The sequence below is a fragment of the Macrotis lagotis genome, chromosome 1 (assembly GCF_037893015.1).
Source record: "Macrotis lagotis isolate mMagLag1 chromosome 1, bilby.v1.9.chrom.fasta, whole genome shotgun sequence".
Classification (NCBI taxonomy): domain Eukaryota; kingdom Metazoa; phylum Chordata; class Mammalia; order Peramelemorphia; family Peramelidae; genus Macrotis; species Macrotis lagotis.
The window spans coordinates 920,435,430-920,507,518 of record NC_133658.1 but is presented as its reverse complement, the minus strand read 5'-3'; the positions used below and the strand labels follow the sequence as shown (position 1 = coordinate 920,507,518).

At 34.5% G+C, this 72,089-nt stretch overlaps 3 protein-coding genes and 1 pseudogene across 3 annotated transcripts; all 4 read right to left on the bottom strand.

Annotated features, from left to right (window-relative positions):
- Nucleotides 1-7,651: 7,651 nt before the first annotated feature.
- On the bottom strand, nt 7,652-8,587 carry LOC141509309 (olfactory receptor 7D4-like). Its single transcript, XM_074218747.1, has one exon. It carries the CDS (start codon nt 8,585-8,587, stop codon nt 7,652-7,654), a length of 936 nt encoding a protein of 311 aa, XP_074074848.1.
- Nucleotides 8,588-38,337: 29,750 nt separating this feature from the next.
- LOC141492619 (olfactory receptor 7D4-like) lies at nt 38,338-39,273 on the bottom strand. The gene has a single exon (XM_074193098.1). The coding sequence runs from the start codon at nt 39,271-39,273 to the stop codon at nt 38,338-38,340; it is 936 nt and encodes a 311-aa protein (XP_074049199.1).
- A 10,307-nt stretch (nt 39,274-49,580) lies between these two features.
- On the bottom strand, nt 49,581-50,518 carry LOC141492615 (olfactory receptor 7D4-like; annotated as a pseudogene).
- Nucleotides 50,519-60,882: 10,364 nt separating this feature from the next.
- LOC141492613 (olfactory receptor 7D4-like) lies at nt 60,883-61,860 on the bottom strand. The gene has a single exon (XM_074193070.1). The coding sequence runs from the start codon at nt 61,819-61,821 to the stop codon at nt 60,883-60,885; it is 939 nt and encodes a 312-aa protein (XP_074049171.1). The 5' UTR covers nt 61,822-61,860.
- Between the last annotated feature and the right edge of the window lie 10,229 nt (nt 61,861-72,089).

Genomic DNA, 72,089 nt, shown 5'->3' with positions numbered 1-72,089 from the left:
GTTTTTCTCAGAGAGCTTTCTTAGCTCTTTTTTCCATCTGGCCAATTCTGCTTTTTAAAGCATTCTTTTCCTCAATAATTTTTTGAACTCTTTTATCCATTTGACCTATGTTGGGTTTTAACATGTTATTTTCTTAAGTAATTTTTTGGATCTCATTAACTAAGCCTCTGACTTCATTTTCATGTTTTTTCCTGTATCTCTCATTTATTTCCCATTTTTTCTTCTATCTCCCTTACTTGATTTTCACAATCTTTTTTTATTCTCTATCATAGACTCAGTCCAATTTCCTTTATTCTTGGAGTCCTTAGATGCAGAAGCTTGAATATCCTCATCTTCAGAATGAGCATTTTGATCCTTCTTGGGATCATAGACAATGTATTTCTCAATGTGTTCCTATTTTTTCTGTTTACTCATTTCCCCAGCCTGAGCCTGGTCTTGGTGTGCTTCCAGAGCTTTTGAGCATTATTGGGATACCGCCCCCCCCAAACAATTACTTCTGTGTGTGAGGATCTGTCTTTCCTCCTGGTCAGTGAATGACCACAAGCTCATGCCTCTGCCACAGGACTGAGGAGGAGGGAGGCCCTGCAGTTTTATGGGGGACCTAGACTGCGATCAGAATATGATTGTGGTCAGAGCCTTAGAGTCCTGTTCCAGGTAGAGAGGACAGACTTTGGAAGTCTCCTGCCACTCCCCTACCTAGGCTGAATACTCTAGACTAAATTGCCTTGGGGCTCTGGTTTACCAGCTCTGCTTGCTTTCTCTTCCTGGTTCTGGGCTGCTGAGGCCATGCTGTTTGCTGAGTGCCATGAGGGTTGGGCTTCATGGGGTGGCTCTGGCAGAGGGCTCCCTGCTAATCTTCCAAGTTGTGCTCGGTGCTCCCTGGGGTGTAGTTCATGAAACTGCCCTGCTGCCCTGAGCCTTGGCTCCCAGGTGCCCTGGGGCTGCCTCCTATAGGCTGAAGTTCCTTCACTCTGGTGTGCCCACCCCCTAATCCAGTGGAGCTGAGCCTTTCCACTATTTTCCAGTTTACCTTGGTCTGGAGAACTCCCTCACTAGATCTTTCTGTAGGTTCTCACAAAAATTTAGTTTTTGTCCTTAATTTATGAGTTTTGAAATATGAGAGAGAGAGAGAGAGAGAGAGAGAGAGAGAGAGAGAGAGAGAGAGAGAGAACGAACCTAAGAGTGGCTCTTCTCTTGTCACCATCTTGGCTTTGCTATTCCTATAAGAAAATCATTCTTTTTTCAGGTTTTTGCAAGTCAAATGGGGTTAAGTGGCTTGCCCAAGGCCACACAGCTAGGTAATTATTAAGTATCTGAGGCCGGATTTGAACTCAGGTACTCCTGATGTCAGGCCCAGTGCTTTATCCACCATGCCACCTAGCCACCCAAGAAAATCATTCTTAAAACAATATTGCTGTCACCTTATGCAAGAATAACCTGGTTCTTTTCTTCTTATTTTCACAATTTCCTTCAATGTTTCCATGTCTTTCTAAGATCATTGAGATCATCATTTCTTATAGTATAGTCAAATTCAATTGCATGCATGCAACACAACTTTTTAAACTATTCCCCCACTGATGAATATTCTTACAGTTTTCAGGTCTTTGTTATCACAAATAGAATTGTTGCAAATATCACACACGTATTTTTCAGTCAGTACACTTTATTAAATGCTAATCTCTACAGTGAGGGCATCAATGAGCAAATAGTTTTGTTCAAACAAATTGTAAATAGTATAAGTAGAAAATTACTAATAGAGAGAAGGCACTAGAATTAAATTTGAGAAAGTATTGGAAAAGGCTGCATCCTGTGGAACATATTTTTGTTGAAAATTTGTATTTAATTTTTTTCAAAAAAATATTTTAATTACTCACAAGGATAGTTTTCAGTCTTCAACCATTTACAAATTTTTGAGTTACAGGTTTTTCTACAATTCTACTTTCGCTCTGACATCTCGTGCCATGGAACAATCTGATACAAATGTGGTATATATACAATTTTCTTTAACATTTTTCCATTTGTGATATTGTGACGAAAGAGTTAGAACTAAGAGATTAAAAATTAGAAAGAAAAAAGCATAAAAGTAATTTTGAAAAGTAATTATAGTATGCTTGGTTCTCCATACAGACTCCATAGTTTTTCTCTCATGTGGTTGACATTTTTCTATAACAGGCCTTTTGGATTGACCTTGATCACTGAACTGCTGAGAGGAGCTACCTCCATCACACTGGATCATTTCACAATGTAACTTTTAATGTGTACATTTTTCTCCTGATTCTTCTTTATTCTTTCAGGACCTGCTAATACAAGGCATTGCATTTATATTTTCTTACAGAATAATACCCTATGGTATTTAAATTCCATAGATTGTTCATACATCCTCCAATAATGTTTATCCCCTCAACTTTCAATAATTTGACAGTATGAAAAGAGCTGCTTTAAATATTTTTGTACATTTAAGTCTTTTTTCATTTTTTATAATCCCTTTGGTATAGAGAACTAGTAGTGATATTATTAGATCAAAGGGCTTACACAGTTTTATTGACATTTGGTCACAATTCAAAATTGCATTCTCAAAATGTTGGATGAGTTGACAACTCCACAATCAGCATATTAATGCCTCAGTTTTCTCATATCTTCTCCATCATTGATCTTTTTTTTTCTATTTTATAATTTTGCTCACTATAATAGATAGGAGGTAGTAACTCAGAGATGATTTTGCATTTCTTAAATCGACAATAATTTAGAGCATTGATTTATATGACTAGAGATAGCTTTAATTGCTTCATCTGAAAAGATGAAAAAATGCCTGCCTAAATTATTTGACCAGTTATCACCTATAGGTGAAGAAACTCTAGCTCCTTCACCTGAATTAATTAGGTCCTTCAGTATACTGGATACTCTTCATTGCATCCTCTCCAGATTATGACCTGTCTACATTGTGGTACTCAGAACTAAAAACGAAATTTCAGAAACTTGACTATGGCATTAAGATGATCACCTCCCTCTAATTGGAATTTTTAATCTCTTTTAATGTAGTTTAAGTTCCTTTTAGTTTTATTTTGTCTGTCATACCCTCCTGACTTAAAATGATTTTGCAATCTATTGCAAACATCCAGTTTCTAAAGAGTAACAGTCAATCTTGTTTTTTAGGATAAGATGTTCTGGGAAGATTTGTGTATTTTTAGTTCCATCTTTAATTATACAAAACTACTTAGTGAATAGGATTAATTCCATCATATTTGCTGAGCCTGTGTTGCTCAAACTCCCCAGTGATTGTCCAGGGATAGCCCAAGAATGAATGCATGAAAAGTCACCTATTTCATTAAATGTCCATATTTTCACCTAAAAAAGCATGCTCAGTTTTGCTGGGTAGTTGATTCTTGGTTGTAATCTAAGTTCTTATATCCTCCATAATATCATATTCCATATCTTCAATAAAATTTTAATTGTATATATTAATTTTCATTCATATTCAGATGTATCATTTTAAGCGACAAAATCTTCTTTTACCCTCCCTATACCTTCCCCTCTGCTCTGTGTCAAACTCAGCTTGATATTGTATACATATTTTGGATAGGCATGTTTACATATTAAACATTTTTGGTATGAGAAATTAGGATTAAGGGAATCAGATACATAAGAAAAAATTTTTATAAAATTTTCATCAGATTCTGAAGGTATGGTTTTCCTTTGTGTCTCTGTGTGTGTGTGTGTGTGTGTGTGTGTGTGTGTGTGTGTGTGTGTGTGTGTGTGTTTTGTTCATTCATCTGGATGGGGATAACATTGTCCATAGCGGGTTTAATATGGCTGTCATGATTATTTGAATTTCTGAGAGGAGCTGCTTCTGTCTATTGTGATCATCTCACAATATTGCTGTTAATGTGTATAACCTTCTTGGTTCTATTCCCTTCGCTCAGCATAACAACCCCTAAGTCATTCCATGCTCATGCTTCTCTAGAGTTTGACTATTTATGATTTCATGTATAAATATAATATTCTATAGTCTTCATATACCATAACTTGTTTAGCCATTCCACAATTGAAGGGCACATGTCCTTCATTCTTTTAATGTTGATGCTGGCAAGTCCAATGCAATCTACTTGTGGCTATTTCATCTTTGAATTGCTTCTTTCTGGTTGCCTGAAGGATTTTCTGCTTCATCTCATGAATCCTGGATTTGGCTATAATATTACTTAGCATTTTCATTTTGGAAAACTTTTCAGGAAGTAATTAGTGAATCCTTTCAATAACAATGTTACTTTCTGCTGCTAGAATTTCAGAGCAGTATTCCTTGAGAACTTCTTGAAATATGTTGTTCATTTTCTTTTTCTTTTTTACATTTTGATCCAGGCAGTTAGGTAGTTTAATAATTCTTAAATTTTCTCTTCTGGATCTATTTTTGAGGTCAGAAGCTGTTTGTTTATTTTACAAAGGGTTAATATTCATTTTATGCTATTTTTTAAAAATTTTAATAAATTGATCTTTCATGTCACATGTAATCATTTGTATCCACTGTCCCAGTCAATTCTTCAAGGAATTATTGTGGTATCATATGTGCTTCAGGCCCAGGGTTATGAAGGGGTAACACAGAAATAGCTTTGTGCCTTAACAAGCAAGATGTACTTCAGAGCTTAGAGAAGGGAGTAGCTACATGTCCAAACTAACAAGATGTACTCCAAGGTTCAGATAAGAAAGCACATTCTGAGAAAATACCTTGTGCATTGTTCTCAAAACACTCTGCACTCTGTTTCTCAAAACACTGTTTGGTTCTCAAAACATTCACCTAAGACAAACACAATGAAATGCACGTGAAAAAGGGCTTGCTAAAATGCTTATGTAAGTGGTTACGAAAATGAACAGTATAAAAGTATGTATCCTGTGATCAATAAATGAACCAGCTTATTCACCACATTGGTGCTTTTGTGTGTTCCTCTCTTAGCATGCTCAACAAATTATTTTCTTCAAATAGCTTTTAGATCTCCTTTTCTATTAGAATAATAGAATTTTAAAGGAATTTTATCCTTTTACCTTTACCCAATTGCATTTTTAATGTATTTAATTTATTACAGTAAATATTTTGCTACCTTTTGCATGATGCTGAATTCATCTATTATATCTTTTCCCCTTTTTTCACATTTTAAAAATAATTTCTAAGCTTTTCCAGGAAGTGTTTTTGTGCAGAAGACTAATTCATATTCTCCTCTGGAGAATTGCATGCAATGTTTTTTTCCTGCCATCCTCTTCTAAATGAGGTTTTGCCTGTTATCTCAAAGTTACTGTCTATATCCTCACTTTTCTATGTCATTCCTTATTATTTTTATATCTGAGCACTTTTCAAACCTGTTAAATATGGAAGAAGGATTCACTCAAATACTTTCCACTTTGAGAACTTTATAGGCTTGCTCATTGGTTGAGCCATCGAGTTCAGTCAAGCCACATTAACTAGGGTCTGATTTAAACCTGCTTTGGAGTCCTCCCAACTCTCCTGTTTTCCTATTGTCCTGCGGAGCAAGCACTCCAGTGAACTGCACTACAGATCCCTCCTATAGATCTCCCTGGCTTCCCCTCCACATCCTGCCCATACACTGACTATAATTGCTGGCTTGGACACACTCCCTCTCAGGTTTAGACAGAGCAGGGAAAAGGCTCCAGTCTGAACTTTTGAGAGTTGTGTTACTCCAGAATTCATTTAGACGTTTGCTGGAAAGTTTCTGGTTTCTCTCCTTCATTGTATCTCCACCCTTTTATCTCCCATGCTTCTAGATTTTGGCACATCGATGCTTTCCAAGAGCCTATCTTAATACACAACTATAATCCAACACAATGTTTTACAAATGCTGCTTCCTTTAAAACTGATTATCACTTTCATAAACATATTTTATTCACAGATATTTTCATACCAAGTGTCATACAAACACCAGAGATCAAATTTATCTTTTTGAATTAATAATTCTAATTTATCTTGCCTGTTCCCAATAGTTCTAAATTATGGTTATTCTTTCTTGAGTAAGACTGTGACATTTTGCATGTTTTAATTGATATATAGAGAGACAAGAATGGGATCCCTTCTGTTCCATATTTAGCAGGAAGACTTTTAAGGGATCTAAGAGTATCATTACAAGTAAGTGGTTTTGATTGTAATGTAGAGCATGTTGGGCAGTTTTTAAGAAATAAAATAAATATATGTTTGACTAAGTTTATGAAGTGTTTTAATAGGCTCAGAATATAAAAAATCATTCTAGTACTAATACAGAGACAATGAAGCATCTCAGAAAAACTCATGAAATGGTCAGTCCCATGTATGAGGGTAAGTATTACAAGATAATCACATAAATGACTGGACTTTAAACATATGAACCTATTTCTATTTCTCATAAACAAAACAATATGCACATAGTTTCTCAAAAGCTGAGAAATCTAAACTTCATTTCTGCTAGACCCAGCAAAAATAAAACGTCTTTATAAAGATAAAGAGACACATCAGGAAAGATGGTACCGTATTGTGTTGATTATTTTTAACCATACTGATTCAAAATGAGGACTTGTAAATCCTGAAAGAATCAGGACCTAGACACCCAGTCATGAAATCTCACAATGATTTTTCTCTAATTTATCTTTCCTCATTGCAGGAATCAAGTAATTCACAGTTTAGGAGATACTTTCATTTAAAATATTTGCCTTCATAAAAAGTGGAAAAAATGGAGGTAATAAGGACAGATTTTCCACTTCCCATTTCAAAAATGATAAAATTGAGTGTTAATGATATTAGATCATTGGTCAAATGGACACAGCTTTCAAGTGCCGGATTGAGAAGTAAATTTTAGTTTTGTCTCTCGATTTCAAGCACCTTTCTCACTTGAACATTTATGTGAAGTGAAGCACGTGTAATTATGGTTCAAATACAATAATAAAGTGAAGATTTTACAATCAATAAGAACAAAATGAACCAGTAATAAAAGAACTTTGAGATTCATCAACTAACATTTATTAAGCACCTACTACATTTCAGGGACTCTGCTAAATTTGGGGTATACAAAATGAAGCAAATAAAAGCAGTCACTGATATCAAAAATCTTACAATCTCCTGGGAGAGATAATTAAAGACAAATACATACATATATACATACATATCTAGAATATATAACATGAGTAAAAAATTAGAAAAAGAAGATACTAGAAATAAGAGGATTTGTGAAAGGATTCCAGGATAAATGACATCTATTCATATTTGTGACTTAAAGGAAAGAAAAGAAGCTATAAGATTCTGGATGTGAGGGACAGTCTGAGAAAATGACAATAGCCAAGAAATGCAGGTTCTTATTCAAGGAAATGTATAGAATGTAATCTCACTGGAGCTAAGAGTATGTGGGATAAAATTATTAGAAGTTTGGATAGGTAGAAAAGGATGAAGATAAAAAGGATTTGAATTCAGAGAATTTTGTATTTGTTTTTGGAATCAAAGGTGAATCACTGACATTGAATAGTCATGATGCCAGGATCAAAACCTGTAACTTAGGTAACTTGCTTTAATGATGAAATAGGGGATATATTTAAATGGGGAGAAAATTGACAGGTCCAGCATTTTTGCCTCCTAATATTTCTCCCAGAATTACCTTTTTCTTATTGGAATTTCCAGGATTCATTCCCATCAATAAGAGGTTTTTCTGCTCATGAGTCTCATAAGGGCAGCTTTTATGTCCTTATTTCTTAGTGTATAGATGAAGGGGTTCAACATAGGGGTGACCACAGCATATATAGCTGAAACAGCTGTGCTCTTCCAGGAAGTATCAGTAAATGAAGAGGTCAAATATACCCCAAACACTGAGCCATAAAACAAAGAAACAACACAGAGATGAGATCCACAGGTAGAAAAGGCTTTGTACTTACCCTGAGTGGAAGGGATTTTCATAATGGAAGAAAATATTTGAATATAAGAGTAAAGGATCCCCATGAAAGGGATAACACCCAGCAATCCAGAAATAAAATACATCAAAATATAATTGATGAGAGTGTCAGAACAAGAAAGCTTCATGATCTCAGGAAGATCGCAAAAGAAGTGATTAATCTGATTGTTGGTACAAAAGGAGAGATGTGTTACCATTACACTGAGAAGAAAGGAATCTAGAAATGCTAGTGACCAGGACAGTATCACTAGCAAGACACAGAACCAAGAGCTCATCATTACTGCATAGCGTAGAGGGTGACATATAGCCACAAAACGGTCATAGGCCATTGAAGTGAGCAGAAAATGATCCAAACCAGCAAAAAGTTCAAAGAAGAACATCTGGATAAGACAGTCAGCATAGGGGATTGCCTTATTTAGTGTCCTGAAGCTCGCCAACATCTTTGGGACTGTGGTGGTCACCACACAGGTATCCACAAAGGACAAATGGGTAAGCAAGAAGTACATGGGGGTGTGGAGATGAGAATCAAAGCCAACAGCCAACATGATGAGCAGATTTCCTACCATTGTGACCAAATACATGCTTAAGAACAATCCAAAGAGTGGTCTTTCCTGATCTGGATTCTCAGAAAATAGCAGGAGGATGAATCCAGTGAATTGTGTTTGGTTTTCTGGTACCATGGGCCTGGCTTTTCTGCTAGGAAAGGAAATGACAAGAACATAAGATGAAATTTTTTTCTTTGTTTCTGAAATGGAGAAACTATAACTCTCATTTGACTGACAGGATTTCTACTTCTTGTCCCTGTCTCTGCCAAATATTATCTTTTTGATCTTGGAAAATCACTCTTTGTACATTCCACCTAAATGCGAGACAAAGATTTGGAGCTAATATTCTCTAAGCTTCATTCTATTTCTGAAAGTTAATGAAATACCTCCTGAGATTAACTTTACCCATAAAAGAAAATAGAGCAGAAGGATTAAAATAAAAGAGATAACATGGATATGGCTGGAGTATTCCTTCAGATAATAGCAGGGAGAGAGAGAGAGAGAGAGAGAGAGAGAGAGAGAGAGAGAGAGAGAGAGAGAGAGAGAGAGAGAGAGAGAGAGAGTCATCTGATATGACTGGACGTTTTAGGGCCTTATACTCTTCAACTGAATCATAAAAGCACCTAGAAATAGCATGGATCTTATAAGACACAGAGCAAAACTGAATCTCACAAAAAGTCTAAGCAAAAAAAATATATATATATATACTTAGCCACTAAGCATCTTACCTTTTCGAATAGTTTCATGGAAAGGAAAATTCTCAGCATACTTAGGCAACCCATTTCACTCTGAGTTTGCTTTAACCATTAGTGTTGGGCTAAAATATGACTTTTCAAGTACTGTCCAATGGGCTCATTCTACTTCTTAAGATATTGAGAACAAACTCCTTTTCTCTGTCCCATAAGATTTCTTTCAATTTGTGACAAGAGTTAGTTCCTATTATATATGCTTTCTGTCCTTTAGATCAGGAAATTCTAATTGCTTCCACCTGATTCTAATTAGGCCCTTCACCATCCTATTTCTTTTTCCTTGAATGCTTTATAAATTATCACTGCTTTTTCTAAATTGTAGTACACAAGATTTCAAATGAGGTCAGAATGGGATCAAAGACAATGGAATGATCATCTCCTTTTCATTGGTAGTTAAATTTCTTTCAATTTGGTTTAATCATGATTTAAGTTATTTTCTGTGCCAAATCCCTGCTGACTTACATTGAGTTTACAATTCACTGGAAACCTCTTCATCATTTTCAAAAGCATATTGGACTTGTGTTTTTGGAGAACTTCTATGCGGCTTCTGTGCTTTTCACTTTCTTGTATAATGTAATTCTACCTAGATGGTAGTACATGGAATTAATGATTCATTATTTGGTAATACTAAGGCTACTCTGTGATAGTCTGATTTTCTATATAAGAAAGGATACCTCTTTGAGACAACTCCATAATCCTCTGAAGGGTTTTAAGATATAACACTTTCTAGTTCTCAACCTTTATATCCTGTCCCATATGACACAGAAATTGTACATTCTATTCCAATTCCAGTTAACATATGCTTTGTTTCTTCCCTATGAGGCATGAAGCTATTTAATGGGAATTTGCCTTTTAAGAAAATTGTAGATGAAATATGAATTCACATTTAAATGAGACTGGCCAGTGTATCAAGATGTTTATAGAAAAATCGGAGTCTTGTCTAACATTTTCAGGTGGAGTTAACAACTTCAAATAATTACAGTGAATTCTGGAAGGCTCTTTATATTAAAAGAAATGTCAGTAATCACCTGAAGGAAATAGAATTTCTAGATGTGTTTCTCTTAGAATCCCATAAGTGCTGAACCTCAGAATTGATAACACATATGGAACACTTTTAAGCCTATTGTGCAGCCAGTTAGAGTTTATTCAACATTTTACCATGCCCCAAACATTCTTCTAAGAGTTAGGAATACAATGTCTAAAGATAAGGAAGGGGAAGTTACCAATTCAAGCCAATGGTCACTGAGCCTAGAGACTCAAATGCACAGGAGAAGATTGACAAATGACATATAGGAATTCTTCTCCAAAATGCAGAATTCTTTGAAGTAATTGATCAATAGGAAAAGACTAATGATGTGGGCAATGATGTCTGATGGTGATGAGGCCCCAGTCCCATTTTCATGATTTTGAAACTCATAGAATCAGAAAGAGTAAGGGGTTGAGGAAAGATTTTATAACACATGAGGTGTCCTTTTCCAACCATTCCCTGAAGATGTCCCATGAGAAGGAACACACGGCTACCTGATTGAACACAATCCACATATGGAAATTTAAATAATTCAATTAATGGGAGTTTACCGGTTTCTTTGTGTCCTTGGAACAAATTGAAATTTGTCTCTTTTTTTGCCATATCCTCTCAGGCTACAGAAGATATTGTATTTCTCTTGATAACCCTTTGAACATTTCAAGATAGCTGCCAAACCAGAAGAAATAGGAGCATAGGACATATTTATTATAGCAAATGCACTAAAGCCCCAAGGAGAGCTTACTTGGAGAGGTAAAGAAAAGTTTTCTTCCTCACTTTGCAATACTGGTGTTAGTACAAGCCAGAATAGACATGATGGAATTGAAGCCAATTAGTAGAGAAGAATGCCCAGAAAAATTATCAAGTTGAAGCCAAAGCAGATTTGAACTGATTCATACTCAGCTTATCTTCTTGTAAGATACTCATCTTTTTTCCACATATGTAGGATATATTCTGGGGGTATTCTGCTAAGAAAAGCTCATACCAGAAAATTGCGTGCAAAAAGTTTGACAACTAATTTCCCTACAACCTTCTAGGATATAGCCATGACATGTTAGGGGATGGTTTTCTAACATTCATCTTTCTTTTAAAATTCATATATTTTCTAATATTTATAAACTTTTAAACATCTACCATTGTGAGTCCTCTCTTGCTTTTGAGTTGATATCAATTAGACAGACAGACAATTGATTTCCATAGTACAGAGAGTTAGTATAATATAATGCATGCCTCCTAAAAAGTAAAAAGACAGTGATGTCCACTTCCTACAGACAATATCCAGGTGAAAGTAGCATCAAATCTGTAATTGTTACTAAGGGGCATCGCAGTTTGTGAAAGCCTTTTTCTTACAAGTGCAAAATACAAGACCAAATGCATCAGGTGAATAACAAATGATAAAATCTATAGAATTTTCAATAGGATAGCAGGTCGAGAATAGTAAGAAGTGATGTCTATCAGAGAAATAACTGCCCATGAGGATTTTAAGAAATTCTGAGGAATCTGCATAGACATTTCAGTGATAGTTTGTACTTCCGGCAAAAACTCAGCCTACAGTAATATTCAGACCTCTGTAGACACAGGTAATACAGATATCTACAATTTGTATGAAAAGGATATTTTTAGAACACAGTAATTTGTATCTCAGAGAAGGGACACAATCTCCCTAACATTACTGCAATAGCAGTAAATGCATCTGATAGTTACTTCTGGATAAAGGTCTTCCCAGGTGTTAGGGTTATACTTATTCTACCTTGATTGGACAAGAATAGATTTATAGCTCTTCTATTGTGCTAAAAAGAAAAGTTTGTTCTTTTAAAATGATTATAAAAGTTATCACCAAAATCCCCACAAAGATGATCTCATTTGACTTTCATAAAGCATTCAGGAAGTTAATAGGTAATTTTTAGTTTGTATTTCCTGGTTTATTGCCCTCCTCCCTGAACATATATGTGTGTGTGTGTGTGTATATATATATACATATATATATATATATATGTATATATATATATGCATACACATATGTATATATATATATCAATAAAACCTGTTCTAAATAATTTCAAAAATTCAAACTTAAACCTGACTCAGATTATGAGGTTTATTCCACTCTCCTTTGTTTTTCCTCCCTACTTAGACCTCAGTGAACTCTGGATTTGCAAGTAAACCCTCTAATGAATTAAGTCTTCCTGAACTTTCAACTGGATGTTGCTATGATTTGAGCTTTGTTGGCTTTGGGAGAGTCTCCTTGGGTTTCTGAGCAACAACTGACTCCTCTTTTTCCCTTATTTCCCCTCCTTCTTTGTTCCTCACTGCTTTCCCAACACTTCCCACCTCCAATCACTTACTGAACATCACCAAGGAAATAGACTTGTTTCACTGTATCTGTGTATTGGAATGGAGGAAGTAAGGCAGGAAGTCTGAATCCCAGAAAATGTGGAGATTTTCAGTCAGTTTGTCCAATATTTCTAGGAGGCACAATGCAACTCCATACCGATATGAGAAAACTGAGATAGGGTCTTGAGAAGGAAAGGAAGATATTTAAAATTTATTTTGTCTAAGACCTCTATCCCCCAAACTCTTCATTAGCTATACAATATTAATTATATTTCCAATTCCCGCCCCTTGTCCCCCTTGGGGCAGGAAAGTTTGGCAGAAAACTTCCTAATGCAGAGAGCTGTCCAATATTTCCTGTGATAATCTCAGGGGACCTCGAGCAATAAAGGCCCTCAGTGGGTTTTTAGACCAATAAGAATCATCTATTTTCTTTTCAACAAAGAATACACCTCCTCTCAGGGCATCACAATGTGCTCTTCTAGTTTTCAAATTGCAAAGAAAATTTGCTTGTGCTCAACTAAAATCATTGTATTAATAATTAACGTTATTTTATTCTTATTCTTTCTTTGGGGGTCAAGCAGAATAAGTCTAATAACTCTTCTACATGAGATAATTTCCAACTCGTAAAGTTCGCATTCACCTCGGCATTTCTTCTACAGCTCAATAATTCCACATGCTTTTTTTTTAAGGTTTTTGCAAGGCAAATAGGGTTAAGTAGCTTGCCCCAGCCCACACAGCTAGGCAATTACCAAGTGTTTGAGGCCAGATTTGAACCCAGGTACTCCTGACTCCAGGGCCAGCGCTCTATCCAATCTACCACCTAGCAGCCCCTCTCCACATCCTTTAATTGCAACTCATTTCTGTTCCATTTTATACATTGGCTTCCCCACATAGTATAATATAAATTTAATTTTTGAAAGCTAATCTAAAACCTGGCAATGATTCGTATTAAATATCATCCAAATAGATTTGTTTCATTAATATAGCTATTAAAGGTTGTTTTTTTTTTTTTTTAATTTACCAATATTGGAGGCTGCAGATGTCATATTGAATAGAGCACTGGCACTGGTGTCAGGAGGCCCTGAGTTCAAATCTGTTATCACAATTAGCTATGTGATCTTGGGCAAATCATTTATTCCAATTGCCCTGCACAAACAAAAAAATGTGATCAATATTTTGTTAATGATGCAACATTGAGCTTCAACTAAACAAATGCAACTTGCTGAATAGATTTTTTCTTTATTCATTTCTTTATATAATTAATTTCAAAGTTTTGTGCTGAGCAGTAAGAAATTGATATTTTTAAAAAACAGAAAAGAAACAAAAAAATAAATTGCACCCGAAGTGTGTATATAATTGGTTAATTAACGTGGTGGCATAACATTCTTATCAGAATGTGGATGTGCCATTAGAAACTCCCTATAGAGAAATTCATTTCAATACATAAAGCATTATTAATATTTTAGTAATTTCATGTTTTTGGGGAATGAGCATTGTGTAGAGGAAAGGGGGATTGTTTTCTTAGGAAGATTGGGTTTTGAATATTATCTTCTATAAATACAAGCTTTGTATTGCTGCAGACAACTTCCTATCATGTTCTCAATGCCTTAAGCTAACAAATATTGATAACAAATCACACATGATCTAGATTTTGTCAGGAATGTATATATAGATATAGATATAGATATAGATATAGATATAGATATAGATATATATATATATATATATATATATGAAGAGCATTATTGATATTTTTGCCTTATTATTTTGTGGTATAAGAGAGGCATACTTGAATTGGATAAACTCACAGAGGTAGAGTGTTTTGAGCAAAATCAATTAGCTGAAGCAAAAAAAAAAATATTGAAAAAGCAAGTGTAGCCTGATTCTATACAATGCAATGGTCAACACATTGCTAGTTTAAGGATATAAGGAAGGAAATTACATCTTAGAGAAAAGATAACTTGGATCATGAAGAAATATCAAAATTTAATATGTATGGTTGGTTGTTTTGGCATACAAACTTTAAAGTTAAATCATATTCTTTCTAGGTTTTCTTTCTTTTTCTGAAAGGACAAATCATGTAGCATAACTGTTAATTCATCTTTTGTTTTTTTATGACATTCACTTGCATATCCACCTAGTAGAGATTTATTTTAAAAAATTCTACTTTTGAAAATTGGTTTATTAATCTCTAATATTCACTTAATTTTCTAACTTATAATTTGTGTTTTTAAGAATATGTTATGATTATCTTTCAACATTTATTCATATGTATACATATATATATATATATATTATTGTGTCACATAATTTTCTTTCACTCTCACTACCCAGCTCCATCCCCTCAGTGGCAAAAAAATCATATGAAATGTTTACAAACACATTTGTGTTGAATATGTCTACAAATTAATCATTTTCACAATGAGGAATAAAGATTAAGGGAAAGAAGAAAATAAGAGATATGTTGAAAAAAATTGAATATTGTGTTCATCAGATTCTGAAGGGTTTTTTTTTGTATTTCTTTGTTTTGTTTTCTTTTGGTTTAGTTTATTTTTATTCCTCTAAATGGGGATACATTGTCCATAGCCAATCTAAAGGGATTGACCTAGCTCTCTGAGTGGCTGAGAAGTGTTGCATCCAGCAATGTTGATGAACAATAATGTTATTGATATGTAGGCTGTTCTCTTGGTTCTTCTCCCTTTGCTCAGTATGAGATCTTGTAATTCATTCCACGCTTCTCTAGAGTCTGACCATTTCTTAGAGAACAATAATATTCAAATACAATAACCTGATCAACCATTCCCCACTTGAAGGGCATCTCTCAACGTCCAATTCTTTGCCACTACTAAAAGAACTGACAAGAATGTTTGAGAACAAATGAGATTTTTCCTATTTTTATTATTTATTCTGGATTTGGGTTTAATATTTGAATTGCAGGGTCATAGGATATGAACATATTTTTTTTGGCTCTAAGCTCATATTTCCATATTACTCCCCAGAATGGTTGGATCCATGTTAAAACTATTAAAGTTCCAATGTTTTAAAGCTCCAATGATCCCACAACCTCTCCAACTTTGATCATTTCCCATTTTTCTCAGTTTGATAGGTGTGAGTGATACTTCAAAGTGGTTTTAATTTATATTTCTCTAATCAATAATGATTTGGAGCATTTCATATGATTATCTATAGTTTTAATTTCTTCATTTGCAAACTGTCTATTCATATTCTTTGACCATTTATGAATTGAGGGATTACCTGTAATCTTAATTAGATGTAATTTTTAATATATTTTAGAAATGAGAATTTTATTAGGACCTCTAATGATGAAAATTATCAGCATTTGTTTTCCTGCTAATGTTTTCACCATTGAGTTTATTAGTGAAATAGCTTTTTGATTTAGTCTAGTTGAGATCACTCACTTTGCAAATTATTATATCCTCTATTTCTTGCTTGGAGATAAATGTCTCTGTAGATCTGGTAGATAGAGTATTTCTTGATTGATTAATTTACATGTGGTGTAGTACTTCATGTCTAAATCCTTTGACCATTTTGACATCATTTTGGTATTGGGTGTGAGATGTGTCTATATTTAATTTTTATTGGACTATCTTCCAGTTTTCATAACAATTTTTGTAAAATAGTGAGTTCTATTTTTTTTTAGGTTTTTACAAGGCAAATGGAGTTAAGTGGCTTGCCCAAGGCCATGCAGCTAGGTCATTATTAAGTGCATGAGACCCGATTTGAACACAGGTACTCCTGACTCCAAGGCCAGTGCTTTATCCACTACGCCACCTAGCCGCCTAAAATAGTGAGTTCTTAACCCAGAAACAAATGTCTTTGGTTTTGTCAAACAGAAGATTATTTTTTTCATTTCCTATTGTTTCTTCTGAACCTATACTAATCCACTGATCCACTGGCTTTTATTTCCTTAAGCAATTCTAGGCAGTTATGAATGCCATTTTCAAATATGGTCTGAATGTATTAGAGCTAGGTCATCTTCCGTTACATTATTTTTACTTCCCTTGATATTCTTGATCTTTTGTTGCTCCACATGAGTTTTGTGATTATTTATTCTAGCTCAGTAATTACTTGGTGTTTTATTTTTTTTGGCACTGAATAAGTCATTGAATTTGGGTAGGATTTTCATTTGTTACATTATCTTGATCCAAACAGGAGCAATTGACATTGTTCCAATTGTTAAATCTGACTTTATTTAGGTTAGAAGTGCTTTCTAATTGTGTTCTTACCATTTCTGGGTTTTCTTGGGAGGTAGATTCCCAAGTATTTAATGTTGTCTAATCTTACTTTCTTATTTTTTTTTCAAAGCAGTGAGGTAAAGTGACTTTCCCCAAGGCCACATGTCTAAGTTATTTTAAGTGTGTTGGACCAGATTTGAACTCAGTTCTTCCCCTTCTCTAAGACCAGTGCTCTATTCACCATGACATGTAATTGTCCCTGTCTACACTTACTTTAATTGGACTTTTTCTATCTCTTGATCTTGAGCCATTTTTTGTTCATTGTAGAAATGCAGGTGATTTATGTGCATTTATTTTATACTCAACTGCTTTGCTGAATTTTCAAATTGATTCAATTAGCTTATTTTTACATGATTTTCTCAGTTTCTCTAAGCGTAGCATCATATCATTTGCAAAGAGTGAAAACTTTGCTTACTCATTGCCAGTTCCTTTCATTTCTTTTTCTTCTCATTGCTAAAGATAACAATTCTAAAACTTTATTGAATTGTAATGGTTCTCTTTATTTTTATAATGCACAGTATGTAGTTTAACCTCTCAAACTTTCAGTTTCTCATTGAAAAAATGAGAATAATGACAACTCAAAATTATATAAAACCTGGGAAGCATTTTTGAAAATTTAAAGGGTTATTCCAACATTCTTTGCTTTTTGTTTGAAGTTTTTTTCTTAAGAATATTTTGCTTCTCAGCAAAATATTTTTTGGTGGGGGCCTTTGCAAGGCAAAGGGATTAAGTGACTTGGTTAAGGTCACACAGCTAGGTAAATATTAAGTCTCTGAGGCAACATTTGAACTCAGGTCCTCCGGACTCTAGGGCCTGTGCTCTATCCACTTTGCCTATTAGAGGTCTCCCTGTCAGGAAATTATTAAGTTAATAGTTCTGAATTTTTCAGCATATTTTTCCCAAAGAGGTGATTACTCTGTATTTTCATTAGTACTTTATTTAATGTATCCAGAAGAGCTGCGTCTTTGTCCTACTATTAGTTTTCAACATTATAATCATCCTATGGTTCACCTAGTCACCCCATTCACAGCAGTTTTCTTCATTACCTATAATATTTGTTGATAGTTTACATAGATACTCCTTATAAATTTTATGGAAAACTCCATTGATACCTAAACATTCTAGTGTTTTAATAGGAATGGTGTTGTGTCTAATATGTTCAAGGCTAAGAGCTATGAAGGGTTAACACAGAAATAGTTATGTGCTTTAACCAGCAAGATGTAATTCAGAGCTTAGATAAGGGAGTAGCTGCATGTCTGAGCTAAGGAGGTTTATTCCCAGGCTCAGATAGATAGCCCATTCTGAGATAATTACCTTCTGCACTTTGTTTATCAAATCACTGTTTGGTTCTCAAAACAATCACCTAAGACATACACAAGGTATGCATGTGAAAAAAAAAAATGCTTGCTAAAATGCTTATGTAATTGGTTGCGTAAATGTAGAGTATAAAAGTATGTATCCTGTGATCAATAAACGAACCAGCTTATGCATCATATTGATGTTGGCCTGAGTTCCCTCCCCTGGACTCAACAGAATGAATGTGGTATTTTATCACAGGTTTTTTCAGCATCTAGTGAGATATTCTTAATATTTCTGTTGATTTTGCAACAAGCAGATTATGACTCAATTTTAAAGAAAGTGAGAAGAAACCCAGAGTGGAATAACCTTTCTCAGAAAACTGAGATTGTTCCTTTCCATGGAAGTCTACATAGAAAGGCAAGCTATACTAGTGTCAGGTATATTTCTTTGCCAGAATTTTTTATGGGTAGAAGGTTTTTTTCCTTTGAGACCCAAGAGGTCCCTTCCATTTTTTGAGATTTTGTAATTTCATTTGAAGAATAAAGAACCTAAACCTTCAGTTGTACCAGATAACTATTTTTTCTCTATATTTTTTATCTTCCAGAATTTTCCTTTTTCTTCTAACATAATCCCTGTCTTTATCCCACTGCTCAATTATCATTGAAACTTAGAAAAAATGAGGTATTCATAAGATTTTGAATACTAAATATAGTTTTTCCATGTTTCAAAAACTGTCTGAACATAAAAGAATCATTGAGGTCCTTAGGCTTGTCCCAGATGGAATGTGGAAATAGTGACTAGTAGAACATCATAAAATCATTTTAAAAATAATTTAATAAATAAAAAAAATAATTTAATAAAATAATTCACCGAAAAAGATAGAGAAGAATTTAGAAATTCAAAGTGAGATAATGGCCCAATCACACATCTTTCAATTTCATATATAAGGATAACTCGATTTTCATGTCATCGTCTTCAAATTTTTCCCTGCCCAATAGGAAAATCAGCCCCATGGTTGATCATTTGGTTCATTCTTATCCTTCCTCATTGGAAAAGATCAAAATGGTATTTCTATGTCTGAGACAAATTACAGTGTGTCCTATTGTGTTTGATAAGACCAACACAAGCACGGAATGCCCCATTATAGATTGGGCACAAAAGTCCATGTGAATCTCTGGGGTGGGTGGGTGCTCTAAACTTAACAAAAGCCATGTTTCTTTTGAGCAGCTTCAATTCTGCCTTCCTCACAGTGTATAGAACAGTCACTGAGGAGGGTACATCATGCTGTGTGATCCTATGGCAATGTCTCCCATGCTGAAAAAATCAATTCTAAAATTCCTCAAAGAGACTTTCACTGTGCCTGACTATTGGTTTTCCTGATACTCTCATGAGCCCTTGCCCTGTGTGAGTTCTCCACATAATAGTTATGTTAGCAAACATGCATCTGGCATTCTAACAAAATATCCAGTCCATCATAGTTGCACTCTCTGTCGTAAAGTTGAATTGCTAATCAGTTTAACCTGTGAGATGACCCTAGTATCTAGTATTTTCTCCTGCCAAGTGATCGTCAGAATCTTTCTGAGACTATTTAAAAAAAAAAAAAAAAGCAATTTAGTTTCCTGACATGGCTGGTAGATTGCCCAGGTTTTACAGGCATATATTAATGAGATCAGCACAACTTCTCTGTAGCCCTTCATTTTAAAGTCAGTCTAATACCTCCTCTCTCCCACACTTTTTTTGATGAAGCTACTAAATACTGAACTACCTCAGGCAATGTGAATGTCAACCCCATTGTCAATGTGCACTGCCCTGGAAAGAACACTATCAAGGTAAGTGAACTTGTTCACAGTAGTAAAATTTACACAATTTGCTGTAGTTGATGGTTCAATATTTCATTTCTATGGTGTAGGCTTATGGAGCACCTGGTTTTTCTTGGTATTAATTGTTAGACCAAAATTAGCAAAAGCAGCAAAGCATCAATCCAAACTTTGTTACATATTAGCTTCAGAGGCTGCCTTGAGTGAACAGGTATCTGCAAACAAGAGATCATCCACCCACACTCTCTATACTTTGGTCTTGCTTGCAACTTTTTTTAAATTAAAATATTTGTCATCAGTGTGATAACTGACCCTGAGCTCATGTTTGTCCTCGGTGAAGGCATTTGACAACATGGTTGAAAACATCATGGTAAAAAGTATAGCAGTGGCTTCCAGCCAAGATGACAGAGAGAAGACAAGTGCTGTGTTAAGCTCTCCTTGTTTGGCCTCAAAAATGATAAGAAAGAAAATTCTTAAGAGAAATTAGTTTGACAAAATCCAGAAAGAGAAGTTAGGAGAAGAATACCTACCAAAAGGTCTGTCTCGAGGTACCACGGGTGAGCCAGGAGCAGAGAGCAGAAGACCATCCCTAGGGCATGGAGTGGGGTGAAGCCAGAGGACTGGCCTTAGCCAGGGAGGTTTTGGTGAATGGTGACTCTGAGGATCAACATTAACTGTGGACTCTGACTGGAGGAGGGGAGGTTTGGTGAGTCCCAGCTGGACAGGAGGGAGAGTTCAGCATAGAGAGTTGCAGAGAATAGATGGAGATCAGCCCCTGGGTTGAGGGCCTGAGTGCCATACTTTTAGCAGATCCCTCTTCCCAGAACAAATAGCAACTGCCTCCCACCCCCAACCCTCTAGCTTAGGTGGGGGCAGCAGAGCCCACTCAGCTGCCAGGGAGATTAGCTACCAACTCCAAGGCCCAGTTCATTGTTCAGTGACTATTCAGACCCTTACCCCCCTAGGCCTAGGGAGAGGGCCTCAAACAATCCTGAGTAAGCACCCAGCCTCCCCCAGCTGCCTGGCCCTTGAAGTTACTAAGTTAAGTGAACAAATAGGGTTTTCAAAAGCAAACCTCTGAGAGTCAGCTCATCCTCCAGCAGAATAGGAAAATGTAGAAAGGTCATTGGAAAGGGTGGCCAATTGAGAAATATTTAGAAGTAACAGATCTTAACCCAGAGAGAATTAGAACTTCCCAGGAGAATATGATTTGGTCTCCAGGCCAAAAAGCTTTCCTTGAGAAATCAGGAAGGAGTTTAAAAATCATTTGGAAAAATTCGGAAAAGAATCTCAAGGTAAAATCTATACCTTGCAAGAGAAAATTAACATCTCACAACAACAACAACAACAAAAAAAAACACTTGAAAAATAAAATTGGACAAATAGAAACTGAGAATAATTTTCTCAGATCTTCAACTGAACAAATACAAAAAGAAATTAATTCTCTCAAAAATAAGCATGGACAAATGGAAAACTGCTTTAAAAACAGAATTAACCAAATGGAAAAGGAGTTGCAAAAGGCAAATGAAGAAATGATTTGGAGCATTTTTTCAGATGATTATATGTAGCTTAATTTCTTCATTTGGAAACTGTATATTCAATCATTATTGATTACAGAAATGCAAATTAATACAACAATGAGGTATCATTTCACCACTATCAGACTGGCCAAGATGAGTTAAAAGGAAAATGATCAATGTTGTAGAGGACGTGGGGGGATTAAGACACTGATACATTGCTGGTAGAGTTGTGAATTGTGGAGAGCACTATGGAACTATGCCTAAAGAGGAATAAAACTGATCATGCCCTTTGACCCAGCCATTGAAAATACAGTTCTATATCTAAAAGCAATATTAAAAAATGGGAAAAGTCCTAAATATTCCAAAATACTCAGAAAAGCTCTTTTTGTACCGACAAATATTTGGAAATAGAGCAGATACCCATAATATTAACCTGTTTCTTCACCTGCAAAGGGGAAGGGAGAGTGGAAGACAAGTCTGTAACTTAAAAATATACATAATGCATATTAAAGAATGTTTTAAACACTTTCATTTAATGAATCTGGGAAAATAAAATATCAATTAAAACGTTGCCTGTTGTCAAGGTCTATTCAATATTTTCATTCTATTCTTTGAGTTTGCAGAAAATATCCCTTTTCACTCACATCTTTTTTCTTTTTTTTTTAAAAGGCAATAGGGCAGGGAGTTAAATGACTTGGCCAAAGTCACATAGCTAGGTAATTATTAAGTGTCTGTGTCTGCATTTGAATTCAAGTCCTTCAGACTCCAGGACCAGTGCTTTATCCACTGTGCCACCCAGTTGGCCTCTAACATTTCTTCAAATATGTGAAGACATCTAGCGTATATTGCCTATATTTTCTCTCCTATAGCTAAAGAAAATCTACTTTCTTCCCGTGGTCTAATTAGGCCATTCCCTATCCTGGATACTCTCCATTGCATCCCATTAGATTATCAATGTCCTCTCTACCTCATCGTACACAGTACTAAACCCCAAATATTAGAAATTTGTCTATGGCATTAGGATGCCCACTTCCTCCTTACTGGAAGTGTTATCTCTTTCAGTGTATGTTGTTTCCTTGAGGTTGTTTTGTCTGTCATACCCTCTTGACTCAACATGATTTTGCAGTCCAGTGGAAATATCCAGATAATTTTCTAAAGAATAATAATTTTGTCTTTTAGGAGAAGTTGTTCTGGGGCGGGGAAGGAGGGGGGGATCTTCTGTGTGTTTTAGTACCTTCTTTAGTTACAGAAAACTACTTGGTGAATATGATCAATCTTCTCCTATTTGCTGAGCTTCTGTTGCACAGACTCCACTGTGATAGCGTTGAGATGAATGCATGACAGTCACTCACTTCATTAAAAGTCCATCTTTTTAACTGAAAGAACATGCTCAGTTTTGATGGGTAGTTGATATCTCGTTGTAATCTAAGGTTTTTGTCCTCTGGTATATCATATTCCAGGTCCTTCAATCATTTTTTTTAGTTTTTTTCCAAGGCAATGGGGCTAAATGACTTGCCCAAGGCCACACAGCTAGGTAATTAAGTGTGTGAGGCTGGATTTGAAGTCAGGTATTCCAGACTCCAGGGCTGATGCTCTATCCACTGTGCCACCTGGCTGCCCCCTGCTTCAATCATTTTAAAAAATTATTTATTTTCATCTATATGCACATGTACATTTTTTAAGCAACAAAATTTCCTTCCATTCTCTCTTCCTCCCCTCCTCCCCTCAGTGACTATCAGCCATTTTAGTCATTTTTAGTATGAGGAATTTAGATTAAGGGAAAGAGTTACATAAGATCTAATTTTTATAAAATGTTCTTCCTATTCTGAAAAGTTGCTTTTTTTTTTTGTATTTGTGTGTGTGTTCAGTTTTGTTTTGGTTTTCTTCCTCTGGATGGGCATAATATTGTGCACAGCTGGTATAATATAGTTGTCGTACCTCTCTGAGGTGCTGAGAGGAGCTGCATGCACCAAGGTTGATCATTTCAAAATGTTGTTGCTGATATGTACCTAATTTTCTTGATTCTGCCTCCTCTCAGCATCAGGTCCCAGAAGTCATTCCATGCATCTCTAGAGTCCAATCATTTATGGTTTCTTATAAGACATTAATATTCCATAGTATTCATGTACCATCACTTGTTTAGCCATTCCCCAACTGATGGATACAAGTCCTTCAATCTTATCATGCTGATGCTGCCAAGTCCTGAGCAATCTGCCTGTGGCTATTTGGACTTTGGATTTCTTTTTCTGGCTGCCTGAAGGATTTGCTTCTTGATCGGATAATTCTGGAATTTGGCTATAATATTCCATAGCATTTTCATTTTGGGATCCCTTTCAGCAAGGAATCAAATAGTGAATCCTTTGATTACTATTTTATCTCTGCTTCTAGAATTTCAGGGCACTATTCCTTTACAATTTATCGAAAGATGTTGTCCAAGTTCTTTTTTAATTTTTTGATCTTAGCAATCAGGTAGTTTAATAATTCCTAAATTTTCTCTTCTGGTTCTATTTTTCAGGTCAAATGTTTTTCCAATGAGGCATTTTACATTTTATTCTATTATTTTTTTAATCTAACTCAATTGATCTTTAATGTCACATACATTCATTCATCTCCACTGTCCCATTCTTTTCTTCAAGCAATTCTTTTCTTCAGTTAACTTTTAGATCTCCTTTTGCATTAGATCAATTCAATTTTAAAGTAACTTTTATCTTTTCACATTTGCCCCATAACATTTTAAAGATTTATTTTCTTACAGTCAATTTTTTATGCTTCCTCTTGCATGATGTTGAATTCCTCTTGTATCTTTACCCATTTTTATAATAGATTTGAAAAGTTAGTTTTAAGCTCTTGCAAGAAGTCTTTTTGATTTGTACATGAATTCATACACTCCTCTACAGAATCACATAGAATACGTTTTGCTGTCATCTGTTTCTAAGGATTTTTTGCCTTTTCTTATCTCTAAGATAATATTGATAGTACTGATTTCTGTGATTTCTTATTCATTACTATTTTTATTTCTTAATACTATTCCAAGCTTCTTATTTTGAGGAAAGGATTTACTCACAGACTTTCTAAATTGAGAAATATCTGGGCTTCCTAATTGAGTTGGACCATCTAGTTCAATCATGCCAGATGAACAGGTATCTGAGGTACCTTTGTTGGAGCCCTCCTGCTCACCCCCTCCACATCCTGCACATACACTGACTACAGGTGACTGGCTTGGACACATTGCCTCTCCACTTGAGACAATCCTGGAAAATGTTCCTATCTGTTCTTTTATGAATTCTGTCACTCCAGAATCCATTTGGAGACTTGATAAAAAAAGTTTCTGGCTTCTCTCCTTCATCATGGCTCCACCCTTTGGTCTACCATGTTTCTTTATTTTGGCACCTTGATTTTTTACAAGAGCATATTTTAGTGTGCAACAATATTCCAAAACTATATTTTAAAAATGATGCTTCTTTCTCTCGACAGACATATAAGCATAACTTCCCCACTACTTTTTGCTTTTCATATATACATATATATATACATATATATATATATTCCAGGGAAATATTAGTAACAATAACTAAATATTAAAGCAAGTCTTATGTAGACACTCCTTAAATCTAAAGTAGTCAGACAAATAGTGAAAATGCTCAATTTTGGGGCCACATGTTCTCATTATCTGAAAGAATTAAAAAAAAGATAAATGCTCAATTATTTTCAAGGACATTTTGCATCTAAGGAGCATTATTAATAATTAGTCAATTCATATCAAGCCATCTATCATTCATTAATTGCCCATATTGTGCCAGGTATTGAGTTAAATGCTCTGAATACATAAGCAAGTATGAGAAAGCCCTTCTGCTCTAATGTGTTAAATTCCATGGGGTCAGTGAAAATTCAAGATGTACATAGATAAGTAACTATTATGCAATTAATTATATGAGAATTTGGGATGTCAGAAATACTTGAGGAAATTAAGAATTCTTAAAATTAATTCATTAACCTCAGTAAGAAAATGATATTAGAAGTAATGATATGTATAAGCAGAAGAATGGGTTCCCCTCTGTTCCATGTTTAGGAGAAAGAATTTTCTGGTCTCTGAGAGTATCCTTACAAGTGGGTGGTTTTGAGTGGAATGCAGATTTTGTTGGGCAGTTGTGTCAAATATAACCAAAAATATATGTATGACTAAGTATATGAATCATTTTAAAGGACTAAGAAAATTAAAGTAAAACATTCTTGGTATAGTATGGAGCCAGCAATGCATTTTAGCAAAAGTCATGAAATGGTCAGACCCATGTATGAGGGTAATGATTACGATATGATTACAAAAATAATTCAACTTTGAACATATGTACCTATTTCTATATCTCATCAACAAAAGAAGATACTCATAGTTTCTGAAAGACTGTGTTATCAGAATTTCAGTTCTTCCAGGCCCAACAAAACTGAAAGACTGAGAGACATTACCCTATTGTGCAGAATTTTTTTTAACTGTAGTAATCCAAAAGGAGGATTTATAAAACATGGAAGAATCAGAACATATACACTAATGATGAAATACCAGAATGCTTTTTCTCAAATTATTAGTTCTTTACTACAGTCATAAAATATTTCACGATTTATTTTCATTAAAAATATGTGACTTTATATATAGTGAAAAAATGCACATGTTAAGGTCATATCTTCCATTTCTCAAATGATAAAATTGAGTGATAAAATATTAGGTCACTTGCTCAAATGGCCACAGCTTTCCAGTACCAGATTAAGAAGTAAATTCTGTTCTTGTCTATTTATTTCAGTCACTTTTTTCACCTGAAATTTTTATTGTGAAAGTAGGAGGTATTGAAGCAGATGTAATTATAGATCAATCACCAAGAATAGAGTGGAGATTTTATAGTGATTGAGAACAGAGTGAACCAGGAAGTAAAGAGACTTGAGATTCATCAACCAACATTTATTAAGGACCTATTACATATTAAGGACTCTACAAAACTTTGGGTATACAAAATGAAACAAAGAAGAACATTTTCTGATATGAACGATTTTACAATCTACTGGGAGAGACAAAATAAAGACAAATACATACATGAATAATATCCATATATATCCATTTGTATATATAAATGGAATATATAACATTAGTAAAAGATAAAAAGAGAAAGGAGGAACTAGAAATAAGTCACTTTGTAAAAGGCCTCCATTTTAAATGACATTTATTTATATTTGTGACTTAAAGTAAACAAAAGAAGTCATTAATTGCTGCTAAGTAGAGAGAAGATTCTGGATCCAAGGGACAGACTGAGAAAATGTCCTTAGGCAAAAAATGGAGGTTCTCATTCATGGAAGAAGAAAGAATGTACTGTCAATGGAGCTAAGACTATGTGATCTACAGAAAGTTTTTAGATGACTGGATAATTACAAAAGGATATGAATATGAAGGGCTTTGAAAGTCAAACAGAAAATTTTGCATTTGATTTTGGAGTCAAAAGGGAATCACTGCCTTTCACTGATAAGTCATAATCACAGGATAAAGAAGTGTAAATTAGTTAAGTCACTTTCATGACTAAAAAGAAGATAGATTTAAATCGGGAGCAAATTTATAGGTTCGACATTTTCCCCCTCCTAATGTTTCTCCCAGATGTACCGGGTTCATATTGTAAATTCCATGAGTCATTCATTTCACTGAGAAGAGGATTTTCTGGTCATGAGTCTCCTAAGGGCAGCTTTTATGCCCTATTCCTTAGTGTAAAGATAAAGGGGTTCAGCATGGGGGTGAGCACAGCATATATAGCTGAAACAACTGTGCTCTTTCAGGAAGTGTAGGTAAATGAAGAGGTCAAATATACTTGAAACACTGTGCCTAAAAATAAGGAAATAACACAGAGGTGAGATCCTCAGGTAGAAAAGGCTTTATATGTACCCTGAGCAGATGGAATTTTATAATTGAAGAATAAATCTGAATATAAGAGTAAAGGATCCCCATCAGAGGGATCCTACCCAGAAGTCCAGCAAGGAAAAAATTAATTTATAATTGATGAGAGTGTCAGAACAAGTGTGTCACGATCTCAGGAAGATCACAAAAAATTGATGACTGTGTTGGTTTTTACAAAAGGAGAGATGTATTACCATTAGCCTGAGAAGAAAGGCATCTATTGACATAAATGAACAGGACAATATCACTAGTAAGCCACAGAACCAAGAGCTCATCATTACTGCATAGCGTAGAGGGTGACATATAGCCACAAAATGATTTTAGGCCATTGAAGTGAGGAGGAAATGAAGCACAAAAGCAAAAAGTTCAAAGACAAACATCAGGGTTACACAGTCAACATAGGGGATGGCCTTGTTTAGTGTCCTGAAGCTTGACAACATCTTTGGGACTGTGATGGTCACCACAGACGTATCTATGAAGGACAAGTTGGAAAGTAAAACGTACATGGGGGTGTAGAGATGATAGTGGAAGGCAACTGCCAACATGATGAGCAGATTTCCTACCACTGTGACCAAATACATGCACAAAAACAGCCGAACAAGGGCTGCTTCCTGATCTGGTTTCTCCGAAAATATCAGGAGGATGAATTAAGTGAATTGTGCTTGATTTTCTGGTACCATGGAACTGGCTTTTCTGCCAGAAAGGGAAATGAGAAGAACATGAGATGAAAATACTTTTATCTTTGTTTATGAAATGGAGAGACTCTACCTCTCATTTGACTGACAGGATTTCTACTTTTTGTACCTGTCTCTGTCAAACATTATCTTTTTGATCTTAAAAAAATCAGTCTTTCTACATTTCAATTCAATGAGAGACAAAGGATTTGGAGCTAATATTCTGTAAACTTCATTCTATTTCTGAAAATTCATGAAATGCCAACAGAGATTAACTTTATCCGTCAAATAAAATAGAGCAGAGGGATAAACAATAAGAGATAACATGGACATAGCAGGCATATTCCATCAGATAACAGGAGAGAGAGAGAGAGAGAGAGAGAGAGAGAGAGAGAGAGAGAGAGAGAGAGAGAGAGAGAGAGAGAGAGAGAGAAAGAGAGAGGAAAGTCATCTAATAAGACTGGAAGTATTTGGGACTTAATACTCTTCAACTGAATCATAAAAGCAAATAGAAATAAAATGGATCTTATAGGATACAGAGCAAAACTGAGTCTCCCAAAAAGTCTAACCACAAAAATATACTTAGCGACTAAGCATCTTACTTTTTCTTGAATAGGTTCATGGAAAGGGAAATTCTCAGCAACCCATTTCTCTCTAAGATTGCTTTAACCATCAGTGTTGGGCTAAAATATGACTTTTCAAATTCTGTCCAATGCACTCATTCTACTTCTGGAGATATTGAGAACAAATCCCTTTTCTCTGTCCCATAAGATTTATTTAAATATGTGAAGAGAGTAAGATCATCTTGCATAAGTTTTCTGTCCTTTAGATCAGGAAATTCTATTTGCTTCCACCTGATTCTAATTAGGGCCTTCACCATCCGACTTCTTTTTCTTTGTATCTTTTATAAACTATCAATGTTTTTTTTCTAAATTGTAGGATTTCAGATGAGATCTGATTGTGATCAAAGTCAATGAAATGAGCATCTCCTTCTTATTCAGAGCTAAATTTCATTCAATTTAGGTTAATCTTGGTTTAAGTTATTATCTCTGCCATATCCCTGATGGCTTACATTGAGGTTACAATTCACTGGAAATCTCTTCACCATTTTCAAAAGAATATTGAATTTGTGTTTTGGGAGAAGGTGTTCTGTGAGGCTTTTATGCTTTTCACTTTCTTCTATAATTAAATTCTATATAGCTGGTAGTATATGGGATTAATGTTTCATTTAGTCTAAGAATCTAAATAAGAAAGGATACCTCTTTGCTTTAGGATAGCAGGAAGAGGATAGTAAGAAGGGGTATCTGTCAGAGAAATAATTGTCCATGAGGATTTTAAGAAAATCTGAGGAATATAATTAAGATCAAACTTGCTGGTCAGCTCTGGCTATTTGAACAGGAACATATAAAATTCCCCTGGTTCACTGAAAGTCCATCTTTTTCCCTGGAAGATGATGATGTTCAATTTTGCTGGGTAGTTTGTTCTCAGTTGCATCCTGAGTTTTTTTTTTCTTTCTGGAATATTATATTCCAATCCCTACAAGCTTTTAATAGAGTTTCTGCTAAGTCCTTTATGATCCTGACTGTAACTCCACAATATTTGAATTTTACTAATTAGTTCTGGCTGCTTGTAATATTTTCTCTTTGACTTGGGAGTTCTGGAACTTAGCTATAATATTCCTGGGGGTTGTTTTTTTGGGATCTCTTTCTAGGGGGAGATCGAGGCATTATCTCAATTTCTATTTTGCCCTCTGCTCCTAGGATATCAGGACAATTTTCTGGTAGGAATTCCTTTAAAATTATCTCCAGGTTCTGTTCCTTATCATGAATTTCAGGTATCTCAATAATTTTTAAATTATCTTTCCTGCGTCTGTTTTCCAGATAAGTTGTTGTTTAAATGAGATGTTTCACATTTCCTTCTAATTTTTCATTCATTTGGTTTTGAAGTATTGTGTCTTGACCTCTTATAAAGTCAGCAGCTTCCCTTATTTCTATAGTTCTCATGAAATATGTGTTTTCCTCACAGAGCTTTCTTAGCTCTTTTTTCCATCTGGCCAATTCTGCTTTTTAAAGCATTCTTTTCCTCAATAATTTTTTGAACTCTTTTATCCATTTGACCTATGTTGGTTTTTAACATGTTATTTTCTTCAGTAATTTTTTGGATCTCCTTAACTAAGGTTCTGACTTCTTTTTCATGTTTTTTTTCCTGTATCTCTCATTTCTTTTCCCAATTTTTCTTCTATCTCCCTTACTTGATTTTCAAAATCTGTTTTATGCTCTATCATAGCCTCAGTCCAATTTCCTTTATTCTTGGAGTCTTTAGATGCAGAAGCTTGAATATCCTCATTTCAGATGGAGCATTTTGATCCTTCTTGGGATCATAGACAATGTATTTCTCAATGTGTTCCTATTTTTTCTCTGTTTACTCATTTCCCCAGCCTGAGCCTGGTCTTGGTGTGTTTCCAGAGCTTTTGAGCATTACTGGGATACCACCACCCCCAAACAATGACTTCTGTGTGTGAGGCTCTGTCTTTCCTCCTGGTCCGTGAATGACCACAAGCTCATGCCTCTGCCACAGGACTGAGGAGGAGGGAGGCCCTGCTGTTTTATGGGGGACCTAGACTGCGATCAGAATATGATTGCGGTCAGAGCCTTAGAGTCCTGTTCCAGGTAGAGAGGACAGACTTTGGAAGTCTCCTGCCACTCCCCTACCTAGGCTGAACACTCTAGGCTAAATTGCCTTGGGGCTCTGGTTTACCAGCTCTGCTTGCTTCCTTTTCCTGGTTCTGGGCTGCTGAGGCCATGCTGTTTGCTGAGTGCCATGAGGGCTGGGCTTCATGGGGTGGCTCTGGCAGAGGGCTCCCTGCTAATCTTCCAAGTTGTGCTCGGTGCTCCCTGGGGTGTAGTTCATGAAACTGCCCTGCTGCCCTGAGCCTTGGTTCCCAGGTACCCTGCGGCTGCCTCCTATAGGCTGAAGTTCCTTCACTCTGATATGCCCACCCCTCTAATCCAGTGGAGCTGAGCCTTTCCACTATTTTCCAGTTTACCTTGGTCTGGAGAACTCCCTCACTGGATCTTTCTGTAGGTTCTCTCAAAAATTTAGTTTTTGTCCTTAATTCATGAGTTTTGAAATATGAGAGAGAGAGAGAGAGAGAGAGAGAGAGAGAGAGAGAGAGAGAGAGAGAGAACGAACCTAAGAGAGGCTCTTCTCTTGTCACCATCTTGGCTTTGCTCCTCCTATAAGAAAATCATTCCTTTTTCAGGTTTTTGCAAGTCAAATGGGGTTAAGTGGCTTGCCCAAGGCCACACAGCTAGGTTATTATTACATATCTGAGGCCGGATTTGAACTCAGGTACTCCTGACTCCAGGCCCAGTGCTTTATCCACTATGCCACCTAGCCACCCAAGAAAATCATTCTTAAAACAATATTGCTGTCACCTTGTTCAAGAATAACCTGGTTCTTTTCTTCTTATTTTCACAATTTCCTTCAATGTTTCCATGTCTTTCTAAGATCATTGAGATGATCATTTCTTATAGTATAGTCAAATTCCATTGCATGCATGCAACACAACTTTTTAAACTATTCCCCCACTGATGAATATTCTTACAGTTTTCAGGTCTTTGTTATCACAAATAGAATTGTTGCAAATGTTACACACGTATTTTTCAGTCAGTAGACTTTATTAAATGCTAATCTCTACAGTGAGGGCATCAATGAGCAAATAGTTTTGTTCAAACAAATTGTAAATAGTATAAGTAGAAAATTACTAATAGAGAGAAGGAACTAGAATTAAATTTGAGAAAGTATTGGAAAAGGCTACATCCTGTAGATCATATTTTTGTTGAAAATTTGTATTTTATTTTTTTCAAAAAATATTTTAATTGCTCAAAAGGATAGTTTTCAGTCTTCAACCTTTTACAAATTTCTGAGTTACAGGTTTTTCTTCAATTCTACTTTACCTGTGTCACCTCTTGGCATGGAACAATCTGATACTAGGTGGTATGTATACAATTTTCTTTAACATTTTTCCATTTGTGATATTGTAAAGAGTTAGAACTAAGAGATTAAAAATGAGAAAGAAAAAAAGCATAAAAGAAATTTTGAAAAGTAATTATAGTATGCTTGGTTCTCCATACAGACCCCATAGTTTTTCTCTGATGCGATTGACATTTTTCTATAACAGGCCTTTTGGATTGACCTTGATCACCGAACTGCTGAGAGGAGCTACCTCCATCACACTAGATCATTTCACAATGTAACTTCTAATGTGTACATTTTTCTCCTGATTCTTCTTTATTCGTTCAGGACCTGCTAATACAAGGCCTTGCATTCATATTTTCTTACAGAATAATACCCTACGATATTTAAATTCCATAGCTTGTTCATACATCCTCTAGTAATGTTTATCCCCTCAACTTTCAATAATTTGACATTATGAAAAGAGCTGATTTAAATATTTTTGTACATTTAGGTCTTTTTTCATTTTTTATAATCCCTTTGGTATAGAGAACTAGTAGTGATATTATTAGATCAAAGGGCTTACACAGTTTTATTGACATTTGGTCACAATTCAAAATTGCATTCTCAAAATGTTGGATGAGTTGACAACTCCACAATCAGCATATTAATGCCTCAGTTTTCTCATATCTTCTTCATCATTGATCTTTTTTTTCTATTTTATAATTTTGCTCACTATAATAGATAGGAGGTAGTAACTCAGAGATGATTTTGCATTTCTTAAATCGACAATAATTTAGAACATTGATTTATATGACTAGAGATAGCTTTAATTGTTTCATCTGAAAAAATGATAAAATGCCTGTCTAAATTATTTGACCATTTATCACCTATAGGTGAAGAAACTCTAGCTCCTTCACCTGAATTAATTAGGTCCTTCACTATACTGGATACTCTTCATTGCATCCAATCCAGATTATGACCTGTCTACATTGTGGTACACAGAATTAAAAACGAAATTTCAGAAACTTGACTATGGCATTAAGATGATCACTTCCCTCTTATTGGAATTTTTAATCTCTTTTAATGTAGTTTAAGTTCCTTTTAGTTTTATTTTGTCTGTCCTACCCTCCTGACTTAAAATGATTTTGCAATCCATTGAAAACATCCAGTTTCTAAAGAGTAACAGTCAGTCTTGTCTTTTAGGATAAGATGATCTGGGAAGATTTGTGTATTTTTAGTTCCATCTTTAATTATACAAAACTACTTAGTGAATAGGATTAATTCCATCATATTTGCTGAGCCTATGTTGCTCAAACTCCCCAGTGATAGTCCAGTGATAGCCCAAGAATGAATGCATGAAAGTCACCTATTTCATTAAATGTCCATCTTTTCACCTAAAAAAGCATGCTCAGTTTTGCTGGTAGTTGATTCTTGGTTGTAATCTAAGTTCTTATATCGTCCATAATATCATATTCCATATCTTCAATAAAATTTTAAATTTAAATATTAATTTTCATTCATATTCAGATGTATCATTTTAAGCGACAAAATTTCCTTTTACCCTCCCTATCCCCTCCCCTCCGCTCTGTGTCAAACAGTCAGCTTAATATTTTATACATATTTTGGATAGACATGTTTACATATTAAACATTTTTGGTATGAGGAATTAAGATTAAGGGAATGAGATACATAAGAAAAAATTTTTATAAAGTGTTCATCAGATGCTGAAGGTCTCGTTTTTCCTTTGTGTGTCTGTATGTGTGTTTGTGTTTGTTTGTTTGTGTGTGTGTGTGTGTGTGTGTTTTGTTTATTCGTCTGGTTGGGGATAACATTGTCCATAGCAGGTTTAATATGGCTGTCATGATTATTTGAATTTCTGAGAGGAGCTGCTTCTGTCTATTGTGATCATCTCACAATATTGCTGTTAATGTGTATATCTCTTGGTTCTATTCTCTTTGCTCAGCATAAGACCCCTAAGTCATTCCATGCCCATGCTTCTCTAGAGTTTGACTATTTATGATTTCATGTATAAATATAATATTCTATAGTCTTCATATACCATAACTTGTTTAGCCATTCCACAATTGAAGGGCACATGTCCTTCATTCTTTTAATGTTGATGCTGGCAAGTCCAATGCAATCTACTTGTGGCTATTTCATCTTTGAATTGCTTCTTTCTAGTTCCCTGAAGGATTTTCTATTTCATCTAATGAATCCTGAATTTGGCTATAATATTACTTAGCATTTTCATTTTGGAAAACTTTTCAGGAAGTAATTAGTGAATCCTTTCAATAACAATGTTACTTTCTGCTGCTAGAATTTCAGAGCAGTATTCCTTGACAACTTCTTGAAACATGTTATTCATTTTCTTTTTCTTTTTTACATTTTGATCCAGGCAGTTAAGTAGTTTAATAATTCTTCAATTTTCTCTTCTGGATCTATTTTTGAGGTCAGAAGCTGTTTGTTTATTTTACAAAGAGTTAATATTCATTTAACTCTCTGTTTTAAAAATTTTAATAAATTGATCTTTCATGTCACATATAGTCATTTGTATCCACTGTCCCAGTCTATTCTTCAAGGAATTATTGTGGTATCATATGTGCTTCAGGCCCAGGGTTATGAAGGGGCAACACAGAAATAGCTAAGTGCCTTAACAATCAAGATGTACTTTAGAGCTGAGAAAAGGGAGTAGATACATGTCCAAACTAACAAGATGTACTCCAAGGTTCAGATATGAAAGCACATTCTGAGAAAATACCTCCTGAATTGTTCTCAAAACATTCTGCACTCTGTTTCTCAAAACACTGTTTGGTTCTCAAAACATTCACCTAAGACAAACACAAGGAAATGCACGTGAAAAGGGGCTTGCTAAAATGCTTATGTAAGTGGTTACGTAAATGAAGAGTATAAAAGCATGTATCCTGTGATCAATAAATGAACCAGCTTATTCACCACATTGGTGCTTTTGTGTGTTCCTCTCCTAGCGGGCTCAACAAATTATTTTCTTCAAATAGCTTTTAGATCTCCTTTTCCATTAGATTAATAGAATTTTAAAGGAATTTTATCCTTTTACCTTTACCCAATTGCATTTTTAATGTATTTAATTTATTACAGCCAATATTTTGCTACCTTTTGCATGATACTGAATTCATCTATTATTTCTTTTCCCCTTTTTTCACATTTTAAAAATAATTTCTAAGCTTTTCCAGCAAGTGTTTTTGTGCAGAAGACTAATTCATACTCTCCTCTGGAGAATTGCATGCAATGTTTTTTTTTTTTCCTGCCATCCTCTTCTAAATGAGGTTTTGCCTGTTATCTCAAAGTTAATGTCTATATCCTCACTTTTCTATGGCATTCCTTATTATTTTTATATCTGAGCACTTTTCAAACCTGTTAAATATGCAGGAAGGATTCACTCAAAGACTTTCCACTTTGAGAACTTTATGGGCTTGCTCATCGGTTGAACCATCGAGTTCAGTCAAGCCAAATTAACTAGGGTCTGAGTTAAACCTGTGTTGGAGTCCTCCCAACTCTCCTGTTTTCCTATTGTCCTGCAGAGCAAGCACTCCAGTGAACTGCACTACCGATCCCTCCTATAGATCTCCCTGGCTTCCCCTCCACATCCTGCCCATACACTGACTATAGTTGCTGGCTTGGACACACTCCCTCTCAGGTTTAGACAGAGCAGGGAAAATGCTCCAGTCTGAACTTTTCAGAGTTGTGTTACTGCAGAATTCATTTAGATGTTTGATGGAAAGTTTCTGGTTTCTCTCCTTCATTGTGTCTCCACCCTTTTATCTCCCATGCTTCTAGATTTTGGCACTTTGATGCTTTGCAAGAGCCTATCTTAACACACAACTATAATCCAACACAATGTTTTACAAATGCTGCTTCCTTTAAAACTGATTATCATTATCATTTTCATAAACATATTGTATTCACAGATATTTTCATACCAAGTGTCATACAAACACCTGAGATCAAATTTGTCTTTTTGAATTAATACCTCTAATTTATCTTGCCTGTTCCCAATAGTTTTAAATTATGCTTTTTCTTTCTTGAGTAAGACTGTGACATTTTGCATGTTTTAATTGCTATACTTTCCATTTCGTGACAATTTCCTAGCCAATCTATTTTGATGGACAGATATATAGTCATAACCAGCCCAACGTTTCCTTTTCATATATATACTCTGGTGGAATTATTACTTTCTATCTATCTTTCTTTACATATTCATTAAAGCAAGTAGTTTTTCACTCAGTCTAATGAAGACTTTTTTTTCCCAATTAAAGCTGGTGAAAAATGGCCTATTTTAGGGAATCAAGTTCTCTGTTGCTTAAAGAGTTCAAACATAAGACAAATGCTCAATTAATTTCAAGGGCATTTTAGAACTAAAGGGCATTCATAATGATTAGTTAATCCATATTAAACAACCAATCATTCATTAAATACCTACACTGTCCCAGTCATTATATTAGGTGTTTTGAATATATAAGCAACTATGAGATAATCTTTCTGCTCTAATGCTTTCAATTCTATGAGGCCAGTGAAAATTTAAAATATAAAATTCACAGTAAATATTATGCAATTAATTCTTTGAGAATGGGAGATGATATTAATCATTGAGGAAATGAAGAATTCTTGAAGGTAGTACATTAACTCACTAAGAAAACAGTATCTTTTAATTGATGATATCTAGAGAGACAAGAATGGGATCCCTTCTCTTCCATATTTAGCAGGAAGACTTTTAAGGGATCTAAGAGTATCATTACAAGTAAGTGGTTTTGATTGTAATGTAGAGCATGCTGGGCAGTTTTTAAGAAATGAAACAAATATATTTTGACTAAGTTTATGAAGTGTTTTAATAGGCTCAGAATATAAAAAATCATTCTAGTACTAATACAGAGAAAATGAAGCATCTCAGAAAAATTCTTGAAGCATCTCAGAAAAACTCATGAAATGGTCAGTCCCATGTATGAGGGTAAGTATTACAAGATAATCACATAAATGACTGGACTTTAAACATATAAACCTATTTCTATTTCTTATAAACAAAACAATGTTCACATAGTTTCTCAAAAGCTGAGAAATCTAAACTTCATTTCTGCTAGACCCAGCAAAAATAAAACGTGTTTATAAAGATAAAGAAACCCATCAGGAAAGATGGTACCGTATTGTGTTGATTATTTTTAACCATACTGATTCAAAATGAGGACTTGTAAATCCTGAACGAATCAGGACCTAGACACCCAGTCATGAAATCTCACAATGATTTTTATCTTATTTATCTTTCCTGATTGCAGGAATCAAGTAATTCACAGTTTAGGAGATACTTTCATTTAAAATATTTGACTTCATAAAATGTGGAAAAAATGGAGGTAATAAAGATAGATTTTCCACTTCCCATTTCAAAAATGATAAAATTGAGTGTTAATGATATTAGATCATTGGTCAAATGGACACAGCTTTCAAGTGCCGGACTGAGAAGTAAATTTTAGTTTTGTCTCTCGATTTCAAGCACCTTTCTCATTTGAACATTTATGTGAAGTGAAGCACAGGTAATTATGTTTCAAATACAATAATAAAGTGAAGATTTTACAGTCAATAAGAACAAAATGAACCAGTAATTAAAGAACCTTGAGATTCATCAACTAACATTTATTAAGCACCTACTACATTTCAGGGACTCTGCTAAATTTGGGGTATACAAAATGAAGCAAATAAAAACAGTCACTGATATCAAAGATCTTACAATCTCCTGGGAGAGATAATTAAAGACAAATACATACATATATACATACATATCTAGAATATATAACATGAGTAAAAAACTAGAAAAAAGAAGATACTAGAAATAAGAGGATTTGTGAAAGGCTTCCAGGATAAATGACATCTATTCATATTTGTGACTTAAAGGAAAGAAAAGAAGCTATAAGATTCTGGATGTGAGGGACAGTCTGAGAAAATGATAATAGCCAAGAAATGCAGGTTCTTATTCAAGGAAGAGTATAGAATGTAATCTCACTGGAGCTAAGAGTATGTGGGATAAAGTTATTAGTAGTTTGGATAGGTAGAAAAGGATGAAGATAAAAAGGATTTGAATTCAGAGAATTTTGTATTTCTTTTTGGAACCGAAGGTGAATCACTGACATTGAATAGTCATGATGCCAGGATCAAAACCTGTAACTTAGGTAACTTGCTTTAATGGTGAAATAGGAGATATATTTAAATGGGGAGAAAATTGACAGGTCCAGCATTTTTGCCTCCTAATATTTCTCCCAGAATTACTTTTTTTTTCTTATTGGAATTTCCAGGATTCATTCCCATCAATAAGAGGTTTTTCTGTTCATGAGTCTCGTAAGGGCAGCTTTTATGTCCTTATTTCTTAGTGTATAGATAAAGGGGTTCAACATAGGGGTGACCACAGCATATATAGCTGAAACAGCTGTGCTCTTCCAGGAAGTATCAGTAAACGAAGAGGTCAAATATACCCCAAACCCTGAGCCATAAAACAAACAAACAACACAGAGATGAGATCCACAGGTAGAAAAGGCTTTGGACTTACCCTGAGTGGATGGGATTTTCATAATGGAGGAAAATATCTGAATATAAGAGTAAAGGATCCCCATGACAGGGATAACACCCAGCAATCCAGAAATAAAATACATCAAAATATAATTGATGAGAGTGTCAGAACAAGAAAGCTTCATAATCTCAGGAAGATCACAAAAGAAGTGCTGAATCTGATGGTTGGTACAAAAGGAGAGATGTGTTACCATTAGACTGAGAAGAAAGGCATCTAGAAATGCCAGTGACCAGGACAGTATCATTAGAAAGCCACAGAACCAAGAGCTCATCATTACTGCATAGTGTAGAGGGTGACATATAGCCACAAAACGGTCATAGGCCATAGCAGTGAGGAGGAAATGATCCAGAGCTGCAAAAAATATGAAAAAGAACATCTGGGTAAGGCAGTCAGCATAGGGGATGGCCTTGTTTAGTGTCATGAAGCTTGCCAACATCTTCGGGACTGTGGTGGTCACTACACAGGTATCCACAAAGGACAGATTAAAAATTAAGAAGTACATGGGAGTGTGAAGATGAGAGTCATAGCCAACCGCCAACATGATGAGTAGGTTTCCAACAATTGTGACCAAATACATGCACAAGAACAGTCCAAAGAGTAGTCCTTCCTGATCTGGATTCTCAGAAAATAGCAGGAGGATGAATTCAGTGAACTGTGTTTGGTTTTCTGGTACCATAGTACTGGCTTTTCTTCTAGGAAAGGAAAATGAGAACATGAGATGAAAATACTTTTATTTTTGTCTATGAAATGGAGAAACTCTAACTCTCAATTGGCTGACAGGATTTCTACTTCTTATCCCTGCCTGTGCCAAACATTTTCTTTTTGATCTTGTAAAATCACTCTTTTTACATTCCTTGATGATCTCCCGTGAAAATGAACACACTTTATCCTGGTTGAAATCGAAATAATTCGATTAATGGACATTTACCGGTTTCATTGTCTCCTAGCAACAAATCTAAATTTATCTTTTTTTTGCCATGTCCTCTCAGGCTACAGAGGATAGTGTATTTCTCTTACTAACCCTTCAAACATTTCAAGATAACTGCCAAACCAGAAGAAGTAGGAGCATAGCACATATTTATTACAGCAAATGCATTAAATCCCCAAGGAGAGCTTACTTGGAGAGTTAAAGAAAAGATTTTTTCCTTACTTTGCAATACTGGTGTTAGTAGGAGCCAGAGTAGATGATGGAATTGAAGCCCATTAGTAGAGAAGAATGCTGAGAAAAATTACCAAGTCGAAGCCAAAAGAGCTCTGAACTGATTCGTACTCAGCTTATCCTCTTGTAAAGTTCTCATCTTTGTTCCACATATGAAGCATACACTCTGGGGTTATTCTGCTAACCAAAACTCACACCAGCAAGTTGGCTATATAAAGTTTAACAACTATTTTTCCTTCAACCTTCTAGGTTGCAGCCATGACATGTTAGGGGATTATTTTCTAACATTCATCTTCTTTTATAATTTATATTCCTTATAATATTTATAAACTTTTAAACATCTACCATTGTGCTTCCTCTCTTGGTTTTGAGATGATATCAATTTGACTGACAGACAAGTGATTTCCATAGTACTGTATGCATAATATAATGGATGCCTCTTAAAAATGAAGAAAGAGTGCTATCCACTTCCTACAGAGAATATCTGGGTGAAAGTAGCATCAAATTTGTACTTGTTACAAAGGGGCAAAGCAGTTTGTAAGTCTTTTTCTTACAAGACTTTTTATTTTCTCCTGTCTCAGAAGCCTCATGAGATTCCTCCTAAACCTAATGTTATTTCTGCCTTGCTTCCTATAAAGTCCTTGCACTGTAATGATTAGGAAGCTTTTCCTTCATTCATGTATAAATATTATTTTTGTCAATTTCCATGTATTTCCTCTACACTTGATATTTGAGTTCAAGCAATAACCATCTAGCCCTTTTCATTACGTCCCTTCAAATACCTGAACAAGTTATAACACCCTTCACGCATGATGATATTTCATAACCCATTTTACCTGTTCCTTGAAAACTTTCTAGCTTTTATCTGAGCATCCATCTCTCTTCCCCCTTTCCAAAACTCAGCTGTGTCCAAACTCTTGGGGAGGATAAATACAGTCATTAACTGACAATTAATCATTCTCTATCTCAGAGTTTGGTTGTACTTTAAACCACTAAATAACCTGATACAAAACACCTGGTTCTTCTGAATCACTGGAAAAAATACCAATTCCTTTTGTTTTGTTAATTTTTCTGTCTGTCTTTAAGTACCCTCAGCAACAGCAGAGGAATTGTAATAGGACTAAAAGATGGAAAGGAAGTAAAGATCAGAAAAGGGAAAGACAAATTTAATAGAATGAGAAATAAAGGCATTAGAATTTCCTATCATCTTTTCTATCCCCTATCAGAAATGGAAAGAGAAAAGGAAAACAGACCAAGTGCATCAGGAGAATAGCAAAAAGACAAAAGCTATACAACTTTCTTTAGGAGAGCAGGTAGAGAATAGTAGGAAGTGATGTGTATCAAGGAAATAACAGCCTAATTAGATATTAAGATATTCTGAGGGATCTGCATAGACATTACAGTGATGAATCGTACTTCAGTCAAAAACTCAGTCTACAGTGCTATTTAGTGATCTATAGATAGAGGTAATACAGATATCTACAGTTTGTATGGAAAGGAAATTTTTAGAACCCAGTAATCTGTATCTGAGAACAGGGGTATAACCTCCTTAGCATTACTGCCTAGCCATAAATGCATCTGAGAGTTACTTCAGGTTAAAGATCAGCCCAGGTGTTTCAGTTATGTTTAGTCTACCTTGACTGGAAAAGAATAAATTAATAGTTCTTCTATTAAGATAAAAAGAAAAGTTTGTTTTTTTTAAATGATTATAAAAAGGATCACCAAAATCTCCACAAAAAAGATGTCGTTAGCCTTCCAAAAAACATTCGGGAAGTTAATAGGGAATTTTTAAATTTTTAGACTGTATTTCATGGTTCATTGCCCTCCCCTCAAATATATATAGTGTGTATGTATATATATATATATATATATATATATATATATATATATAATATCATTAAAATTATACTAAATAATGTCAAAAAATGAAACTTAAACCTGACTCAGGTTATAAGGTTTATCCACTCTCCTTTGTTTTTCCCTCTACTTAGACATCAGTGAACTCTGGATTGCCAAGTAAACCCTCTAATGAATGAAGTCTTCTTGAACTTTAAACTGGATGTTGCTGTGATTTGAGCTTTGTTGGCTTTGGGAGAGTCTCCTTGAGTTTCTGAGCAACAACTGCCTCCTCTTTTACCTTATTCCCCTCCTTCTTTGTTCCCCACTGCTTTCCCAATATTTCCCACCTCCAATCACTTACTGAACATCACCAAGGAAATAGACTTGTTTCGCTGTATCTGAGTATTGGAAAGTAGAAAGTAAGGCAGGAAGTCTGAATCCCAGAAAATGTGGAGATTTTCAGTCAGTTTGTCTAATATCTCTAGGAGGCCCAATCCGACTCCATAACGATCTGAGAAAACTGAGATGTGATCTTGAGAAGGAAAGGAAGATGTTTAAAATTTATTTCGTCTAAGAGCTCTATCCCCCAAACTCTTCATTAGACATTGAATATTAATTATATTTCCAGTTCCTGCCCCTTGTCCCCTTTGGGGCAGGAAATTTTGGCAGAAAACTTCATAATGCAGAGAGCTGTCCAATATCTCCTATGAAGTTCCCAATCTCAGGGGACCTCGATCAAGAAAGGACCTCAGAGGGTTTTTTAGACCAGGATGAATCATCTATTTTCTTTTCAACAAAGAATACACCTCCTCTCAGGGCATCACACTGTGCTCTTCTAGTGTTGAAATTGCAAAGAAAATTTGCTTCTGCTCAACTAAAGTCATTCTATTCCTAGATTGACTTTATTTTATTTTAAGTTTCTCGTTGGGAATCAAGCAGAATAAGTCTAATAACTCTTCTACATGAAACAATTTCGAGCTCATAACGTTAGTATTCACCTCGGCATTTCTTCTAAAGCTCAATATCTCCACATTCTTTTTTTTTAGGATTTTCAAGATTTTCAAGGCAAATGGGGTTAAGTGGCTCATCCAAGGCCAGGCAGCTGGGCAATTACCAAGTGTTTGAGACCCTATTTGAACCCAGGTGTTCCTGACTCCAGGGCTGGCACTCTATTCACTGTGCCACCTAGCTGACCCTCTCCTCATGCTTTCATTGTTCCTCATTTCTTTTCCTTTTTATACATTGGCTTCAACATATCTTAAATATAAATTTAATTTTTGAAAGCTAATCTAAAACCTGGCAATGATACTTATTAAATATCATCCAATTAGATATTTTCATTGATATAGCCATTTAAAGGTTCCTTAGATTAATCAATATTGGAAGCTGCAGCTGTCATATTGACTAGATCACTGGCACTGGAGTCAGGAGGCCCTGAGCTCAAATCTGTTCTCAAACCAAGCTATGTGATCTTGGGCAAATCACTTAATAGTATTGCCTCACACAAAGGAAAAAAACCTAGATCAATATTTGGTTAATGATTCAACACTGAGCTTCAACTAAAACAATGCAATTTGCTGAATAGATTGTTTCTTTATTCATTTATTTCTATTATTAATTTCAAAGATTTCTGCTGAGCATGTAGAAATTTGTATTTTTAATTACTGAAAAGAAAAAAAAACATCAGTCACCCCCAAAGAGTGCATATAATTGGTTAAATAATGTAGTGGCATAATATTCTTATCAGAATGTGGATGTGCAATTAGGAGCTAGCTATAGAGAAATTCATTTCAATACATAAAGCTTTATTAATATTTTAGCAATTTTAAGTTTTTTGGGAATGAGCATTGTGTAGAGGAAAGGGTGTTTGTTTTTCAGAACATTGGGTTTTAAATATTATCTTCTATAAATACAAGCTTTGTATTGCTCCACACAAATTCCTATAAACTTCTCAATGCCTAAATCTAAAAAAATATTGACAAAAAAATCACATATGATGTAGATTTTGTCAGGAATATATATATATATATATATATATATATATATATATATATATATATATATATAATTAAGAGCATTATTGATATGTTTTGCCTTATTATTATGTGTTATAAGAAAGGCATATGTGAATTGGGTAAACACACAGAGATATAGTGTTTGGAGCAAAATCAATTAGCTGAAGTAACAAAAATATTAAAAAAGAAGGTGCAGCCTAATTCTATACAATGCCATGGTCAAAACGTTCCTAGATTAAAGATATGAGGAAGGAAATTACGTCTTAGTAAAAGATATGTTAGATCATGAAGCAACATAAAATTTTAACGTGCATGTTTGGTTGTTTTGGCATACAAACTTTAAAAAGTTAAATGACATTCTTTCTAGTTTTTCTTTCTCTTTCTGAAATGACAAAACATGTAGCATAGCTATTAATTACTCATTTGGTTTTTGATGTCATTCACTTGCATATCCAACTAAAACAGATTTATTTTAAATAATTCAACTTTTGAAAAATGGTTTATTAATATCAATGATTCAACTAATTTTTATTTTCTAACTGATAATTTATGTTTTCAAAATATGTTATGAATGTTTTTCAAAATTCATCCATATGTCTATATACATTGTTGTTTCACATAATTTTCTTTCATGCTCACTTCCCAGCTCCATCCCCTCAAGTGCCAAAAAAATCAGCTGAACTGTTTACATACACATTTGTGTTAAACATGTTTACAAATTAATCATTCTCACTATGAGGAATTAAGAGTAAGGTAAAGAAGAACATACATAAGAGATATTTTTCAAAAATTGAATGTTGTATTTATCAGTTTCTGAAGGTTTTTTTGTTTGTTTTGCTTTGCTTTGTTTTGTTTTGTTTTTCTTCCACTTAAAGGGCGATACATTTTCAAAGCCAATCTGAAAAGGACTGACCTAGCTCTCTGAACTGCTGAGAGATGTTGCATCCATCAATGTTGATCAACTAAAAATAATGTTGTTAATATGTAGAATGTTCTCTTGGTTCTGCTCCTTTTGCTCAGTATGAGGTCCTGTAATTAATTCCACGCTTCTCTAGAGTGTGACAATTTATGATTTCTTAGAGAACCATAATATTCAAATACCATAACCATTCCCCAATCGAAGGGCATCCCTCAACTTCCACTTCTTTGCCACTACAAAAAAGAATTGCTAAGAACGTTTTAGAACAAATGAGATTTTTCCTATTTTGATTATCTCTTCTGGATTTGGGCTCAATATTTAAATTGCAGGGTCAAAGTATATGAATTTTTTTTTTTGGCTCTGAGGGCATAGTTCCATATTGCTCCCCAGATTGGTTGGATCCATGTCAAAACTCTAAAAGTTCCAATGTTTTAAACATCCAATGCTCTCACAACCTCTCCAATTTTGATCATTTCCCATTTTTTTTTCATTCTGATAGGTGTGACTGATACTGCAAAGTGGTTCTAATTTGCATTTCTCTGATCACTAATGAATTTGGAGCATTTCTTATGATTATCTATAGTTTTAATTGCTTCATTTGAAAAATGTCTGTTCATATTCCTTGACTATTGGGGGATTACCTGTAACCTTAATGTCCTTTAGAAAGGAGAACTTTATCAGGACATCTAGTGATGAAAATTATCAGCATTTGTTTTCCTTCTAATTTTGTCACCATTAAGTTTAATAGTGAAATACCTTTTTGATTTAATATAGGGAAAATCACTCATTTTGCAATTTAGTATATCCTCTATTTAATTCTTTGTCTTAAATGTCTCCGTAGATCTGGGAGATAGAGTATTTCTTGGTCAATTAATTTACCTGTGGTGTAGTACTTCAGGTCTTAATTATTAGACCATTCTGACCTTATTTTTGTATGGGGTGTGAGATGGGTCTATATTTAATTTTTACTACACTATTTTCCAGTTTTCATAACAAGTTTTGTAAAATAGTGAGTTCTTAACCCAGAAACTAATGCCTTTGGTTTTTTCAAACAGAAGATTACTTCATGCATTTACTAGTGTTTCCTCTGAACCTATCCTAATCCACTGATGCATTTTTTTTTTCTTAATCAACCCTAGGCAGTTATGAATGCCATTTTCTAATATGATCTGAATGTATTACAGCTAGGCCACCTTCCTTCACATTATTTTTAGTTCCCTTGATATTCTTGACCTTTTATTGCTCCAGATGAATTTGGTGATTATTTATTCTAGCTCAGTAATTACTTGGTATTTTATTTTGTGTGGCACTGAATAAGTCATTTAATTTGGGTAGAATTTTCATTTTTTACATTATCTTGATCCAACCAGGAGCAATTGACATTGTTCCAATTGTTAAATCTGACATTATCTGGATTAGAAGTGCTTTCTAATCGTGTTCTTACCATTTCTGGCTTTTCTTGGGGGGTAGATTCCAAAGTATTTAATGTGTCTAATCTTACTTTCTTATTTTTTTTCAAAGCAGTGAGGTAAAGTGACTTTCCCAAGGCCATATGTGTAAGTTATTTTAAGTTTGTTGGACCACATTTGAACTCAGTTCTTCCCCTTCTCTAAGACTAGTTCTCTATCCACGATGCCATGTAATTGTCCCTGTCTACAGTTACTTTAATTTCACTTTTTTATCTTTTGGTCTTGAGCCTTTTTTTGTTCATTGTAGAAATTAGGTTGATTTATTTGCATTTACTTTATACTCTACTACTTCGATGAATTTGCAAATTGATTCAACGAGCTTTTTTTTACATGATTTTCTCAGTTTCTCTGAGCGTAGCATCATACCATTTACAAAGAGTGAAAACTTTGCTTCCTCATTGCCAGTTCCTTTGATTTCTTTTTCTCCTCATTGCTAAAAACAATTTCTAAATCTTTATTGAATAGTAATGTTTCTCTATATTTTTATAACTTGCAGTATATAGTTTACCCTCTCAAACTTTCAGTTTCTCATTGATAAAATGGGAATAATGACTACTCAAAATAATATCAAACCTGGAAAGCATTTTTGAAAATTTAAATTTTATTTAAATATTCTTTCCTCTTTGTTTGAAGTTTTTTCTCTTAAGAATATTTTGCTTGTCAGCAAAATGTTATTTTTTCTTTGGTGAGCGGTGTGTTTTGCAAGGCAAAGGGATTAGGTGGCTTGACCAAGGTCACAAAGTTAGGTATTATTAAGTCACTGAGGCTGCAATTGAACTCAGTTCCTCCTTACTCTGGGGCCAGGGCTCTAACCACTTTGCAACTTAGAGGTCTCCCTGTCAAGAAATTGTTAAATAAACCATTCTGAATGTTTCAGCATATTTTTCCCAAGTAGGTGATTTATGCAGTATTTTCATTAGTACTTTATTTATTGTATATAGAAGTGTATTGTATATAGAAGTGCTGCATCAACATTATGATCAGGTTTTTATTCTTGATGTTTTGTTCCGAGGGGCATTGTACTCCTTTTCTTTAATGTTAGAAGACAAATGAAATCTATGGTTAAACCAATAAATGGATTCTGAATAAATTATTTGTACCTTATTATTAAAAGGTAACAATTACAGGCAGGATCCAAATATACAAAGAAATTTCATGCTTCCCTATATTTTTTCCCATAAACTAATTTTTTTTTTATGACAAGCAATACAGATGTTTTTTATCTTCAGTACAATTTATGTGATGACACATGAACAAAAATATCATTATTCTTTCCTGTGTTAAATCTGTGAAATTATGAGTGTTTTAGTAGCTATTGTTCCCATTTTGTGACAGTTTCCTTGCGAATATATTTTTCTGGAAAGATATATAGCCATGCCCTCCACCTATGTCTTAGACATTCTCTAAGGGGAATATTAGTATCAACAAATAGACATTGAAGCAAGGAGTTTTTCACAAGGTCTAATGAAGACACCTCACAACTAAAGCATTCACTCAATTGGTGAAAATGGCCAATTTTGGGTACACAAATTCTCTATATCAAGCAAAAGACGATTGCTCAATGGCTGTAAAGGATGTTGAAATCCAAAGATAATTAGTAATAATTAGTCAATTCATATTAAACAGTCATTCATTCCTTCAATTCCTACACTGTTACAGTTATCATATCAGGTGTGTTGAATATATATATATAAGCACATAAAAGACAGGCTTTCTACTTGAAACCTTTAGCTTCCATGAGGCCAGTGAAAACTGAAGATGTACACCAAGAAGTAAATATTATCCAGTTAAATTTGTTACAATCAGAGATGACAATAATAATTGAGGATATTATCCATTATTGAAATCAGTACATCAACTCACAAAGAAAAGGATATTGGAATTGATGATATAAAAAGAAGAGTGGGCTCCCCTCTGTTCCATTTTTGGGAGGAAGAATTTAAAGGTCTCTGAGAGTATCATTACAAATAGGTGGTTTTGATTGGAATGTAGAATTTGTTGGGCAGGTTCTTGAAATAAAACAATATATGTTTCCCTAAGATTATGAAGTGTTGTAATGGACTCAGAAGATACAATTTCATTCTAGGTATAATATGGAGTCAGTGAAACTTCCTAGAAAAAGTCATGAAATGCTTGGATCCATGTATGAGGTTAATGAGTACAATATGATCAGAAAAACAATTCAACTTTAATCATATATATTTATTTATGTCTCATCATCAAAAGAATATGCAGATAGTTTCTCAAAGGCTATGTTATCAGAATTTCCGTTCTGCCAGGCCCCAATAGACTAAAAAGATTTTATTTATAAAGGCAAAATATAAAGAGGTCCTTTTGGAGAGACTTTGCCCTATTGTGTTGAATTTTCTTTAACTATACATATTCAAAATGATGATTTATAAAATATGGAAGAATCAGGATCAAGACATCCAATAATGAAATACCACAATGATTTTTCTCTAATTTTTCTGTACCTACTGCACTTCTAGAATATGTCACAGTTTCAGAGATACTTTCATTTAAAATATATGAGTCCATATGCTACAAAAGAAATAGTGGTTATAAGCAGACTTCTTCCATTTCCCAGTTCAGAGATGATAAAATTGACTGATAAAGATATTAGATCACTTGGTCAAAGGCACAAAGTCATTAATTGCTAGAGTGAGAACTAAATTTCATTTTTGTATCTTGATTTCTATCACTTTTTTCACTTGGAAAATTATTTATGAAAGTAGGTGGTACTAAAGCAAATATAATTTTTGTTCAAACATCAATAATTCAGGGAAGATTTTATAGTCAAAAAGAAGAGAGTGAACCAGTAATTAGGAAACTTGAGATTCATCACCTAACACTTATTAAGTACTTACTACATACCAGGGACAGTACTTAATTTAATTTTGGGCATTCAAATGAAGGGAAAAAACCCTTAGTCATGGGTATCAAGTATCTTAAAATCTACTGGGAGAGACAGTGTAATGATGCATACATACATGTAAGCATGCAAATAAATATACAAATATATATAATATATATATATGGAATGTATGACATTAATTAAAAAAATTAAGAGAAGGAAGGACTAGAAATAAGAGGATTTGTAAGATGTTTCCAGTATAACTGACATTTGTTTATATTTGAGTCTTAAAGAATACAAAAGAAGTTATCAATTGTAGCTAATGAGAGAGAAGGCTCTGAATCCTAGGGACTGTCTGAGAATATAATAATAGCCATGAAAAGGTAGTTCTCATTCATGGAAGAGAAAAGAGTATAATGTCACTGGAGCTAAGAGTATGTGGTGTAGATAAAGATTTTAGATTATTGGAAAAGTATTCAAAGATTAGGATATAAAGGTACTGGAATATCAAATGTAATTTTATATTTAATTTATCAGTGATAAAGAAATCCCTCTCATCCATAGGTAGGATGACAGGATCAAGAACAGTATATTCAATAAATCACTTTAATAACTAATTAGAAGATGTATTTAAATGTGGACTGGAATGAGAGGCTCAACATTTTTGCCTCTTAATATTTCTCCCAAAAGTACCTGTTTCTTATTGTAATTTCCAGGAGGCATTCCCATCACCGAATAGAGGTTTTTCTACTCATGAGTCTCCTAAGAGCAGCTTTTATGTCCTTATTTCTTAGTGTATAGATAAAGGGGTTCAACATGGGAGTGACCACGGCATATATAGATGAAACAACTGTGCTCTTCCAGGAAGTGTTGGTAAATGAAGAGGTCAAATATACTCCAAATATTGTGCCATAAAATAAGGAAACTACACAGAGGTGAGATCCACAGGTAGAAAAGGCTTTATACTTTCCCTGAGTGGATGGGATTTTCATAATGGAAGAAAATATCTGAATATAAGAGTAAAGGATCCCCATGACAGGGATAACACCCAGCAATCCAGAAATAAAATACATCAAAATATAATTGATGAGAGTGTCAGAACAAGAAAGCTTCATAATCTCAGGAAGATCACAAAAGAAGTGATGAATCTGATGTTTGGTGCAAAAGGAGAGATGTGTTACCATTAGACTGAGAAGAAAGGCATCTAGAAATGCCAGTGACCAGGCAGTAGCATTAGAAAGCCACAGAACCAAGAGCTCATCATTACTGCATAGTGTAGAGGGTGACATATAGCCACAAAACGGTCATAGGCCATAGCAGTGAGGAGGAAATGATCCAGAGCTGCAAATAATATGAAAAAGAACATCTGGGTAAGGCAGTCAGCATAGGGGATGGCCTTGTTTAGTGTCATGAAGCTTGCCAACATCTTCGGGACTGTGGTGGTCACTACACAGGTATCCACAAAGGACAGATTAAAAACTAAGACATACATGGGAGTGTGGAGATGAGAGTCATAGCCAACCGCCAACATGATGAGCAGGTTTCCAACAATTGTGAACAAATACATGCACAAGAACAGTCCAAAGAGTAGTCCTTCCTGATCTGGATTCTCAGAAAATAGCAGGAGGATGAATTCAGTGAACTGTGTTTGGTTTTCTGGTACCATAGGACTGGCTTTTCTTCTAGGAAAGGGAAATGAGAACATGAAATGAAAATACTTTTATTTTTCTCTATGAAATGGAGAAAATCTAACTCTCATTTGACTGACAGGATTTCTACTTCTTATCCCTGTCAGTGCCCAACATTGACTTTTTGATCTTGTAAAATCACTCTTTTTACATTTCTTGATGATCTCCCATGAGAATGAACACAATTCATCCTGGCTGAAATCAAAACATTTCGATTAATGGAAGTTTACCGGTTTCATTGTCTCCTAGCAAGAAATCTAAATTTGTCTTTTTTTTTTTTTTGCCATATGCTCTCGGGCTACAGAAGATAGTGGATTTCTCTTACTGACCCTTCAAACATGTCAAGATAACTGCCAAACCAGAAGAAGTACGAGCATAACACTTATTGATTACAGCAAATGCATTAAATCCCGAAGGATAGCTTACTTGGAGAGTTAAAGAAAAGATTTTTTTCTTACTTTGCAATACTGGTGTTAGTAGGAGCCAGAGTAGATGATGGAATTGAAGCCCATTAGTAGAGAAGAATGCTGAGAAAAATTACCAAGTCGAAGCCAAAAGAGCTCTGAACTGATTCGTACTCAGCTTATCCTCTTGTAAAGTTCTCATCTTTGTTCCACATATGAAGCACACACTCTGGGGTTATTCTGCTAACCAAAACTCACACCAGCAAGTTGGCTGTATAAAGCTTAACAACTATTTTGCCTTCAACCTTCCAGGTTGCAGCCATGACATGCTAGGGGATTATTTTCTAACATTCATCTTCTTTTATAATTTATATTCCTTATAATATTTATAAACTTTTAAACATCTACCATTGTGCTTCCTCTCTTGGTTTTGAGATGATATCAATTTGACTGACAGACAAGTGATTTCCATAGTACTGTATGCATAATATAATGGATGCCTCTTAAAAATGAAAAAAGAGTGCTATCCACTTCCTACAGAGAATATATGGGTGAAAGTAGCATCAAATTTGTACTCGTTACAAAGGGGCAAAGTACTTTGTAAGTCTTTTTCTTACAAGACTTTTTATTTTTCCCCTGTCTCAGAAGCCTCATGAGATTCCTCCTAAACCTAATTTTATTTCTGCCTTGCTTCCTATAAAGTCCTTGCACTGTAATGATTAGGAAGCTTTTCCTTCATTCATGTATAAATATTATTTTTGTCAATTTAAACGTATTTCCTCTACACTTGATATTTTGAGTTCAAGCAATAACCATCTAACCCTTTTCATTACATCCCTTCAAATACCTGAACAAGTTATAACACCCTTCACGCATGATGATATTTCATAACCAATTTTACCTGTTCCTTGAAAACTTTCTAGCTTGTATCTGAGCATCCATCTCTCTTCCCCCTCTCCAAAACTCAGTTGTGTCCACATTCTCAGGGAGGATAAATACAGTCATTAATTGACAATTAATCATTCTCTATTTCACAATTTGGTTGTACTTTAAACCACTAAATAACCTGATACAAAACACCTGGTTTTCTGATTCACTGGAAAAAATACCAATTCCTTTTGTTTTGTTAATTTTTCTGTCTGTCTTTAAGTACCCTCAGCAACAGCAGAGGAATTGTAATAGGACTAAAAGATGGAAAGGAAGTAAAGATCAGAAAAGGGAAAGACAAATTTAATAGAATGAGAAATAAAGGCTTTATAATTTCCTATCATCTTTTCTATCCCCTATCAGAAAAGGAAAGAGAAAAGGAAAACAGACCAAGTGCATCAGGAGAATAGGAAAAAGACAAAAGCTATACAACTTTCTTTAGGATAGCAGGTAGAGAATAGTAGGAAGTGATGTGTATCAAAGAAATAACTGCCCAATTAGATTTTAAGAAATTCTGAGGGATCTGCATAGACATTACAGTGATAAATCGTACTTCAGTCAAAAACTCAATCTACAGTGCTATTTAGAGATCTATAGATAGAGGTAATACAGATATCTACAGTTTGTATGGAAAGGAAATTTTTAGAACCCAGTGATCTGTATCTGAGAATAGGGACATAACCTCCTTAGCATTACTGCCTAGCCATAAATGCATCTGAGAGTTACTTCTGGTTAAAGATCAGCCCAGGTGTTTCAGGTATACTTAGTCTACCTTGATTGGAAAAGAATAAATTAATAGTTCCTCTATTAAGATAAAAAGAAAAGTTTGTTTTTTTTGAAAATGATTATAAAAAGGATCACCAAAATCTCCGCAAATAAGTCCTCGTTAGTCTTCCAAAAAACATTCGGGAAGTTAATAGGGAATTTTTAAATTTTTAGACTGTATTTCATGGTTCATTGCCCTCCCCTCAAATATATATATATATATATATATATATATATATATATATATATATATATGTATATGTATATGTATATGTATATGTATATATGTGTGTATGTATATATATATATATATAATATATATAATATCATTAAAACTATTCTAAATAATGTCTAAAAATGAAACTTAAACCTGACTCAGATTATAAGGTTTATTCCACTCTCCTTTGTTTTTCCACCTACTTAGACATCACTGAACTCTGAATTTTCAAGTAAACCCTCTAATGAATGAAGTCTTCTTGAACTTTCAACTGGATATTGCTATGATTTGAGCTTTGTTGGCTTTGGGAGAGTCTCCTTGGGTTTCTGAGCAACAACTGACTCCTCTTTTCCCTTATTCCCCTCCTTCTTTGTTCCCCACTGCTTTCCCAATATTTCCCACCTCCAATCACTTACTGAACATCACCAAGGAAATAGACTTGTTTCGCTGTATCTGAGTATTGGAACGGAGGAAGTAAGGCAGGACGTCTGAATCGTAGAAAATGTGGAGATTTTCAGTCAGTTTGTCTAATATCTCTAGGAGGCCCAATTGGACTCCATACCGATCTGAGAAAACTGAGATGTGATCTTGAGAAGGAAAGGAAGATGTTTCAAATTTATTTCGTCTAAGAGCTCTATCCCCCAAACTCTTCATTAGACATTCAATATTAATTATATTTCCAGTTCCTGCCCCTTGTCACCTTTTGGGCAGGAAATTTTGCCAGAAAACTTCATAATCAGAGAGCTGTCCAATATCTCCTATGAAGTTCCCAATCTCAGGGGACCTGGAGCAAGAAAGGACCTCAGAGAGTTTTTTAGACCAGGATGAATCATCTATTTTCTTTTCAACAAAGAATACACCTCCTCTCAGGGCATCACAATGTGCTCTTCTAGTGTGGAAATTGCAAAGGAAAATTGCTTCTGCTCAACTAAAGTCATTCTGTTCATAGATTAACTTTATGTTATTTTAAGTCTCTCTTAGGGGATCAAGTAGAATAAGTCTAATAACTCTTCTACATGAAACAATGTCGAGCTCATAACGTTAGTATTCACCTCCGCATTTCTTCTACGGCTCAATATCTCCACATTCTTTTTTTAGGGTTTTCAAGAATTTCAAGGCAAATGGGGTTAAGTGGCTTGCCCAAGGCCACACAGCTAGGCAATTACCAAGTGTTTGAGACCCTATTTGAACCCAGGTGTTCCTGACTCCAGGGCAGGCACTCTATTCACTGTGCCACCTAGCTGACCCTCTCCACATGCTTTAATTGTTCCTCATTTCTTTTCCTTTTTATACATTGGCTTCAACATATCGTAAATATAAATTTAATTTTTGAAAGCTAATCTAAAACCTGGCAATGATACTTATTAAATATCATCCAATTAGATTTGTTTCATTGATATAGCTATTAAAAGGTTCCTTAAATTTATCAATATTGGAGGCTGCAGCTGTCATATTGAATAGATCACTGGCACTGGAGTCAGGAGGCCCTGAGCTCAAATCTGTTCTCAAACCTAGCTATGTGATCATGGGGCAAATCACTTAATCCTATTGCCTCACACAAAGAAATAAAAACTGGATCAATATTTGGTTAATGATTCAACATTGAGCTTCAACTAAACCAATGCAATTTGCTGAATAGATTGTTTCTTTATTCATTTATTTGTATTATTAATTTCAAAGATTTGTGCTGAGCATGTAGAAATTTGTTTTTTTAATTACTGAAAAGAAAAAAAAAACATCAGTCGCCCCCAAAGAGTGCATATAATTGGTTAAATAATGTAGTGGCATAATATTCTTATCAGAATGTGGATGTGCAATTAGGAGCTCCCTACAGAGAAATTCATTTCAATACATAAAGCATTATTAATATTTTAGCAATTTTAAGTTTTTGGGGAATGAGCATTGTGTAGAGGAAAGGGTGTTTGTTTTTTCAGAACATTGGGTTTTAAATATTATCTTCTATAAATACAAGCTTTGTATTGCTGCACACAAATTCCTATAAAGTTCTCAATGACTAAATCTAAAAAATATTGATAAAAAATCACATATGATTTAGATTATGTCAGGAATATATTATATATATATATATATATATATATATATATATATATATATAATTGAGAGCATTATTGATATGTTTTTCCTTATTATTATGTGGTATAAGAAAGGCATATGTGAATTGGGCAAACACATAGAGATATAGTGTTTGGAGCAAAATCAATTAGCTGAAGTAACAAAAATATTAAAAAAAAAGGTGCAGCCTGATTCTGTACAATGCAGTGTTCAAAACGTTCCTAGTTTAAAGATATGAGGAAGGAAATTACATCTTAGTAAAAGATATCTTAGATCATGAAGCAACATAAGATTTTAACATGTATGTTTGGTTGTTTTGGCATACAAACTTTAAAAAGTTAAATGACATTCTTTCTAGTTTTTCTTTCTCTTTCTGAAATGACAAAACATGTAGCATAGCTATTAATTACTCATTTGGTTTTTGATGTCATTCACTTGCGTATCCAACTAAAACAGATTTATTTTAAATAATTCAACTTTTGAAAAATGGTTTATTAATATCAATGATTCCACTAATTTTTATTTTCTAACTGATAATTTATGTTTTCAAAATATGTTATGAATGTTTTTCAAAATTCATCCATATGTCTATATACATTGTTGTTTCACATAATTTTATTTCATGGTCACTTCCCAGCTCCATCCCCTCAAGTGCCAAAAAAATCAGCTGAAGTGTTTACATACACATTTGTGTTAAACATGTTTACAAATTAATCATTTTCACTATGAGGAATTAAGATTAAGGTAAAGAAGAACATAAGAGATATTTTTCAAAAATTGAATGTTGTCTTTATCAGATTTTGAAGCTTTTTTTGTTTGTTTTTCTATGCTTTGTTTTGTTTTGTTTTTCTTCCACTGAAGGGGAGATACATTTTCAAAGCCAATCTGAAAAGGACTGACATAGCTCTCTGAACTGCTGAGAGATGTTGCATCCATCAATGTTGATCAACTAAAAATAATGTTGTTAATATGTAGAATGTTCTCCTGGTTCTGCTCCTTTTGCTCAGTATATGATCCTGTAATTAATTCCACACTTCTCTAGAGTATGACAATTTATGATTTCTTAGAGAACCATAATATTCAAATACCATAACCATTCCCCAATTGAAGGGCATCCCTCAACTTCCACTTCTTTGCCACTAAAAAAGAATTGCTAAGAATGTTTTAGAACAAATGAGATTTTTCCTATTTTGATTATTTCTTCTGGATTTGGGCTTAATATTTAAATTGCAGGGTCAAAGTATACGAATTTTTTTTTTTGGCTCTGAGGGCATAGTTCCATATTTCTCCCCAGATTGATTGGATCCATGTCAAAAATCTGAAAGTTCCAATGTTTTAAACCTCCAATGCTCTCACAACCTCGCCAATTTTGATCATTTCCAATTTGATAGTTGTGACTGATACTGCAAAGTGGTTCTAATTTGCATTTCTCTGATCACTAATGAATTTGGAGCATTTCTTATGATTATCTATAGTTTTAATTGCTTCATTTGAAAAATATCTGTTCATATTCCTTGACTACTGGGGGATTACCTATAACCTTAATATCCTTTAGAAAGGAGAACATTATCAGGACATCTAGAGATGAAAAGTATCAGCATTTGTTTTCCTTCAAATTTTGTAACCATTAAGTTTAATAGTGAAATACCTTTTTGATTTAATATAGTCAAAATCACTCATTTTGCAATTTAGTATATCCTCTATTTCATTCTTGGTCTTAAATGTCTCCGTAGATCTGGGAGATAGAGTATTTCTTGGTCAATTTATTTACCTGTGGTGTAGTACTTCATGTCTAAATTATTAGACCATTCTTACCTTATTTTTGTATGGGGTGTGAGATGTGTCTATATTTAATTTTTACTAGACTATTTTCCTGTTTTCATAACAAGTTTTGTAAAACAGTGAGTTCTTAACCCAGAAACCAATGCCTTTGGTTTTGTCAAACAGAAGATTACTTCATGCATTTACTAGTGTTTCTTCTGAACCTATCCTAATCCACTGATGGATTGCTTTTTTTTTTTCTTAATCAACCCTAGGCAGTTATGAATGCCATTTTCTAATATGATCTGAATGTATTACAGCTAGGCCACCTTCCTTCACATTATTTTTAGTTCCCTTGATATTCTTGACCTTTTATTGCTCCAGATGAATTTGGTGATTATTTATTCTAGCTCAGTAATTACTTAGTATTTTATTTTGTGTGGCACCGAATAAGTCATTTAATTTGGGTAGAATTTTCATTTTTTACATTATCTTGATCCAACCAGGAGCAATTGACATTGGTCCAATTGTTAAATCTGACTTTATCTGGATTAGAAGTGCTTTATAATTGTGTTCTTACCATTTCTGGGTTTTCTTGGGAGGTAGATTCCCAAGTATTTAATGTTGTCTAATCTTATGTTCTTATTTTTTTCAAAGCAGTGAGGTAAAGTGACTTTCCCAAGGCCATATGTCAAAGTTATTTTAAGTTTGTTGGACCACATTTGAACTCAGTTCTCCCCTTCCCTAAGACTAGTTCCCTATCATGATGCCATGTAATTATCCCTGTCTACAGTTACTTTAATTGCACTTTTTTATCTCTCGGTCTTGAGCCTTTTTTTGTTCATTGTAGAAATGAGGTTGATTTATGTGCATTTACTTTATACTCTACTACTTTGCTGAATTTGCAAATTGATTCAACTAGCTTTTTTTAATGATTTTCTCAGTTTCACTGAGCTTAGCATCATATCATTTACCAAGAGTGAAAACTTTGCTTCCTCATTTCCAGTTTCTTCGATATCTTTTTCTCCTGATTGCTAAAAAACAATTTCTAAATCTTTATTGAATAGTAATGGTTCTATCTATTTTTATAACTCACAGTATATAGTTTACCCTATCAAAATTTCAGTTTCTCATTGATAAAATGAGAATAATGACTACTCAAAATAATATCAAACCTGGAAAGCATTTTTGAAAATTTCAATTTTATTCAAATATTCTTTCCTCTTTGTTTGAAGTTTTTTCTCTTAAGAATATTTTGCTTGTCAGCAAACTGTTATCTTTTATTTGGTGAGCGGTGTGTTTTGCAAGGCAAATTGATTAGGTGACTTGACCAAGGTCACAAAGTTAGGTATTATTAAGTCACTGAGGCTGCAATTGAACTCAGTTCCTCCTTACTCTGGGGCAAGGGCTCTAACCACTTTGCAACTTAGAGGTCTCCCTGTGAAGAAATTGTTAAATAAACCATTCTGAATTTTTCAGCATATTTTTCCCAAGTAGGTGATTTATGCAGTATTTTCATTAGTACTTTATTTATTGTATATAGAAGTGCTGCATATTTTTACTAATATTTATTTCAACATTATGATCAGGTTTTTATTCTTGATGTTTTGTTCCGAGGGGCATTGTACTCCTTTTCTTTAATGTTAGAAGACAAATGAAATCTATGGTTAAACCAATAAATGGATTCTGAATAAATTATTTGTACCTTATTATTAAAAGGTAACAATTACAGGCAGGATCCAAATATACAAAGAAATTTCATGCTTCCCTATATTTTCCCATAAACTAATTTTTTTTTAATAAAAAGCAATACAGATTTTTTTTTTTATCTTCAGTACAATTTATGTGACGACGCATGAACAAAATTATCATTTTTCTTTCCTGTGTAATATCTGGGAAATTATAAATGTTTTAGTAGCTATTGTTCCCATTTTGTGACAGTTTCCTTGCAAATATATTTTTCTGGAAAGATATATAGCCATGCCCTCCACCTATGTCTTAGACATACTCTAAGGGGAATATTAGTATCAACAAATAGACATTGAAGCAAGGAGTTTTTCATAATGTCTGATGAAGACACCTCACAGCTAAAGCATTCACTCAATTGGTGAAAATGGCCAATTTTGGGTACACAAATTCTCTATATCAAGCAAAAGATGATTGCTCAATGGCTGTAAAGGATGTTGAAATCCAAAGATAATTAGTAATAATTAGTCAATTCCTATTAAACAATCATTCATTCCTTCAATTCCTACCCTGTTACAGTTATCATATCAGGTGTGTTGAATATATATATAAGCACGTAGGAGACAGGCTTTCTACTTGAAACCTTTAGCTTCCATGAGGCCAGTGAAAACTGAAGATGTACACCAAGAAGTAAATATTATACAGTTAATTTTGTTAGAATCAGAGATGACAATAATAATTGAGGATATTATCCATTATTGAAGTCAGTACATTAACTCAGAAAGAAAAGGATATTGGAATTGATGATATAAAAAGAAGAGTGGGCTCCCCTCTGTTCCATTTCTGCGAGGAAGAATTTTAAGGTCTCTGAGAGTATCATTACAAATAGGTGGTTTTGATTGGAATGTAGAATGTGTTGGGCAGGTTCTTGAAATAAAACAATATATGTTTCCCTAAGATTATGAAGTGTTGTAATGGACTCAGAAGATAGAATTTCATTCTAGGTATAATATGGAGTCAGTGAAACTTCCTAGAAAAAGTCATGAAATGCTTGGACCCATGGATGAGGTTAATGAGTACAATATGATCAGAAAAACAATTCGACTTTAATCATATATATTTATTTATGTCTCATCATCAAAGAATATGCAGATAGTTTCTCAAACTCTATGTTATCAGAATTTCAGTTCTGCCAGGCCCCAATAGACTAAAAAGATTTTATTTATAAAGGCAAAATATAAAGAGGTCCTTTTGGAGAGACTTTGCCCTATTGTGTTGAATTTTCTTTAACCACACAAATTCAAAATGATGATTTATAAAACATGGAAGAATCAGGACCAAGACATCCAATGATGAAATACCACAATGATTTTTCTCTAATTTTTCTGTACCTACTGCACTTCTAGTATATGTCACAGTTTCGGAGATACTTTCATTTAAAATATTTGACTCCATATGCTATAAAAGAAATAGAGGTTATAAGCAGACTTCTTCCATTTCCCAGTTCAGAGATGATAAAATTGACTGATAAAGATATTAGATCACTTGGTCAAAGGCACAAAGTCATTAATTGCTAGAGTGAGAACTAAATTTGATTTTTGTATCTTGATTTCTATTACTTTTTTTCACTTGGAAAATTATTTGTGAAAGTAGGTGGTACTAAAGCAGATATAATTTTTGTTCAAACATCAATAATACAGGGAAGATTTTATAGTCAAAAAGAAGAGAGTGAACCAGTAATTAGGAAACTTGAGATTCATCACCTAACACTTATTAAGTACTTACTACATACCAGGGACTCTGCTTAATTTTGGGTATTCAAATGAAGGGAAAAAACCCTTAGTCATGGGTATCAAGTATCTTAAAATCTACTGGGAGAGACAATGTAATGATGCATACATACATGTAAGCATGCAAATAAATATACAAATATATATATATATATATATATATATATATGGAATGTATGACATTAATTAAAAAAAAAAACTTAAGAGAAGGAAGGACTAGAAATAAGAGGATTTGTAAGATGTTTCCAGTATAACTGACATTTGTTTATATTTGAGTCTTAAAGAATACAAAAGAAGTCATCAATTGTAGCTAATGAGAGAGAAGGTTCTGGATCCTAGGGACTGTCTGAGAATATGATAATAGCCATGAAAAGGTAGTTCTCATTCATGGAAGAGAAAAGAGTATAATGTCACTGGAGCTAAGAGTATGTGGTGTAGATAAAGATTTTAGATGATTGGAAAAGTATTCAAAGATTAGGATATAAAGGGACTGGAATATCAAATGTAATTTTATATTTAATTTTGCAGTGATAAAGAAATCCCTCTCATCCATAGGCAGGATGACAGGATCAAGAACAGTACATTCAATAAATCACTTTAATAACTAATTAGAAGATGTATGTAAAGGGGGAGTGGAATGAGAGGTTCAACATTTTTGCCTCTTAATATTTCTCCCAAATGTACCTGTTTCTTATTGTAATTACCAGGAGGCATTCCCATCACCGAATAACGGTTTTTCTGCCCACGAGTCTCCTAAGAGCATCTTTGATGTCCTTATTTCTTAGTGTATAGATAAAGGGGTTCAACATGGGGGTGACCACGGCATATATAGATGAAACAACTGTGCTCTTCCAGGAAGTGTTGGTAAATGAAGAGGTCAAATATACTCCAAATATTGTGCCATAAAATAAGGAAACTACACAGAGGTGAGATCCACAGGTAGAAAAGGCTTTATACTTTCCCTGAGCAGATGGGATTTTCATAATGGAAGAACAAATCTGAATATAAGAGTAAAGGATCCCCATGACAGGGATAACACCCAGCAGTCCAGAAACAATATACATCAAAATATAATTGATGAGAGTGTCAGAACAAGAAAGCTTCATAATCTCAGGAAGATCACAAAAGAAGTGCTGAATCTGGTGGTTTGTACAAAAGGAGAGACGTGTTACCATTAAACTGAGAAGAGAGGAGTTTAGAAATGACAATGACCAGGACAGTATCACTAGCAAGCCACAGAACCAAGAGCTCATCATTACTGCATACCGTAAAGGGTGACATATAGCCACAAATCGGTCATAGGCCATTGAAGTGAGGAGGAGATTATCTAAACCAGCAAAGAGTATGAAGAAGAACATCTGGGTTACACAGTCAGCATAGGAGATGTACTTGTTTTGTGTCCTGAAGCTCGCCAACATTTTCGGCACTGTGGTGGTCACCAAACAAGTATCCACAAAGGACAAATTGGAAAGTAAGAAGTACATGGGGGTGTGGAGATGAGAGTCAGAGCTAACTGCGAACATGATGAGAAGGTTTCCAACCATTGTGAACAAATACATGGTCAAGAACAGTCCAAAGAGCAGTCCTTCCTGATTTGCTTTCTCAGAAAATAGCAGCAGGATGAAGTCAGTGAATTGTGTTTGGTTTTCTGGTACCATGTGGCTGACTTTTCTGGTGGGTAACAGTAATGAGATGAATATGACAGGAAACTACTTTTATCTCTGTATATCAAAGGGAGAAACTCTAACTCTCATTTGACTGGCAAAATTTCTACTTCTTGTCCCTGTTTCTGAAAGTCCATGAAATACTATCTCTGATTTACATTGAGCATCAAAGACTATAAAACAAAGAGATTAAAAAACTGAAATCATAAAATCATATAGAAATAGAAGTGATTTTATAGGATACACAGAGGGAAACTGAATCTCCAAAAAATTCTAGGCAGAAAAATATACCTAGCCAGTGAGCATCCTACCATTTCCTTTTAATTTAATAAATGTATTTATTTTTGAATATTTCAATTTCCACCCAAATCTCTCCTTGAATCTGTTAGTCTTTATACTGTTTCCATGCCATAGAATGATCTAAACTGAATGTGTTTTGATCGAAATCATGTAGTTAAGAAAAAATAAATACATGAGATAGGAAGATGACATAATAAGATGTTATTTTTATTTAATGGTAATAGCCTGGTCTTTGTTCAAAGTCCACAATTCTTTCTCTGGATACAGGTGGTATTCTCCATCGCAGATACCCTAAATGTTCCCTGACTGTTGCACTTATGAAATGAGCAAGCCCATTAAGATTGATCACCAACCCCAGGCTGCTCTTATGTCATACAATGTTCTTCTATTTCCTCTTGCCTTTCTGTGAATAGTTCCATGGAAAGGTGCTGCTTTCTTAGGTAATCCATTTCATTCTGGATTTGGTCTCACCATTTGTGTTGGGCTAAATTCTGACTTTTAAAGTCCTGTTCAATGCTTTCATTCATCTTTTTGAGATATTTTGAACAAATCCTTTTTCTCTCTCTCTCCTACAAAATTTCTTTATATGTGTGAAGAGAGGAAGTTCATATTGAATATGCTTTTCTCTCCTTTAGATAAAGTAATTCTAATTGCATAAACTGATTTTAATTAGGCCCTTAACCATCCTACTTCTAATGCCTTAAATCTTTTATATTTTATCAATGGTTTTTCTAAATTGTAGTACACAAATTTTCAGATGCGTTCAGACTATCATCAAAGACGATGGGATGCTCATCTGCTTATTAGTAGCTAAATTTCTTTCATTGTAGGTTCCATGTTTTTAAAGTTATTTTCTCTGCAATATCCCTCCTACTTTCATCTGGATGTTATTCTGTAGGGAGTTTATATCAATGATTTTTTTTTATTTTTTATGATCCACGCATTATATTGTACAAACTGTGAGTGCTATGGAAATCAATTATCTGTCTAATTGAAATCAACTCAAAATCAACTCAAAATCAAGGTCAGAAACACAATGATCAGTTCCTGCAGTGAGGAAGTCCTGAGTTCAAATCCAATCTGAGACATATAAGACATATAATAATTACCTAGCTTTGAGATTATACAGTCTACATCCATTCCACGTCATAGTATGTTTTAAGTTCCATCCATATGAGGAACGAAGTAGATTAAAGGGAATTATTGGCCCTACATAACTCAGTTGTAGATGGAATATATGCTCATATTTAAATGAAACTAGTCATTTTATGAAGTTGTTTATAGACAGAATGGAGTCTGATCTAAAATTTTCATGTGGAGGATACAACTTCAAATGATTACAGGGCTCTCTGGAGGGTTCTTTATATTAAAAGAAAAGTTAGGAATGACCTGAGTGAAAGAGACATAATTGGTGCAGCTAGATGGTGCAGTGGATAGAGCACTGGCCCTGGAGTCAGGAGTAGCTGAGTTCAAATTTGACCTCAGACACTTAATAATTACCTAGCAGTGTGGCCTTGGGCAAGCCACTTAACCCCATTGCCTTGCTAAAACTAATTTAAAAAAAGAGACAATTTCTAGAAGATACGTTCCTCTGAGAACTCCATAAGCACTGAAGTACAGAACTAAAAGCACATACTGAATTCTTCCAGCATGGCTAAATGCCAATAAGAATTTATTCAACATTTACCATATACCACACATTGTTCTAAGTGCTAGGAATAAAAATTTTAAAGATTAGAATAGGGAAAATTCCAGTTCAAACCACTGTTGATATAGATTAGACATTAAATTGCACAAACAGGAGGAAATAAAACTGACAGTTTGGAAGTTTTATCCAAATTGTGGAATTCCCTGAAATAACTAAGGGGAAAAACACAATGTTATGGGGAATGATGTCTGGTGGTTTTAAGGCCCAAGGCTCTATTTCAGGACTTTTAAATTCATAGAGTCAGAAGACATGAAAGGTGGTGAAAGATTTTAAAACACATGAGAAGTCCTTCTCCAGCTATTCCTTGAAGATCTACCATGAAAAGGAACTCATCAAGTCCCCATAGACCCCAGTCCAATTTGGAAATCTCTAATTGTAAGAAGTTTACCAGTTTTTTTGTGTGCTTTGTGTTTGTGAACAAATCTAACTTTTTTTGACCATGTCCTCTCTATGCTAGAGATGTTAGTGTCATTTCTCTTGCTAACCCCTCAAACACTTCAAGATAGCCATCAAAGAAGTATCTATTATTAGCAAATACATTAAAGTACAAAAGAGAGCATACTTGGAGAGTTAAAGAAAAAGACTTTCTTCCTCACTTTGTCATAGTGATGTTAGTAGTAGCCAGAGTAGACATGATGGAATTGAAGGCCAGTAGGAGAGAAGAATGCTCTAGAAAGATTATCATGTCCAATCCAAACCAATTTGTACTTAGCATATCCTGTAGTAAGCCCCTCATCTTTTCTCCACATGTGTAGGAAATACTCTGGGGCTATTCTGCTAACCCAAAAATCACACCAGCAAGTTGGATAAATAGAGTTCAACAACTATATTCCCTTCAACCTTCTAGGTTGAAATCATTACATGTTAGGAGTTTTTTCTAATATTCATATTCTTTATTTGTTTTTAGTTTTTACTAGGCAGTGGATTTAAGTGATTTGCCCAAGGTCACAAGGCTAGGTAATTATTATATGTCTCAGATTGGATTTGAACTCGGGACTTCCTCACTGGAGGAGCTGATCATTGTTTTTCCACCCTTGATTTTGAGTTGATTTTAAGTTGATTTCAGTTAGACAGATAATTGATTTCCATAATAATAACATTTTGTATAATATAATGCCTGGCTCAGAAAAAATTAAAAAAAAATGATTGATATAAACTCCCTACAGAGACAACATCCAGGTGAAAGTAGCATCAAATTTGTACTTCTTACAAAAGGATAGCACAGCGTAGGAAAGTACTTTCCCTACAGGTCTTTTTTTTTTTCTCCTTTCATAGAACCCTCATGAAATTGCTCCTTAGCCTAGCGAATTTCTGCCTTGCTTCTTATGAAGTCCTTTCACTGAGATTATTAGGAAGGTTTTCCTACATTCATGTATAAATATTATTTTTTTTTCAATTTCCATGAATATTTTCTACATTTATTTTTTGAATTCAATCAATAACCGGTATAATCTTTTTCATTACTACTCTTCAAATAAGTGAAGACTGTTAGTACACCCTCTCATTTCATAACACTACATATCCAGTCTTATGTATTCCTTAAAACCCTTCTAGCTTTCACTTGAGCTTCTCTCTTTTTTATACTCTCCAAATTCAACTATCTCCCCTTCTTGGAGCAGATAAATAGTCATTAATAGACAATTAATAGACAATAGTCTCTAGCTCACAGTATGATTGCATTTCAAATCAATAAATTGACTGTGACAAATCACTAGGTTCATCTGAATCATTGCACAAAAAACAATTTGGTTTACTTTTGCTTTGGTAATTTTTGTATCAGTTTTAAGCACCCTCAGCAAAAGTCTAAGTTTGTAGAGGAAAGAGGGACAGGATTAAAGGATGAAAAGCAAAGAAAGATCAAAAAAGGGAAGATAAAGAAAATAGAACGTGAAATAATGGGATTAAAGTTCCATATCATTTAGTGTATCCACTATCTGAAACTGAAACAGAAAAGGAAAACAGAACAAATGCATCAGCTGCATAAGAGATGGAAAAAGCAAAAAAACATGTATAAGGATACTAGGAAGAGTAGTAAAAAGTGGTGTCTATCAAAGAAATAAATGCCCATGAGGATTTTAAGAAAATCTGAGGAATATGTATAGACATGGCAGTAATAGCTTCAGTCAAAAACTCAAGCTACAGTGATAATCAGAGCTCTATAGATAGAGGCAATGCAGAAGATATCTACAAGTTGTATGAAAAGGATCTTTTAAGAACCCAGTAATTTATATCTGCAAGTAGGAACACAGAGTCTCTAATTTTACTCGGATTCCCATTGGTGCATCTTAGAGTCACATCTGGTTACATATCATCCCAGGGGTGTGGTTTATACTTAGTCTAACTAGATTGGATATGAATAGAATCATAGCTCCTCTATTATGACAAAAATATCTATTTTACTTTTTAAAATGAGTTTAACGTCACCAAAACTCCCACAAAGATTATCTCATTTGACTTTCCAAATAGCCTCAGGAAATTAATAGGGAAATTTTAATTTTGATTTTGTGGTTCATTGCCCCACAAAATAAATACCATTAAAACAATTCTCAATAATTGCAAAAATCAAACTTGAACCAGACTCAGAGTATAAGCTTTATTCCATTCTCCTTTCTTTTTTCTCACTACTTCTACCTCAGGTGAACTATGGATTGAAAGGTAAAAACCTTTAGTGAATTAAGTTTTCTTGATCTTTCACCCGGATGCTGCCATGATTTGAAATTTGTTGGCTTTGGGTGAGTCAACTTGAATTGCTAAGCCACAACTGATTGCTATGCTTTGCATTATTTCACTACTTCCCTTTTGCTCATTATGTTCTTAAAACTTCCCACCTTCAGTCACTTACTGAACATCACAGAGGTCATAGTTTTGGTTCACTGTATATGAGTATGTGGAAGGAGGACAGGAAGGCAGAAACTCTGGATACCAGAAAGAGTGCAGATTTTCAGGCAGTTGGACTAATATCTCTGGGAGGCACAATCTGACTGCCTTCTGGTCTGAGATCAATGAGCTATGGTCTTGGGGAGGAAAGGCAGATATTTAAATTTTCTGTTGCCTAGGAGCTCAATCCCCCAAACTCTTCATTAGACATTCAATTTTAATTGTATTTCCAATTCTTGTTCCACTGGCCCCTTTTGGGGGGGGGGGTGTGTCTCGTACCGTGAAAGCTCTCCAACATTTCCTGAGAATTTATTTAACTCAGGGGACCTCGAGCAGGAAAGGACCTCAGAGGATTTTCAGGCCAATATGAATCATCTATTTCCTTTTCTACAAAGAATTCACTTCTCAGGGCATCACATTGTGCCCTTCTAGTATTGAAATTGCAAGGGAAAGTTTGCCACTGCTGAACCAAAGTCATTCTTTTCATGGATTAACTTTATTTTATTATTATGCTTTCATTTGAATTCAACTAGCCTAAGTCTAATTACTCTTCCACATTAGATAATTTTAACTCATGAAGTCAATTTTCATCTAGGCATTTATACCTTTCCTTGCCCATATCCTTCATACAAAATTAATTTTTGAAACCTCATCTAAATCCTGACATTTGTTTTTTTTGACTTTTATCCAATTAGATTTGTTTCATCACTATAGCTTTTATAGGTACTTTGAAATTATAGCACTGGAGGTTGGAGTTGGTACAGTGTAAATAGCACTGGAATCAGGAAGACCTAAGTTCAAATCTGTCCTCATACTTAGATATGAGATCTTGGGCAAGTCATTTAATCCCATTGCCTTGAAAAACCAAAAGAATTGCATCAATATTTTGCTAATAATTCAACATTAAGCTTCAACTCAACTAATGAAACACTGAATACATTATTTATTTATTTATATTATTTATTTGAGTGTTTTGTGCTGCTTATTTTGAAATTAGTTCTTTTTAACAACTGGAAAGAAACATAAAGTCAGTTGGACTCAAAGAGCATATATGATTAGTTAAAAGAATGCACGGGCAGATCATTCTTTTATTTTAAAAAAAGATTTTATTTATATTGAGATTTACAATTTTTACCCTAATACCCTTCACACCCCCCAACCCCAACACAGAACTCAGTCTGTTAGTATTTACATAGTTTCCATGGTATACATTAATCTAAAATGAATGTGATGAGAGAGGAATCCTATCCTTAAGGAAAGAAAAGTGAAATATAAGAGATAGCAAAATTACATAAGATAGTTTTTTTTTTATTAAAACTAAAAATAGTTGGTCTTTATTCAAACTCAGCAATACTTTCCCCAGATACAGATGATATTCTCCATTGCAGACAGCCCAAAATTGTGCCTGATTCTTGCGCTGATGTAATGAGCAAGTCCAGTAATATTGGTCATCATTCCTAAGTTGCTATTAGCCTATACAATGTTTTTTTCTTCTTCTACACATCTCACTCAGCATCAGCTCATGCAAATCCTTCCAGGCTTCCCTGAATTCCCATCCCTCCTGGTTTCTAATAGAACAATACTGTTCCATTTCTAAGCCATTCCCCAATTGAAAGACGTTTACTTGATTTCCATTTCTTTGCCACCACAAACTGGGCTGCTATAAATATTTTTGTACAAGTGATGTTTTTACCCTTTTTCATTATATCTTCAGTGTATAGATGCAGTAGTTGTATTGCTGGATCAAAGGGTATGCACATTTTTGTTGCCCTTGGGGCTTAGTTCCAAACTGCTCTTGAGGAAGGTAGGATGAGTTCACAGCTCCAGCAACAATGTATTATTGTCCCAGATTTCCCACATCCTTTCCAACAACAATCATTTTCCTTTCATGTCATATTGGCCAGTCTGAGACTAGTGAGGTGGTACTTCATAGAAGCTTTAATTTGCATTTCTCTAATAAGTAATGATTTAGAGAAATTTTTCATATAACTATGGATCACTTTCATTTCCTCATCTGCAAATTGCCTTTGCATATCCTTTGACCATTTGTCAATTTGGGATTGGCTTTTTTTTTTTCAAAATGTGACTCAGTTCTCTGTATATTTTCTAATTGATTCCTTTATCAGAAATACTATTTGTAAAGATTATTACCCAGTTTACTCTATTTCTTTTGATCTTGGTTACAGTGGTTTTGCCTGTGCAAAAGCCTTTTAATTTAATGTAATCGAAATCATCTAGTTTGTTTATAATGTTGTTTTTCTTCTCTTCCTTCATCATAAACTGTTTCCCTTTCCATAGATCTGACAGGTAAACTACTGCTTGATCTTCAGGTTTGCTTATAAGATTGTTTTTAATTGACTAAATCCTGTATCCATATGGATCTTATCTTGGTCTAGGTTGTGAGATGTTTGTCTAATCCAACTTTCTACCATACTAACTTCCAATTTCCCAGCAATTATTTTTTAGGTTTTTGCAAGGCAATGAGGTTAAGTGACTTGCCCAAGGCCACACAGCTAGGCAATTAAGTTTCTGAGGCTGGATTTGAACTCAGATACTTCTGACTCCAGGGCCAATACCCTATCCTATGGTTCACCTAGTCACCCCATTCACAGCAGTTTTCTTCATTACCTATAATATTTGTTGATAGTTTACATAGATACTCCTTATAATTTTTTTATGGAAAACTCCATTTATACCTAAACTTTCTAGTGTTTTAATAGGAATGGTGTTGTGTCTAATATGTTCAAGGCTAAGAGCTATGAAGGGTTAACACAGAAATAGTTATGTGCTTTAACCAGCAAGATGTAATTCAGAGCTTAGATAAGGGAGTAGCTACATGTCTGAGCTAAGGAGGTGTATTCCCAGGCTCAGATAGATAGCACATTCTGAGATAATTACCTTCTGCACTTTGTTTATCAAATCACTGTTTGGTTCTCAAAACAATCTTCACTCTGCTTATCAAAACACTGTTTGGTTCTCAAAACAATCACCTAAGACATACACAAGGTATGCATGTGAAAAAAAAATGCTTGCTAAAATGCTTATGTAATTGGTTGCGTAAATGTAGAGTATAAAAGTATGTATCCTGTGATCAATAAACGAACCAGCTTATGCATCATATTGATGTAGGCCTGAGTTCCCTCCCCCGGACTCAACAGAATGGATGTGGTATTTTATCACAGGTTTTTCAGCATCTAGTGAGATATTCATAATATTTCTGTTGGTTTTGCAACAAGCAGATTATGACTCAATTTTAAAGAAAGTGAGAAGAAAACTGAGATTGTTCCTTTCCATGGAATTCTACATAGAAAAGCAAGCTATACTAGTGTCAGGTATATTTCTTTGCCAGAATTTTTTATGGGTAAATGTTTTTTTTTTCCTTTGAGACCCAAGAGGTCCCTTCCATTTTTTGAGATTTTGTAATTTCATTTGAAGAATAAAGAACCTAAACCTTCAGTTGTACCAGATAACTATCTTTTCTCTATATTGTTTATCTTCAGGAATTGTCCTTTTTCTTCTAACATAATCCCTCTCTTTATCCCACTGCTCAATTATCATTGAAACTTAGAAAAAATGAGGTATTCATAAGCTTTTGAATACTAAATATAGTTTTTCCATGTTTCAAAAACTATCTAAACTTAAAAGAATCATGGAGTTCCTTAGGCTTGTCCCAGATGGAATGTGGAAATAGTGACTAGTAGAAGATCATAAAATAATTTCAAAAAATAATTAAATAAATAAATAAAATAATTTAATAAAATAATTCACCAAAAAAGATAGAGAAGAATTTAGAAATTCAAAGTGAGATAATGGCCCAATCACACATCTTTCAATTTCATATATAAGGATAACTCAATTTTCATGTCATCATCTTCAAATTTTTCCCTGCCCAAAAGGAAAATCAGCCCCATGGTTGATCATTTGGTTCATTCTTATCCTTCCTCATTGAAGAAGATCAAAATGGTATTTCTATGTCTGAGACAAATTACAGTGTGTCCTATTGTGTTTGATAAGACCAACACAAGCACGGAATGCCCCAGTATAGATTGGGCACAAACAGTCCATGTGAATCTCTGGGGTGGGTGGGTGCTCTAAACTTAACAAAAGCCATGTTTCTTTTGAGCAGCTTCAATTCTGCCTTCCTCACAGTGTATAGAACACTCACTGAGGAGGGTACATCATGCTGTGTGATCCTATGGCAATGTCTCCCGTGCTGAAAAAATCACTTCTAAAATTCCTCAAAGACACTTTCACTGTGCCTGACTATTGGTTTTTCTGATACTCTCATGAGCCCTTGCCCTGTGTGAGTTCTCCACATAATAGTTATGTTGGCAAGCATGCATCTGGCATTCTAACAAAATATCCAGTCCATCATAGTTGCACTCTCTGTCCTAATGTTGAATTGCTAATCAGTTTAACCTGTGAGATGACCCTAGTATCTATTATTTTCTCCTGCCAGGTGATCGTCAGAATCTTTCTGAGACTATTTAAATAAAAAGCAATTTAGTTTCCTGATATGGCTGGTAGATTGCCCAGGTTTTACAGGCATATATTAATGAGATCAGCACAACTTCTCTGTAGACCTTCATTTTAAAGTCAGTCTAATACCCCCTCTCTCCCATACTTTTTTGATGAACCTACTAAATACTGAACTAGCTCTGGCAATGTGAATGTCAACCCCATTGTCAATGTGCACTGCCCTGGAAAGAACACCATCAAGGTAAGTGAACTTGTTCCCAGTAGTAAAATTTACAAAATCTGCTGTAGTTGATGGTTCAGTATTTGGTTTCTATGGTGTTGGCTTATGGAGCACCTGGTTTTTTTCTTGGTATTAATTGTTAGACCAAAATTAGCAAAAGCAGCAAAGCATCAATCCAAACTTTGTTACATATTAGCTTCAGAGGCTGCCTTGAGTGAACAGGTATCTGCAAACAAGAGGTCATCCACCCACACTCTCTATACTTTGGTCTTGGCTTGCAACTTTTTTTTAAATTAAAATATTTGTCATCAGTGTGATAACTGACCCTGAGCTCATGTTTGTCCTCGGTGAAGGAATTTGACAACATGGTTGAAAACATCATGCTAAAAAGTATAGCAGTGGCTTCCAGCCAAGATGACAGAGAGAAGACAAGTACTGTGTTAAGCTCTCCTGGTTTGCCCTCAAAAATGAAAAGAAAGAAACTTCTTAAGAGAATTTGTTTTGACAAAATCCAGAAAGAGAAGTTAGGAGAAGAATACCTACCAAAAGGTCTGTCTCGAGGTACCATGGGTGAGCCAGGAGCAGAGAGCAGAAGACCATCCCTAGGGCATGGAGTGGGGTGAAGCCAGAGGACTGGCCTTAGCCAGGGAGGTTTTGGTGAATGGTGACTCTGAGGAT

What these genes read in the sequence shown, in the direction of transcription:
- LOC141509309 (XM_074218747.1), bottom strand. Translation starts at nt 8,587, where the DNA reads ATGGTACCAGAAAACCAAACACAATTCACTGGATTCATCCTCCTGCTA.
- LOC141492619 (XM_074193098.1), bottom strand. Translation starts at nt 39,273, where the DNA reads ATGGTACCAGAAAACCAAACACAGTTCACTGAATTCATCCTCCTGCTA.
- LOC141492613 (XM_074193070.1), bottom strand. Translation starts at nt 61,821, where the DNA reads ATGGTACCAGAAAACCAAACACAATTCACTGACTTCATCCTGCTGCTA.